Here is a 72,089-nt window from a genome sequence, read left to right as displayed (position 1 = left end):
TGATTTTAAGGTTGTTTAAACAGTTTAAACTCAATAAAATGTGGAAAGGTAAACAGAAGAACCACGGTAGAAGCCTCAGGCATGAGAATAATTAACATAATCATTGCACTATCTGCCCCACCCGTAACTCATACCGTTTCAGGATTAAACGTTTCAGATTTTTAAACGTTTCAGATTTATACCAAGACGTAAAAAAAGAAATCAAGGGAGAAAAAAACATTTTTTTTTATTGTTTCTGGATGTCTCTAGAAATCATGGCTGCATCCAGCTTTTTTTTTTTAAGTCAAAGTCAAACAAAAATTCAGTCATTCAAATCACTCTCTTATGAAACAGATCTCACCATGTAGCATTATGAGTCCCCGGAGGGCGTCCTAGACCAAAAAGCTCCTCGAAATTCCATTTAGGGTGCTTCTGACTGTTCCTGCTGGATTGCTTCAGGCACCCATTTTTAAAAGTGTCTTCCCATCGAAGAAAGAATCCAATCAGGAGAGTAGAACTAACCACGTGTCTCCATACTTGGGAACTTCCAGGGTACTGGAGAATGCTCCTCAAACTAGAGTAGTCCTTCTCCATGGGAAACATTTGAGAAGAAGTCCAGAAAGTCCCAGTGGAAATCCCCATGCATATTCCAAGGTCTACGATCACGGTCATAAAGAACCAAATTGTGGCCGAGAGCAAAATGTAGTCCTTTTCCTCAGGAAACATGGAAGAGGGAATCCAGAAAGTCCAAGGAGAAATCTCCGTGCATCTCCCAAGCTCTATGATCCCGGTCATAAGAAACCAAAGTTCCCGGTCAGGGAACCGAAGTGTGACCCAGAGTAAAATGTTCCAGAGACAGAGAAACTGTCTCATAATGAAACAGTAGAGGCTTTGGCAAACCTCTTCATAAGTAGAAGAGAAGACCATAGTGCATAGGTAGGCAAAGTCTTCACTTATCTGGGAGTTGCACAGGTCCAGTCCTAAGTTGTAGCGCCATATGTTGTTTTCTCCGGGCTATGTTGTTTTCACCGGGCTGGCTTCACAGGCGGGTAACAGACGACCAGGGACTCATGGTTGAGCTATAGGCAGTATCTCTTTATTCATGCAGGACGCAGCACAATCTAAGACGAGCTAAGCTAAACTCAAGGTACTCTAAAACTCACAATGCTGTCTTTATATATACTTGCCAAGTAGGGTGGAAACAGGATGTGACATAGAGAGGGTGGAGAGAAAAGTGACTGGTGAAAATCAGAGTGTGACAAGGAGAGGATCAGGGTGTGACAAGGAGGGGGCGGAGCAGGCGAGAATCCTATCACTGAACCACCAATGCCCTGGAGGGAGGGTGGTGCTTGTTAACAGTGGTTATGTAAATAGAATGCAGTGGTTATGTAAATAGAATAGTGTTAAGCAGGGGGGATTTAGACCAAATGAAACAGAAGGGGTCTCATGCATACCAACATATATATATATATATCTGTATATGTCTGCATATATCTGTATATATATATGTGTGTATATATATATGTATGCCATATATATCAAATATATATATACAGTTCATGATATATATATATGTGTGTATATATATATATATATATATATATATATATATATATATGTGTGTGTGTGTGTGTGTGTGCATTTTTAAAATACTGCCTTCCAAGCAAGCTGCACTTCCAGTTCTTTATTTTTGTATTTGAACCCAATGTCATTGTGCCTCATGGTAGTCTGTGAGTCAGTATTTTTAGAGACCCACAGGTGGGTATTGTAATAAGTTAACAAATAGTACAGGTGTCCCCTGCTCTCTGAAAGTATAGATCCCCCATTAATGAGAAATGACAACAATGAATGGATTTGCTTATACTAAGGAATTATTATTTTGGTTTTACAAAAAGTTTTTTTTTCAAGTAGAGCATTTCTGTAAAACTGTTCATAAGTCAAAATGACATAAATCAAAGAAGCGTGTCTCTAGGGAAATGTTCAGCACTCTCAAACCCTCAAATAACCCACCAAATTGTACCAAATAATACATGCCAACAAGGAATGATGAAAAAATACACAGCCAGAAAAGAGTCATTCCTGGGAAAGGAGGGTGGTGGTGCCACTCTCATTGTTCAAGGTGTGTGTGCTGTACATCCATGCCTACCTTTATTTTTTAATCTCCAAAGCAAAATTCCTCTTCAAATTTCACTCAGGAAAAATAGGCAGGTCTTTGGTAAAAGTCAAGTAGCATAAGGTAAACTCTTGAAAGTCAGGGACTATGTAGCTTCCCAGAATATCTTTTTTTTATTTCTTTATTGGGGAATTAATGTTTTACATTCAACAGTAAATACAATAGTTTGTACATGCATAACATTTCTCAGTTTTCCGTACAACCTCCACTAGGTCCTCTGGCATCCTTCTTAGACCTGTATTCTCCCCCGTGCCCCCAGCTTCCCAGAATATCTTATAAAGAATGGCAGTGAGTAAATGTCTTTTATGATTGATGGAGAATTCACTGTTCTTGGCACCATTTTCTTCTGTGTCCTATGAACATGTCACGCTTCAGTGTCACAATATACATTAGAGATGGAGTCTCCTGCACAATCAATAGAAATGCCATAGTCATAAAACAGTATACAAAGTGTTTTGACCTCTTTAAAGCTATATTTTTAATTTTTCTTACTTTACTTGACAGAACAAAAATTGAGAGAGAAGGGGAGATAGGAAGATAGAGATAAAGAGACAAAGAGAAACTTGCAATGCTGCTTCACCACTTGTGAAGCTTTGCCCCTGCTGGTGGAGATGGGGGGCTCAAACCTGGGTCCTTGTGAATGGTGATACATGCACTTAACAAAGCAAAGATAGACACCAGCAAGCCTGATTCATAGATCTGCTGCAGGTGGTGAGTGGGGGCTTGAACCTAGTCATTGTGCTTACTAGTATGTGGGCTTAACCAGGTGTGCCACCACCCAGCACCTTGACCTCTTTAAAAAAAAGTATAATAAAAATCAAAATATGCTTTGGGATGGATACCATTGTAGCTTTATGACCTCTAACGTGTTTTTATAACCTATTTTTGTTCTCCTCATAGACATTTGCATAAATGCTTCCTCTTTTTAAAAACAATATCACACATGTCAAAATTTGAAATTATATCCTCTTCTACATCTGAGTACTTGTATTTATCCATTTACATCATAAATCAAAAAGTAAACAAAAGGAGCAGTCAGATGTCATTAGAGATAGCAGTAGTGAGAGACTAGACAGGAACAAAGAACAGGAACAAAGAACAGGAACTTCAAGATCATTCTTAAGCAAACAGAAAAATAAATCAAGATATCTAGACCTAAAGGTGTTTATTTGAACTTCAAATAAATAAAAAGAAGCTCCTGAACAGTTTCAGTGTCCATATAAATTAATTTCTCGATTAGATCTATCAGAAAGTAAGCAGTAGGAGTCGGGCGTTAGCGCAGCAGGTTAAGTGGCACAAAGCGTGAGGACCTGCATAAGGATCCCGGTTCGAGCCCCCGGCTCCCACCTGCAGGGGAGTTGCTTCACAAGAGGTGAAATAGGTCTGCAGGTGTGTTTCTCTCCACCTTTCTGTCTTCCCCTCCTCTCTCCATTTCTCTCTATCCTATCCAACAACAAATGACATAAACAACAGCAATAATGACCACAACAAGGCTCTAACAAGTGCAACAAAAGGGGGGGGAATATGGCCTCCAGGATTTCTCTGACAATCAGTGACCTAGAGCAGTTTTTCATATGTTTGTTAGCCTTTTGGATCTCCTCTGTAGTGAATGTTTTGTTCATATCCTCTGCCCATTTTTGGATGGGCAGAGAGAAAGGAAGGAAGAAGTATATCAGTTTGAGTCTGAGTCACTACCGTTTCTGGAGTTGTGTTTGTTTGTTTGTTTGTTTGTTTGTTTATGAGAAACAGAGAGGGCAGAGAGAGACCACAGCACTGAAGGTTTCTTGTGGGGAGAGAGGCAGGCCTTGAACCTGAGCCAAAAACTTGACAAAGCAGTGCACTATGCAAGTGAGCTACTCACCAGACTTTTAATGAACCTAACAACAAAAGCAAACTGGTGAATCTAATAGTATATTACACACTTCAGGTAAATTAGACTGAGCATACATGTATTAAACATTGGAACTTTTTTTTGCCCCTTTTTTCTTCTATATTATGGGATTAATGTTTTACAGTTGACAAAACAGTGGAACTTTAATTATGAAAAAAGAGCTACATACATTCAACTTCCCTTACAAAGTTCTAGATATAAAGTCCACATACTTAAGGTATCTAACATTACCCTTTGCAAATATTGAATGGCAAAAATAATAAAAAAGTTCAATATGCCAGTAGTTAGTTTTGTTTATTGACTAGTTTTGGATAGCAAATCTGCAAGGTTTTTGTTGTTATTGTTGTTGTTTTGTTTCTCATTGGAAAGGGAGGAATAAAATACTATCATTTTCCAGATGATTAAACTAAAATATATGACAATTTGAAATTCTAATTTATTTTCTAGGCATACATGCAAATTTTTACCAGTAACAGCCTGAAGCAGCATACTTAAACTGTCACAAATTAACACATTATAACCACAGCTAGTTTCATTTCCTGGGTATTCAAAAAGTACCTGTAATTTGGGAGCTACTCTCTGCCCTTTCTAGTTCTATTCTCAACTCTGACATAATCTTTCCAGTCAATATTTTTAGCCCAACTCCCTGTCAACGATCAAGCTCAGGCAAAAATGACCAAAGTAATGAGTCCCAAGGAACACATCTAAAATAGACTTCCTAGCTTCTTACCATTTGTTCTAAAATCCCTATTCTCACCCACTGTACTTTCTGGTTCATATCTATTAAACATTTTGTCCTGCCTCATAACTTACTGCCATTCAGAAACCAAGTTGCTGATGCCACTATGATTCCATCCCAACTTCCTTTGGCAAACAACCTCTCCAATATGTCCCAGAACTTTACCTCTCCAGAGCCTTACCCCACTACAGAAAGATAGACAAAGGTTGGGGGTATGGGCTGACCTGAAAAGCTTATGTCCAGCAGAGAAGCAATTACAGAAGCCAGAATTCCTAACTTCTGCTTCCCAAAGAGAATTTTAGTTCATATTCCCACAGGGGTAAAAATGTTACGGGAAGATGACCAGAGGTCTCTGAATTCCAACACCATCAGGACCCAGAGAGAGAAGAGGAAAAAAGAAAGGACATTCAGAAGTAGTAGTAGGTGTAAGTGTGACTTAGAAAGGAAGAGAAGGCAAGACTATAAAAAAAAATGGACAAAAATATAGATAGTTACAGAAATAATAGTCAACCCATATCTGTGACCTTGGGAGAGCCATTGCATTTCCAATGGAGGGAATGAAGACACAGAATACTGGTGGTGGGAACAATGTGGAATTGTACCCCTATTATTTTGTAATTTTGTAAATCACTAACAAGAGAAAAAGAAACGACCTATAAATTGACATGGAGAAAATAGAGGCAAACTAGCCTACAGATCCCTTAATCCTATAATCATCTCCACCAATAAATTTATGTCTTAATAGACAAATATAAATAGCATAACCAAAATTACCTACACTGTTGCCATTACTCCAAAGGATAGTAGAACAGTGCAGAGGAATCCCTCTCTTCTCTCTGTCTGCTGTTCCCTCACAGCTCTCTCTCCCTCTACCTAAAATAAAGAATAAAAATAATAATAATAATAATAATAATAGGAGTTAGGCGGTAGCACAGCGGGTTAAGCATACGTGGCTCAAAGCGCAAAGACTGGTGTAAGCATAGAGTCCCCGGCTCCCCACCCACAGAGAAGTTGCTTCACAAGCAGTGAAGCAGGTCTGCAGGTGTCTATCTTTCTCTCCCCCTCTCTGTCTTCCCCTCCTCTCTCCATGTCTCTCTGTCCTATCCAATAACAATGACATCAATAACAACAACAATAATAGCTACAACAATAAAACAACAAGGGCAACAAAAGAGAGTAAATAAATAGTTTTTAAAATCTTAAATAATAATAATAATAAAGCCTAGGGAGGCATTTCAGCCATGGTATTTGTTTGCTTATTTTTCTTTTCGTTCTCTCTTTTTTTTTTAACCAAAACATTGCTCAGCTCTGGCTTGTGGTGGTACTGGGGATCAAAGCTGGAATTTTTTTTGCCTCAGACATAAGTCTTCTTGCATAGCCATTAAGCTGTATCCCCAGCCCCAGTATTGGTACTGCCTATGTGTGAAGTCAGGGGTTCACTCCCCAGTGTCACAAGAAAAAAAAAACATAACTGCTATAATATAACTATATATCCACATAGTTATATCATATTTCTACATATCTATATCTATAACTCCTGTCAGAACAAATATCCTAAAGCCCTGACTCAGATATAGTGTATTAGCTGTATTTTCTCATTCTTTTCTCCTCTGAACAATTGTCTTAATGATCTGATCCACCTGAGTTACGTTAGGGCCTGAATATAAAGACTGGATATCATCCAGGAACCATGGAGTTTGAGCTGAAAACAGCAGCTGAATGGGACTCTGAATTATCTCCAGTGGAGAAAGAATGAATGTGCTCTGGGTGTCTTTTTTTGGAGAGAGGATAATTATGAGGAAAATAAATGCAGAAATGGCAGCAAGAATTGCAGAATGTGGAAGAGATAAAAAGCCGGCCACCTGTATCACCAATCCCTTAATCCTGGGAATAAATGGGTTTAGTTTCCCAATCTCCTTTAAAGATTGATGTAGCCATGCAATTAAATTCTCAGCAGTGCTCTGTACATCCACATAGCATGTGCCCACTTCCTCAGGACCCTTTAAGAGAAGAATGACTCCATCACACTGTCCCTCACACCCACCCCACCTGCCTTTCCATGGGTTGAAAGAGGAATGACTTCACCAAGCCTCAATCATGCACATGACGACAGGAAAGATGAAAGAGCCTCAAAATAAGAGCATCCTAAATTCCTGAATTACCATGTGCAAAAGATCTGTTGCAACCTGGAGTAAGCGTAGCTATTATACACACCAAAAAAAAGAATAAAGCTATTAAGAATAATGGGAATTGGCATATTGCACCAAAGTAAAAGACTCTGGGGTGGGTGGGGGGAGAATACAGATCCAAAAAGGATGACAGAGGACCTAGTGGGGGTTGTATTGTTATATGGAAAACTGAGAAATGTTATGCATGTACATAACTAAAAACTATTGTATTTACTGTCGATTGTAAAACATTAATTCCCCAATAAAGAAATTAAAAAAAAAGAAGAAGTATCATGGACAGCACCAAAGGGACCTCCATGAATGGAGGAGTGGTGTTTTTAGGAAGGTCTCTTTCTCTCTCTCCCAATTCATCTCTTTCTGTGTGCCTGTATTTCTCTAGAATAAAAATACATTGTCATTTAGAAAAGAAAAAAAGAATAGTGAACCCATCTTCTCCAACTCATCTAGAATGGAGCTAGAAGAAATTATGTTAAGTGAGATAAGTCAGAAAGAGAAAGATGAGTATGGGATGACCCCACTCATACACAGAAGTTGAGAAAGAACAGAAAGGGTAACATAAAGCAGAATTTTACTGGGTTTAAAGTCTTGCACCAAAGCAAAAAACTCTGGATGGAGGGTGAGGGTAGATTTGCAGCTTCACTATAGGGGGATAGGAGTAGGGAAACAGGCTTTGGTGGTGGGAATGGTGTTACAATACACTCCCATTAACATATAGTCTTATATATCAATATTTGATCAATATGACAGGATAAAAACAGATTAAATGTCTCAAATTTTTTGATGCATAGACCCCAGTTATGAGTATATATTCCTTTATCTCAGCACTTAAGGTTTCAAATTGGTAAACTCATTGTATTTTAACAATGGGCTTAATTAATAATACATTTCTAATAATGTCTTTTTCTTTGAAATACTAAATCACCTATAATCTTAGACCAGGAAGACCAGAAGCAACGAGCTGTGTCACAAATATTAGCTATAGCTATATGCAAATAGCATTTAATGATGTTAATCATGGTGAGGCCTTGTATGTTACAGAAAATCCTAACAATGGGATTTTCAGTCAACCAAGTTTCCAATTAACTTGGTTATAATAATAACTTTCTATTGCTTTCTTAAACCCTAAGACAGCAGGACCTCTCCCCACACTCTATAAAACCCATATTTCTCCCAGTCCTGGAACCTCTGTGGAAGGGCTCATTTTTTCAGCAAGCTTCTCTCAACCCATACCAATTGATACTGCATCTGCTGATCTCCACCTAATCAATGCAACCAGTACCACCTTGACATGTTTCATTTCAGACTGCGTCCACAGATGACAGGCCTGTAATGTCAACCCTTCAGCTTCAGTACTCTCGTGAGACAGTTCTTAGCTCATAGGACTCCTTAATTTCATTTCAGGTGGTACACTTCCTAACAAATCCACAGCACCTAGATATGGACCAGGGCCCAAGAGACAAACCACATGTGCACATGTATCTATAAGTTGAGGGGAAAATACGTACCTCAAAGCAAAAGTACACAATAGTGTGCAGTGACCCAGTAAATGCAGCAAGCAAGTAGAAGGACCTAACAAAGATACCATAAAGTACTTAATCAAATAGTTTCTACTTAGACCAAGATAATCTCCTCACCTAATTCCTACTTCACTTCTCTCAATCACTCCAAGGTTAACCTTGTCAGAAAAAGCAAGGACTACAAAAGCTGGATAAGGGCAAAAGACCTGCATACTTTAATGATGGCTCTTTTGGTTACTACTAGACCACCTCATTTCCAGGGGCCCAAATCAAGGAATCCTGGGATTCCCACATAGACATGATGGACCTACACTTCTAACAGATCACTTTCTCCACTGTCACTGCTCATCTCTATCAGGAACAACATAATGGACCCCCTTGTGGGCCCCTATAGGAACTTGCCCTTAATGTGAGTCAACAATGGTAGGAACAGCTCCCTTCTCTGAAGAGAGGTTGGGCTAAAATACTCTACCACTTGAGGAAGATGGGTTCAGCAATACGTGCAGCCTAGAATATTCCTAGCTATGACCACAGAATGCAAGCTCAGACCTACAGGGATACAGATGTTACATAAGCTCCTGCCCTAAATATGAGCCCCAGATCATATCTATGGGGCTTACAGTTAATGATATTTATATACTTCTCCCATATTTTCGAGCTACTCTCTTCCGTGAGCAGCTTTTTAGTCCTATTTCCAACCCTGACACCATCTCCCCGGATAATACCTTTGGTTCACCTGCATGTTAGCTGTTAGGCTCGAGCAAAAATTACAAATTCATGGTCTCCTTGGACTATACCTAAAATAGACCTACTAGCTTTTTCCAAAATGGAGACCCCAAATCTCATCTGCTATATTCTTACCTTTAGGTTCCTGGTTACTAAACAATTTGTTCTGCTTTATATCTTATCTCTTTTTCAGCCATCAGATGCTACCATGATGCCAACCTAACTTCCTCGGGAATGACCTCACCAATGTGTCCTATACCCCCACCTCTCCACAGCCCTGCCCCACTAAAGAAAGATAGAAACAGGCTGGGAGTATGGATCAACCTGCCAACATCCATGTTCAGTGGAGAAGCAATAATAGAATCCAGACCTTCCACCCCACCTTCTGCACCCCAAAATGATTTGAATCCATGCTCCCAGACAAAGAATTGGAAAGCTTTCAAGGGAGGGGTTGGGATATGGAACTCTGGTAGTAGAAATCATGTGAAATTGTACCCCTCTTGTCCTATGGCTTTGTCAATATATTTTATTTTATAAATAAGTTTTAAAAAACAATTCTTGGTCATTAAGTCTCCAGTTTTCTAAGTCTTTGACAACATCTTAGTCTACTCTAACACAGATACCTAGCACTCTGGCTAATACAAGAATTATCTTCTACATACATTAAGGTGAAAAAAAAAAAGAACCCAATATATTTTATTAGAGCTTGACTTAGTTTGATACATACCATCGCTGAGATAGCATATAAGCAACACCATTTTTTTTTTCATTTTGATGAAGGCTAAATATCTACAACTAAGATGCTGGGTTAGGAAAACAGCATAGTAGTTATGCAAAAAGACTTTCATATCTGAGGCACGAATAGTCTTGGCTTCAGTCTCCAGCACCACCACATAAATCAGAGCTACATAATGCTCTGGCATAACAAACAAACAAGATGCCAGCAGATTCAAAGTCTTGGGGAGGCCTACAAGCAGGCAATTTCACTGAGTTGCCTCACTGTGACTCAAATGTCAAAAGAGGTAAGGAGGTCCATGGGGTCTATTTTCTTTGTTTGTTTGTTTGTTTGTTTTCCCTCCAGGGTTACTGCTGGGCTTGGTGCCTGCACCATGAATCCACCGCTCCTGGAGGCCATTTTTCCCCCTTTTGTTGCCCTTGTTGTAGCCTCGTTGTGGTTATTATTATTGCCATTGTTGATGGGCCTCTCTATTTTTTTAAAGACAATAATCTCACTATTAGAACATAACTTAATTATCTCTCAAAGGCTCTTCATTCTAATACTATCACATTAGAGATAATTAATTTTTCTATAATCTGTAGGATTATAAAAATAGTTTTTATTTGCCAATATGGTACTCCCAATCAAATGCAAATACATTTGAATTTACCAAACACAATTAAATTAGATACCAATGCCATTTTAAACTCCATTCAAAAGCAAGTACTTGATGCCTTTCTCTAGCATTTAGAGGTAAATATCACAAAAGAACAGACTCTGTTTTGCTCTTACTATATCTCACGCATAACCAACATACAGAAAAATTTTGTTGAATCAATAAACAAATGAATGACTGAAATAGAGAAGAAATTACTTTAAAATTGTTTTAACTTTTGAGAAGAAGTAACAAGTTTAGTAGAAACTTAAAAATGAAAACTTTCTTTTTTTCACTAATTTTAAGGCTATCATTTTTCCATCAGCAAGTTCCTATCTCCAAATTAAAGGAAATCCTAGTAACTCAAAATTCTAACATTTCAAATTGCCAAATTCATTGGATACATCTAGAGTTAACTTCAAAATTGGCTGGACTTCAATTTCTAACCTGAATATTCCACACCTAGACATCTGATATTTTTACAATGAAATATAAAAATAAACCTCTGGTAAAATATTATGGAATGGGCTTTTTTCTAACTTTAGACATCAATCCAAAACTTTCCTTTTATCACCTTGAATTTAACAGCAGGAATTGTGCACATTACTAAAGACTGGCTTTGGCCCACAGCTAAAAAGAAAATCAATAGTTTTGTAGTTAACTCCCAATCTCCTCCTGCCAACAGTGAATTTATCCACTGACTGGAAATAGGTTTGGTTTGTTCTGCTTGGACAACAGGACAATGGATCAGCAAATAGCTTACCCACAATGTCCGCATTACTGAAACTATAGGTGGTAAATCCCTTTCATGCAAATATTTGTATCACAAACTTTCAAAAGAATACTTCTCTAACCGTAAGAGGACCTATAACTTTAAGAAAGATATTTTCTTTAGAACTAAGAATTCCAATAGAGCTGTACTAGATTCTGTGTCTAGAATCCTGTAAGGATTAGACTTTTAGAAAATGGACCCACAAAACTGAAACATGCTTCTTCAACTTGAGTGCAGAGCAAGAAAAATTCAAAAACAAATGCTCACCTATTGCTTTCTTGCTTCCTAAATATAAATAGATTGAACAGATGCCTCAGCAACAAATTTCTTAAGCCAGCATTCAGTCTAAAACTAAAAATGAGTTGTGCTTATTATACTTTTGATATATGATTAATTCACTCTCAGATTCATTCAAGTATTTATTGAGCATCTATTGATACCTTTTGTAATTTCAATGCACCTCTGTTCAAAAGCTCTTAGCTATTCTTAGCTTCTTATATTCCATGAATTCTTGTAATATAGAACTGATCCCCAAGTCTTCCTTTCAATTAAACTCTTACCATCTCAAAAGTGGAAGGTGCAACCAAGAATGTTATGTGGCAAACTTCTCAGGACTACCCTTAAAAAATAGCTGCTAGATACTTTCCTCACCTACTTTCTCTTTCACTCCCCTTATTCTAAATCCAGCTGTGTCAAATAGAATAAGAACTCTACAAAAGCTGGATAAGGACAAGAGAAGAGACAGGCACATTTTAACGATGGTCCTTTTAGTCACTACCAGGTCACCCCATCATCTGGTCGGGGAATCCTGGGATTCCAACATAGATAGGATGGGCCTAGACCTCCAACAGATCCCTCTCTACATCATTATTGGTCATCTCCATCAGGAACATCATAAGCCATCTGTGGGCCTCTGCAGAACTTTGCATCAATGTGGAACAACAATGATAGGGACTGCCCCACCTTCTGAGTAAGACAGTAGGTTGACTAAGTCAACCTACACTGCAACTTGAGGAAGATTGATCCTGAAATGAGTGGAGCCTAGAATGTTTCTAGCTATGACCATGGAATGTAAGCTCAGACCTCAGACCAGAGGTTACACAGGCTCTTGTGCTGAATATGAATAGACATGGATGGGTTGATGGATTTACAATTAATGGTATTTATACACTTCTCCCATATTTGGGAACTACTTGCTGCCCTGATCCAGCTTTCTAGTCTTATTTCCAACTCTGACACCATCTCCCCAGACAATACTTTCAGCCCACCTGCATGTCATGGGCTCCTGGGAATATACCTAAAATAGACTTCCTATCTTTGTCCAAAAATAGAGACCCCAAATCTCATCTGCTATATTCTTACCTTTAGCTTCCTTATTACTATACAATTTTTTCTGCTTTATATCTTAATGCTTTTTCAGCCACCATGTTGCAGTTGCTACCATGATGTCAACCTGACTTCCCTGGGAAGAAGACCTCACCTATATGTCCAGAAATTCACATCTCCAGAGTCCTGCTAGCAAAAGAAAGAAACAGGCTGGGGATATGGATCAGCCTGCCAATGCCCTTGTTCAGTGGAGAAGCAATTACAGAAGCCAGACTTACCATCTTCTGCACACTATAATGATCCTGGGTTCATACTCCCAGACGGATACAGAATAAGAAAGCTTCCAATGGAAGAGATTGGATATGAAACTCTGATGGTGGGAATTGTATGTAATTGTGTCCCACTTATCCTACAGTCTTGTCAGTAATTATTAAATCAATTTTACTTATTTTATTTTATTTTATTTTATTTTACTTATAAAAAGGAAACACTGGGGCCAGGCAGTGGTGCACCTTGTTGAGTGCACATGTTACAGTGCACAAGGACCTGAGTTCAAGCCCCGGCCCCCACCTGCATGGAGAAAGATTCACAAGTGGTGAAGCAGTGTTGCAGGTGTCTCTCTGTCTCTCTCCCTCTCTATCTCCCCTGTCCTCTTAATTTCTGGCTGTCTCTATCCAATATGCAAATAAAGATAATTAAAAAAAGGGCAACACTGACAAACCATAGGATAAGAGGGGTACAACTCCACACAATTCCCACCACAAAAGTAGGTGCTATTGTGGCCTACTTTTGGGGTGGGAATTGTGAGGTTGTGCAATAAACACTGATGCAGTCACATCTGCCATGTTGTCCCCTCAGGCTACTGCTAATTCCCACGAGAGTTGGGACATTCTCGGAGTGCCTGTTTCACCATGTTGTGCCCTCAGGGCATTGTCTATTTCCCCACGATATTTGGAGTGCTTTGGTCACTCTTCCCCCCTCCCATTCTCATGAGAGTTATTATCCTATCCTGGAGTGCTATGGTTACTCCTCCCCCTTCCCATTCTCGCAAAAGCTGCTCCTATAAAAGCCCTTCTTCTTCTGCACCTCGCTCTCTTGCCAGCGCTTCACTTCGGTGTTCAGACACAGGAAAGGTTACTGCGTGAAGCAGCCATTTTCGCTACCTCCACATGACCCAACCTGCTTCTGTAGCACCCAACTCTGAGGTGCCAGCTCAAATAAAGATTTGTGTTCCCTCTTCGCTCTGGACCTCCTCTCTCTCTTCTCCATGGCACACAACAACATCTGGCACCCAACGTGTCCCGCACTCACGCCCGGCCTGAGGTCCAGAAAAGCCGCCCAGACACAGGTAAGTGGCAGCCGCCTGACTCTGTGGCCCTGCGTTTCCCCTCACCATGGGATTTTTTTTGTTTTATGAGGAGGTGTCCCAGACATTATCTCCTTCTCTCCTGGGACAGGTTATCACTCTCATAGACACTTTAATTTTGTCTACACCGTGGGTTCTCATATCTATAATCGCTACTTACAAGATATGTACAACGTGGTCTGCCATGAGAATAAGCGACCTTGAGGCTGAGATACGAGAGTTAAAGCATATGTGCTTAAGACTTAGATGCCCTAAGCGATCAGCAGCAAGTCCCAAAACTTCTGTCACCACAGACACATACACGTGTTCGGATGCTCCTCCTTTGACCCCACCCCCAGCTGCCACAGTTTCAGCTTCCCCTGAGGCTTCCGGTTCTCTAACCCTGCCCCCTGCTGATACCTCATCATTAAGAGACCTTGTGGCAAAGATACAGCAGTTAAAGGATATGTTTCAGCGTTTAGAGACCTTAAACCTTTTGCAGTCTGTCCCAAGAGCTCCGTCCCCGTAGATACGCGCTCAGTTTCCCCTGTAGCCACTACGGCAGCCTCCACTTCTGTAACTCTTTCCCCCACATCATCAGACCAAGTCCACACCTTCCCGGTAAATGTGGCCCCCAATAGACAAAACCCTCAGGTTTGGCACCCATACTCCTCCAAAAAACTCAGGGAACTCAGACAAGCCATGAAGGAGGATGGAATTTACGCTCCATGGACCAAGTCCATTTTAAGGAGTTTTTACCAGCATCTAAATACACCCCAGGACTGGAAAAACCTGGTGTGTGCTGCATTGCCAGACCCCCTCTATCTACAATGGAAGGCATGCTTCCACGATGAATGCTCTAGACAATCGCAGGAAAATAGTCACAAACCGATAGCATGGAATTTTGATGCATTGTTTGGAGTAGAAGAGTTTGAAACTGGAACTCAGCAGGCAGAAGCCAAGTGTCCAACTGTTTATTTTGAACAGGTACACATCTGCGCAACACAAGCTGGGAAAGGTTAACTCCAACAACAGTAGAGGCCTCAGTCCCTATTAACTCTCTTCACCAAAACACTGATGAATCCTTAGCGAACTTCATCTTAAGGGTGAGGCAAACCTTAGAGAGAAAGGTTTATAATCCTGAAATCCTCTCTCTCCTCCTGCGTTCTATTGTCTGGGATGGCATGATACCACAATTATGTCAGACATGCCCTAGTCTTAAACACCTACACCCAGATAATTGGATTTTAGCGACACAGGAACTTACATCAGGCAATTATGGGGCACCCGCTAGACACAGGTTTATGCAGTTACCCCACATAATCAAAATGGGGCCTGCTTTCAGTGTGGTCGCCAAGGGCACTGGCATAACCAATGTCCAGATAAGTTGCGACCACACCTCCAGTAAGGGCAACCCCGCCTCCAGTCAGGGCAACCCTGCCTCCAGTCAGGGCAACCCTGCCTTCAGTCAGGGAGCCAAAAACCTCGGAAAATTTGTCCCAGATGTCAGAAAGGGTTTCACTGGAAGAGAGATTGCTGGTACAAATTTCATAAAGATGGAACGTCCCTGAATGGTACAAATTTGGGGCTTGAAATTTTGTGGACCACTCCTGTTTTAGAATACGGTCACCCCAGAAACAATCAAATACTTAGAGGAAAACATTGGTAAAACACTTTCCCACCTACACCTCAAGGACATCTTTGATGAATCCAACCCAATTGCAAGGAAGACTAAAGACTAAAGCAGAAACAAACCATGGGACTACATCAAATTGAAAAGCTTCTGAACAGCCAAAGAAACTATTAAACAAACAGAGAGACCCCTCACAGAATGGGAGAAGATCTTCACATGCCAGACATCAGACAAGAAACTAATCACCAAAATATACAAAGAGCTCAGCAAACTTAGCACCAAAAAAGCAAATGACCCCATCCAAAAATGGGCAGAGGATATGAAAAGAACATTCACTACAGAGGAGATCCAAAAGGCTAACAAACATATGAAAAATTGCTCTAGGTCACTGATTGTCAGAGAAATGCAAATTAAGACAACACTAAGATACCACCTCACTCCTGTAAGAATGGCATACATCAAAAAGGACAGCAGCAACAAAGGCTGGAGAGGATGTGGGGACAGAGGAACCCTTTTACATTGCTGGTGGGAATGTAAATTGGTCCAGCCTCTGTGGAGAGCAGTCTGGAAAACTCTCAGAAGGCTAGACATGGACGTTCCATATGATCCAATAATTCCTTTCCTGGGGATATACCCCAAGAACCCCATAACACCCAACCAAAAAGAGGTGGGTACTCCTATTTTCATAGCAGCACAATTCATAATAGCTAAAACCTGGAAGCAACCAAGGTGCCCAACAACAGATGAGTGGCTGAGAAAGCTGTGGTATATATACACAATGGAATACTATGCAGCTATCAAGAACAATGAACCCACCTTCTCTGACCGATCTTGGACAGAGCTAGAAGGAATTATGTTAAGTGAGCTAAGTCAGAAAGATAAAGATGAGTATGGGATGATCCCACACATCAACAGAAGTTGACTAAGAAGATCTGAAAGGGAAACTAAAAGCAGGATCTGACCAAATTGTAAGTAGGGCACCAAAGTAAAAACCCTGTGGTGAGGGGTAGACATGCAGCTTCCTGGGACAGTGGGGGTTGGGAATGGGTGGGAGGGATGGGTCACAGTCTTTTGGTGGTGGGAATGGTGTTTATGTACACTCCTAGCAAAATGTAGACATATAAATCAGTAGTTAATTAATATGAGAGGAGGAAAATCAATTGTATGTCTCAAAGTTTTTCAAAACACAAACTGAATCTTTTTAATATATAGGCTGTGTATTTGATATGAGGACTCTCTCAAAAGCCTAGACTAAGTATATTAGAAGCATCCAATAGCACAGCTATATACAAGATACAGGATACTGTACAGCAAACCATAACAAAAGGACTTTTCAAAGTTAACCCAATTACCAAATAATGTGATGATAACATGAACTATCAATTGTCTTTTTGAACCCTAAGACAGCAGGAACCGCACATCTCCACTATAGAGCCCCTTCTTCCCCCAGTCCTGGAACCCTTGGGTAGGGCCCACTTTCCCGTATGCCTCTCCCAATCCATACCAAATAATATTGCATCCGCCGATCACAACCTAACCAACGCAAAGATTGCCACCTCAACATGCTTCACCTCAGGCTGTGTCCAGAGACTTCACGTGTGGAATGACAACCCTTCAGCTTCATTACTCGGGTTAGACCTTTCCTTTTATAGTACACTCTAATTTCATCTCAGGTGGTTCACTTTCTAACAAAGTCCCATAACCTAGATATACACCAGTTTCTGTGAGAGAGAGCTTATGTGCACACATATCCATAAACTACTGCAAAATATATACCTGAAAGCAGAAGTACACTAGAGTTTGCAGTGAGTACCTCCCTAACACTTCCTCTCCACTATTCCAAGCTTTGGGCCCGTGATTGCTCAACAATTTGTTTGGCCTCGTATGTTAACTCTCTTTTCAATCACCAGGTTCCAGCTGCCACCAGGATGCTGGCCAGGCTTCCCTGGATTGAAGATCCCACCAATGTGTCCTGGAGCTCAGCTTCCCCAGAGACACACCCTACTAGGGAAAGAGAGAGGCAGACTGGGAGTATGGACTGACCAGTCAACGCCCATATTCAGCGGGGAAGCAATTACAGAAGCCAGACCTTCTACCTTCTGCAACCCTCAATGACCCTGGGTCCATGCTCCCAGAGGGCTAGAGAATGGAAAAGCTATCAGGGGAGGGAGTGGGTTATGGAGATTGGATGGTGGGAATTGTGTGGAGTTATACCCCTCCTACCCTATGGTTTTGTTAATTAATCCTTTCTTAAATAAGAAAAAAAAAAAGAATGCGGTCACCCTACTATGACAGTAAGGATTGGCAATATTCCTTTTAAATTTTTGATTGACACGGGGGCATAAAAGGCAATTTTAAGGCAAGTAGAGGTTCCCCAAAATTGGGAACTCCTCCCGGGACCCCATATACACGGGGTTGGAGGAGTGACCCAATCATTTCTCACACGAGATTCTCTCATGTGGGAAGACCCAGAAGGTTCTACCAGACACTTTCGCCCTCTGGTAGCTGATATTAGCACCAACCTACTGGGCAGAGATCTTCTGGAATGTCTTGATGTTAGGATATCCACAGATGCCTCTGCAGAGCATAACACCTGCTCCTGAGAGACCAGATCTAATCAGCATCCCCCATACTAACTGCCACTGTTCGTAGCCAAACTCCCGGCTTAAGCTGGCTTTCTAATGAGCCTGTCTGGGTGGAACAGTGGCCTTTACCTAGGGATAAGCTAGAAATTTTAAAAGAGCTCATCCGAGAGCAGTTGTCCTTGGGACACATTCATCATTCTCGAAGCTCATGGAATACTCCTGTCTTTGTGATTAAAAAGCGCTCAGGAAAATGGTGCCTCCTCCAAGATCTCCATGCGGTTAATAAAAACATGCAGGTCTGGGGCTCCCCACAAAGGGGTTTGCCTCTTGATTCTGCAATTCCCAAGGGAATTCCAATTATAGCTATTGATATACAAGATTGTTTTTTCTCTATTCCCTTGCATCCGCAAGATTGTAAATGTTTTGCCTTCTCTGTTCCTTCTATTAATAACGCCAGCCCTGCCGATAGACTTGAATGGGTAGTACTGCCCCAGGGCATGGCCGATAGTCCTACAATTTGTCAAGAGGCTATTAAATCTGCCCTTTGTCCATATATCCATAAGGGCCTTAATGTTTTTCATTACATGGATGAAATATGGGGAAATATGGGTATTAATATGGGGAAAATCAGATACAGATCTCTGTGCCCTACATGATTTTCTCATTCCTGCATTAAAGAAAAGTGGCCTTAATGTGGCTCCTGAGAAGATACAACTAATTCCTCCAATATCTTTTTTAGGTTCAGAGATTTCTCTAACACAAATTCGTCCCTTAAAACTTAGTGTTACTTTTCCTTCTAACCTCACTCTTGCTTCTTTACAAAGTTTTCTTGGAAATTTAAATTGGCTTAGGCAGTATCTTTATCTGCCTACAAGCTGCCTCCAACCTCTGTTTGACCTGTTAAAAGGAAACAAACAGCCCTCCTCAAAATGTAGGTTAACTCCCGAGGCCTCCTTGGCACTGGAAAGGGTTAACCAGGCCCTCCAGGACATGCACCTTGTTCGATTCTCCCATTCCTCTCCGGTAAACCTTCTAATCTTTAACTCCACCCCCACAATAGTAGGGGCATTGTGGCAGAACCATGGGGTTCTTGAGTGGCTTCACATGCCAGTAGGCAGAGCTCCAAGACTCCTCACTGAGATAGACGCTTTAGCATTCATGGTTCGCCAAGGAAGAAATAGGTCTGTGCAGTTCTTAAGGAAAGAACCGGATTTAATTATTCCCTATAATCCTTATAATCCACAGGGACAAGGCATTGTCGAGAGGGCCCATCACACACTTAAGACTCAATTAAATAAATATAAAAGAGGAATGTACCCCCCCCAAATTTCCAGCTAGTAAAAGCCTTAACTACGTTAAATCTCTTTAATATTTACAATAACTCGGACTTACCTCCTGTTATTCTTCACTGGCAAACACCATCTACTCTCCCATCTATTAAGGTCAAATGAAAAGACCCACTTGATAAAATTTGGAAAGGGCCTGACCCTCTATTGACCATGGGAAGAGGTTTTGCATGCATTTTCCCACATAATTACTTTAAACCTGTCTGGGTTCCTGCCCGCCATGTCCGACAATACCCTCATGATGGCACTGTTATCCCTGAAGAACAAAAATACAAGAGGACTAGCAGCAGGATACATCCCAGGATCCATAATATGACATGGCAGAACCCACAAAATTTGGCTCACAGAGCCCTCTCTCCTACCCCTTCTCTGGATGTCTTATGTTATGACTGGCCAGTTGTATTTTGTGAGTGAGTGTGTTGAATGACCAAAAATTTTGCATGACCCATCAGCACAGAGTACTCTATAAGGTAATTTTATATTTTATATAAAAATGCTGGATGCAGCCAAAATTTCTGGAGACATCCAGAAAAATTCCAAAATTTTTTTTTCTCTTTTGATTTATATATAACTTTTGGTATATATGTAAGTGTTTAGTCTTAAACTGTGTGAGAAATGACAGATATAAATTTGTTTTTCTTAAATGACATGTTTTTATAACAAAAGTTTTTTTTTTCCTCCTGTGTGTTATAACTAAATGTTTATATGTATGTTTCAAGTTTGGTAAAACATTAACTTAACGGTTAAAAGTGTAACCTTGAAGCTATATCACTACCAGGAAAGGTAAAGTTAATTTGCTAAAGTTACTAACTATTTAAGGTAAAGTCTAAATATTTAACGTGACAATATATCCCCAAAACTAAAATGCAAATTCTGTATACAGGACGCTTTTGGAGGGCCCCCAAAAGTGCCCTGTAAACTATCTTGTGGAAATTAATCCACAACAGATCTGGCATCAATCTGGCACTGCAAATGTTAAAACCATTGTCACTAACATACGTTAACTCTCTAAGTAACCTGAGTCTGTTTATACTCCAAAGTAAAAATGGTTAAAAATCAATATATATATTTGAACTATAATTGGTCTAAAGATCCTGCTGTAGAGACTGCTACAGGAGGTCACATTAGATGACCTTTTAACAAAATCATAAAGATATTCAAACCAATTATAATCATCGAAGTATCAATTATAGTAAACCTCTAACTTGTTACAAGTTTTTTTTTTCACAAGTAAGTGAGTACAGCTATCAAGCCTTCATATGAAGAATCATCTGTTCATATGGTAAGGTATTAAACTATAAAAAGTTCCTCCATACACTACCTATGTAAATTAATAACATTCACATATTTTGTAAACTTAACTGGGGTATCTTGTCTTGCCACCATAAGCCATGCCTTTGTCAGCCAACGATTTAAAGATGTTTCCCTTTATAACATCACCCATGCCACGGACATCCTTTACTACCCCCAAAGACAAATTGCTGTTCCCCTAGACATCACATCCACTGACTGCGTCCCTTAGACTTGAGATATGATCCCACCTCTTTATACCAATGGATACATTCCCTCTTCCTTACCTGTCTACCCTTAGTTGTGGGACCCTAGCTTGTTTTACTTCTTCTGCTCAAGATAGGTCCTATAATTCTTAAAAAAAAAAAAAAAAACATTTTAATTTATTTATTAATGAGAAAGAAAGGAGGAGAGAGAAAGAACCAGATATCTTTCTGGTACATGTGCTGCCAGGGATCAAACTTGGGACCTCATGCTTGAGAATGTAACACCTTATCCACTGCGACACCTCCCAGACCACAGTCCTATAATTTTTAATAAGCTCATGGCCTTTTTGCAACAACAGATTGATGCCATAAAGATGCAACCTATACAAACTCACTATCATAGGCTGAACATGGCAGAATATTGAGTTGCTGTGGAGGATTTGCCCCCCTCCATCAGAACGTCCACCATGTAGAGGGCTAGTTAGCCAATGATGGGTAAAAGGGAAACTAGCACTATCCAATCAACCTAAGACAGGGCACCTGGTACTACTGGGCAAAAATGACCAGGTGTTCCAATGATGGGTAAGACAGAAGGCTGATCCCCAACCTAAGACAGGCACAGTCCACCCTGCCACAAAACAAATTCCGCCAAACATCAAAACATGATATAAGAAAGGGGGACATGTGGGGAGCCACATGTGCCCTCAAGGTTGCTATTGGCATGGCCATAGAGTTTATGTTAAAAGATAGTTCCTGGGAATCAGGTGGTGGTGCAGCAGGTTTAGCACAGATGGCACTAAGTGCAAGAACCGGCTTGAGGATCCCAGTTTGAGCCCCTGGCTCCTCACCTGCAGGGGAATCGCTTCACAGGCAGTGAAGCAGGTCTGCAGGTGTCTCTTTCTCTCCTCTTCTCTGTCTTACCCTCCTCTCTCCATTTCTCTCTGTTCTATCCAACAACCACAATATCAGTAATAACAACAATATAATTACAACAATAAAACAACTAGGGCAACAAAAGGCAAAATACCAAAAAAAAAAAAAAAAACAGATAAGTTCCTGCTTCCCTACATCTTAGAGTCCTTGTTGAAAGATAAGTTCTTTTTCCCCATGAATCACCCAGGACCTTCCAGATAACGGCTGACTACCATGACAAATAATATAAAATAATAATAATAAATGAATAGGAAAGATACATCCCCCAATACTCAGTTGGCTAAGGCACCAAACCTCTTTTTCTAAAAAGCATTCAAATCAGATGCCCTGCTAACCACGAGAAGCAGATTGTGTTTCTTCCACAGGAATACTGGAAAAAACCATCTGGACCCCTACACACCCTGACATCACCCACTAGATGGCACGACTACAGTGGCACAACCCCCCCCCCCCGAAACCCTAGATGTCACCTGACGCGATCTGAAGAACCTGATTCACAGACTCCAAAGACAGAACTTTTTTACTGCCTGTCTGCCTTTCCTGCTTCTGCTTTGCCTGTCACGTTTTGGTGGTTCCAGCTCACTCTCTACAGAAAAGCGGAATTCCAGAGGCTGACCTTCCTCATGCAGCATTTCATCCCCTGCCATTTCTCCCCCTAGTTGCCTACTTTGGACTGAGACTTCTATCGGACTTGCTGGTATACCCTTTGGACACTTTAGACAATTTTACAGCAGATTCCTTCCCTTCACGTTGCTGGTTTTTCATAGACTGACCCTGAGTAGTTCATAGACTTTACACACTGTTGCCCTGGGCATAAAAGGAAAGGGGGAGATGCTGGGAAATTGTGCAGATGTAGTCACATCTGCCATATTGTCCCCTCAGGCTACTGCTAGTTCCCACGAGAGTTGGGACATTCTTGGAGTGCCTGTTTTGCCATGTTGTGCCCTCAGGGCATTGTCAATTTCCCCGCGATATTTGGAGTGCTTTGGTCACTCCTCCCCCCTCCCATTCTCATGAGAGTTATTATCCTATCCTGGAGTGCTATGGTTACTCCTCCCCCTTCCCATTCTCGCAAAAGCTGCTCCTATAAAAGCCCTTCTTCTTCTGCACCTCATTCTCTTGACAGCGCTTCACTTCAGTGTTCAGACTCAGGAAAGGTTACTGCATGAGGTGGCCATTTTCGCTACCTCCACATGGCCCAACCTGCTTCTCTAGCACTCAACTCTGAGGTGCCAGCTCAAATAAAGATTTGTGTTCCCTCTTCGCTCCGGACCTCCTCTCTCTCTTCTCCGCAGCACACAACACATTGAACTTGAAGTCATAAGGTTCTGAGTTCAGTTCTCAGCATTGTGTTTGTTGTGATGCTTTGGTTCTCCCTACCTCACTAATAAATAAATAAACCTTAAAAATGTTTAATCAGATTATATATATATTTACAGTATCATCTCACCTTCCCCTACCTGGCTGTCTGATGAAAAAATTTATTGATGGCACACTAAGGTGTGACCTATATCCCAGGGTAGAGAGAACAAAAAGGTGGAAGCAAGCAGCATGCCTGCTTGAGAGCTCTGAGCATCAGAGACTGCTCAACTCTTGTCTTTAATGCAGGAGAAAACACTGAAGTTCCATCTTTTAAAGTCACTGTTATTTGTGGGGTTTATATTATTTGCAATGAAACCCAATCCAAACTAATTAAAGGATAATTTATAAAATATCATGTGTCAATATAAATGCACTATAAGTAAAAGTTCCTTCACACAGCTAACTTCAGGTCTAGTAATGAAAAATAATGTATAAAGAGAAACAGAGTGGATACTAATAGTTCTTGTCTATCTGTTATGCACTGAAACCAATCACCTCCTTCTGGTAGTAGTGACCACTTTTCTTCAGAAAAAACTCTCCTCCCATATCACAAGAGCATAATGAGAAAAAATCATTTGCCAATCTACTACAACACCACAGCAATTAAAATGCAAATACACTTGAATTTTATCAAATGAAATTAAATGTCAATTAAATTCCAATTCCATTATAAAGTCCACTCCTTTTTTTTTTTCTTTTTCTTTTCCCTCACCAGAGTACTGCTCGGCTCTGGTTTAGAGTGGTTGTAGGGACTGAACCTGGGACTTTCGAGCCTAAAGCACTAAAGTTTTTTTTTATAGTCATTATGCTATCTCTCTAATCTATAAACTCTACTCCAAAGGATACAACTTAATGCTGATCCCTACAGTTCTGTTCTTGAGCTAACCTCATTTATTTGGAGGTTGGAGAGAAAAGTAGAAATACAATCCGATAGAACTTCTTATTTAATTCCCAATCTCCTTCCAGCAATGGAAATGGCGATTTTAACCACCAACTGGAAATAAGTTTGGTCAAGTCTGACCAGCTAAAGCAGTAGCTACTATAATTGATTCCAAGATGAGCATATGAATTAAACCTGGCCAGTTAGAACCTCACTGGATTCATCAGCTATCACTGCAAGGTGTCGCACACTAAAACAATCTTCTACTCAGTATCTACAACAAATTTATCATAGTTCTAAAGGGAATCTAGACCTACTCAACTTTAAGCTGAAAGCTGGATCACTGAGTAGGGTAGGTGCTATAGCATGTTCACAGGCCAGATACATTGTAGGTACATTCTAGGTAGATTCCGGATGTCTAGGATGAAACCCGATATTCTAAATTTCTTTTTATAAATTTATTTAGAAAATAAAAAATATCGACAAGACCATAGGATAAGAGGGGTACAACTGAGAGTTGGGTGGTAGTGCAGCGGGTTAAATGCAGGTGGCGCAAAGTGCAAGGACCAGCTTAAGGATCCCTGTTCAAGGGATCCCACCTGCAGGGGAGTCTCTTCACAAGCGGTGAAGCAGGTCTGCAGGTGTCTAACTTTCTCTCCCCCTCTCTGTCTTCCCCTCCTCTCTCCATTTCTCTCTGTCCTATCCAACAATGACGACATCAATAACAACAAAAATAATAAGTACAACAATAAAACAAAAAGGGCAACAAAAGTGAATAAATAAATATTTTTTAAAAAGAATGAAAGAACACTTCTATGGGAAAAAAGAAGGGTGCAATTCCACACAACTGCCGTCATGAGAGCTCTATATCCCACCCCCTTCCTTGAAAGCTTTCCTATTTTTATTCCTCTGGGAACATGAACCCAAGATCTTTATGGGGTGCAGAAGGTGGAAGGTCTGGATTCAATACTTGTTTCTCCACTGAACATGGGCATTGGCAAGTTGATCTATATCCCCAGCCTGTTTCTATCTTTCCCTGGTGGGGCAGGGTTCTGGAGAGATGGGGTTCCAGGACACATTGGTGAGGTCCTCTGCCTGGAGAATTCAGGTTGGTGTCATGTTAGAACATCTGCAACTTGGTGGCAGAAAAAGCATTAAGATATAAAACAGAATAAATTTTTGATTAATCATGAACCTAAAGGCAAGAATATAGCAGATGAGATTTGGGGTCTCCATTTTGGAAAAAGCTAGTAGGTCTATTTTAGGTATAGTCCAAGGGGACCATGAATTTGTAATTTTTGCTCAAGCCTAACAGCTAACATGCAGGTGGACCAAAGGAATTGTCTGGGGAGATGGTGTCAGAGTTGGAAATAGGACTAAAGAACTGCACTGGGAAAGAGAGTAGCCCCCAAATATGGGGAAAGTATATAAATGTCATTAAATGTAAGCCCCATAGATATGATCTGGGGCTCATATTTAGGGCAGGAGCCTATGTAACATCTGTATCCCTGTAGGTCTGAGCTTGCATTCTGTGGTCATAGCTAGGAATATTCTAGGCTGCACGTATTGCTGAACCCATCTTCCTCAAGTGGTAGAGTATTTTAGCCCAACCTCTCTTCAGAGAAGGGAGCTGTTCCTACCATTGTTGACTCACATTAAGGGCAAGTTCCTGTAGGGGCCCACAAGGGGGTCCATTATGTTGTTCCTGATAGAGATGAGCAGTGACAGTGGAGAAAGTGATCTGTTAGAAGTGTAGGTCCATCATGTCTGTGTGGGAATCCCAGGATTCCTTGATTTGGGCCCCTGGAAATGAGGTGGTCTAGTAGTAACCAAAAGAGCCATCATTAAAGTATGCAGGTCTCTTGCCCTTATCCAACTTTCGTAGTCCTTACTTTTTCTGACAAGGTTAACCTTGGAGTGATTGAGAGAAGTGAAGTAGGAATTAGGTGAGGAGATTATCTTGGTCTAAGTAGAAACTGTTTGATTGAGTACTTTATGTTGTCTTTTTAGGTCTTTCTACTTGCTGCATTTATTGGGTCACTGCAAACTATATACTTTTGCTTTAAGATACATATTTTCCCCAACTTATGGATACATGTGCACATGTGGTTTGTCTCTTGGGCCCTGGTCCATATCTAGGTGCTGTGGCTCTGTTAGGAAGTATTCCACTCAAAATGGAGGTAAAGAGTCTTATCAGCAGGAATCAGGCAGTAGCACAGCAGGTTAAACACAGGTGCACAAAGCACAAGGACGGGCATAAGGATCCTGGTTTGAGCCCCAGGCTCCCCACCTGCAGGGGAGTCAGAAGAAGTGATGCTTCAGAAGAGGTGATGCCGGTCTGCAGGTGTCTTTCTCTCTACCTCTCTGTCTTCCCCTCCTCTCTCTATTTCTCTTTGTCCTTTTCAACAACAAAGACATCAGTAACAATAATAACTACAACAATAAAACAAGGGCAACAATAATAAATAAATAAATAAACATTTAAAAGAAAAGAGTACTACTAGCTAAGAAATGTCTCACCAGAATACTGAAGCTGAAGGGTTGACATTACAGGCCTGTCATCTCCACAGATGACAGTTTCATTTCAGACACAGTCTGAAATGAAACATGTCAAGGTGGTACTGGTTGCATTGATTAGGTGGAGATCAGCAGATGCAGTATCAATTGGTATGGGTTGAGAGAAGCTTTCTGAAAAATGAGCCCTTCCACAGAGGTTCCAGGACTGGGAGAAATATGGGTTTTATAGAGAGTGGGGAGAGGTCCTGCTGTCTTAGGGTTTAAGAAAGCAATAGAAAGTTATTATTATAACCAAGTTAATTGGAAACTTGGTTGACTGAAAATCCCATTGTTAGGATTTTCTGTATCATACAATGCCTCACCATGATTAACATCATTAAATGCTATTTGCATATAGCTATAGCTAATATTTGTGACACAGCTAGTTGCTTCTGGTCTTCCTGGTCTAAGATTATAGTTAATTTAATATTTCAAAAAATTCATTATTAGAAATGTATTAATAATTTAAGCCCATTGTTAAAATTCAGCCAGGTTCCCAATTTGAAAACTTAAGTGTTTAGATAAAGGAATATATACTTATAACTGGGGTCTATGCATAAAAAATTTTGAGACATTTAATCTTTCTTCCTTTTCATATTGATCAAATATTGATTTATAAGACTATAGGTTATTTGGAGTGTATATTAACACCATTCCCAACACCAAAGATCTGTGTCCCTACTCTCCACCCCCATAGTGAAGCTGAAAGTCTACCTTCACTTTTCACCCAGAGATTTTTACTTTGCTGCCCTACTTCAAACTCAGTCAAATTCTGCTTTGTGTTTCCTTTTCAGTTCTTCTTTCTCAACTTCTATTTATGAGTGGGATCATCCCATACTCATCTTTCTCTTTCTGACTTAACTCACTTAACATAATTCCTTCTAGCTCCATCTAAGATGGGCCAGAGAAGGTAGGTTCATTATTCTTAACAGCTGTGTAGTATTCCATGATGTATATATACCACAACTCTCTCAGCCACTCATCTGTTGTTGGGTACCTGGGTTGTTTCCAGGTTTTTGCTATTATGAATTGTGCTGCTATGAACATTGGTGTACACATATCTTTTTGAATGGGTGTGTTTGAGTCCTTAAGATATATCCCTAGCAGAGGAATTACTGAGTCATGTGGAAGGTTCATTTCAAGCCTTGTGAGGATTCTCCAGACTTCTCTCCACAGGGGTTTGGCCAATCTACATTCCCACCAGCAGTGCAGGCAGGTTCCTTTGTCCCCACAATCTCTCTAGCATTTGTTGCTGCTGTTGTTTCTGATGTATGACTTTCTCACAGGGGTGAGGTGGTATCTCAATGTTGTCTCTATTTGCATTTCTCTGACAATCAGCCACCTGGAACATTTTTCATATGTTTTGTTGGCATTTTGTATCTCTTCCATAGTGAATATTCTGTTCATGTCCTCCCCTCATGTTTGGATTGTGTCATTTGCTTTTTTGTCATTAAAATTGGTGAGCTCTTCATATATTTTGGTTATTAACCTCTTGTCTGCTGTGTGGCATGTTAAGATCTTCTTCCATTCTGTGAGGGGGTCTCTTTGGGAGATGGTTTCTTTTGCTATGTATTACTTTTTTTTTTAAGTTTTACGGGAGAGAAATTGAGAGAAAAGGCTAAGATGGAGTGAGGTTTGGAATACAGACAGACCTGCAGCACCACAGGTGAAGCTCCCCTTGCAGGTGGTTGGCTGGGGACTGGAACCTGGGTTCTTGCACAAGTGCTCTACTAGATGGGCCAACTCCTGTCCCACCCTGTGCCCTCCTCCCTTTGGGTCCTTTTTCTTTCTTTCTTTCCTTTTATTTTTTCCTTTTTTCTTTTCTATTAGGCATGACAGAAAAATTGAGAGGGAGGGAGACAGACAGACAGACTTGCTTCACTGCTTGTGAAATATCCTCAAGGCAGGTGGGGGTTGGGGGGCTAGAACCTGGTTCCTGGTGCAGGTGGGTCCTTGTGCTTAATACTAAGTGTTCTTAACCAGGTGTGCCACTGCCCAGCCCCCTGTCCCTTACTATTTGTAAATACAATTAGTGCAATTGTTTATGCACCCGTGGGAAATCCCCATAATCTGAGCCACTCCTGGGCTGCAATATGAGAGAACCAGTTCCAGTTTCTCTTCTCTAAGCTGTTGTGAACATTACAATAGAAAATGTAAATGAAAGTATTGCATAAACTGTAACCTGACAAAAAGAAAATAGTCTAAAATGCCTTGTGTGTGTGGGGAGGGGGAGTTTAACTATTTTAAGAAAGGGGTGGGACAGAAGAGATGGCACTACACGTGGGTGTGCAAAGAATGCACCATATTAGAAGGGAGGGGCATCCCACTTGAAGACGAATCTGTAAAAGAAACAAAAAATGAATTTTTGCATTTCAAACTACTTTCAGACTACCAAACGAACTACGAGCTTTTCCTGCTACCCAGACTCTTCAGTGGCACGGAAGTCGAAAGTGAGCGACGCTATTTTGCTTTAGTCTACCGCGGCTGAAGCAAGCCCTACCCACGTACAGCGATCCCTGCTCTCCCTTCCTTGTCACTGTTCTGCCCCCGCCCCCCTGCGCTCCCCGCCCCGGGGCAGAAGTTTCCACTACGCTCAAGGGGTGTTAGTAACGGCGGCTCCACCCACGACTCTCAGAATGGGGGTGCCCGGGAGGCGGCCTTCCCGAGAACGACTAGAAACCAGAGTAAAAGCTGCGGGATCGGGGGAAAGTCCGAGCTTGGAAGGACACATCCGTGTAGCTGAGAACGGAGCGCCCGCGGCGTTCGGAGGGAAGCGCAGCCCTGCCCTGCGCCGCGCCGCCACCCCCGCGGAGTGTGTATGAATGGTATCGCCGGGGGCGGGGCCGGGCGCTCCTGCCGCCTCGCGCTGCGCCTCTGCCGCGGCCGGAAACAATAGTCGGGGAGCCGGAGCCGCGCGGGTTCCCTGCGGCGGCGCTGGAGCGGCTGCTGCGGCGGACGGTAAAGACCTCGGAGTCCCGGCCCCCGACCCACCTGCTTTCGGGACCCAACGTCCAGCCGCGTTCCGTGCTCCGAGCCTCGAGGTCCTATGCGCTGCTCCGCGCGGGGTGCCCCGACGGACGGACAGACAGACGGAGAGATGGCTCGGGCTCCAAGGTGCCCAGAGTAGTGGGCACATGCCCCTGACTCTGGAGGAGACTCCCGCGGGTCTCAGATCCTTGCTCTTTATGGGATCTTGTCGAGCTCAGTCACCCGGTCTCCCGCCGAGCCCGAGCCGCCTGCTGTAGCCACTGCCTGGCCCTCGGCGCGGGTGCCCGGGACGTGGCCGCGATGCCCTCCGCGCACCCGCGCTTCCACCTGCCTCTCCCTGCAGCTGCGCCCCCCAGACTGCTCTTGCCCAGTGACCCGAGCACGTCGCTGTCCCTTCTGTCACAGCTCGAAGTTGACGGACAGACCCTGGTGGCAGAAAAGGCCTCGAGCTTAACTAGGTCTTTGCTGAATTGCTGGATCACGGGCGGCAGCCTGGAGAAAGACACTAAACTGCTTTCCTTTTTTAAATTTTTTTAACTTTTTTTTTTTTCTTTTACACCAGAGCACTGCTCAACTCTGGTTTATGGTAGTGTGGAGGATTGAACTTGGGGCTTTGGAGTCTCAGGCATGAGTCTCTGCATAGCCATTATGCTATCAAACCCCCCCCCCCCCGCTCCTAAAATGCTTAACTTTCAGATGAAATATAGGGTGAGAGTGGGGCACTGAAGCATACTGTCAACCTTGGGTGAACTTTGTGTTTTACTAGCTGTGAGTCTTTTTTCTAACACACTTAGGAAAGTGGCTTTGGAGTACAAGTAGCGTGGTGGTACTCAGTTGATGGAGTGTTACTTAACTTAGATCAACTGAACAGCATCCTTCTGGTTTCCTAGAAGTTCCCAAGGGTTGTGTAACTTCCCTTTTCTGTTTCTTAGCAGGGGCACTATGAACGAAGAGGAGCAGTTTGTAAACATTGATTTGAATGATGACAACATTTGCAGTGTTTGCAAACTGGGAACTGACAAAGAAACACTCTCCTTCTGCCACGTTTGTTTTGAGCTAAATATTGACGGTAAGATTACCATATAGATTGATTTTATGGCATCAACTTTAGATAGCATCTTATGTTTAACTACTTACAAGGTAGAATTAAAATTTCTTGATTGATTGGAAAGTACTGAATCTGAAATGTGGAGATCTGTTGAAGATAAGGGTTTCAGGAAAACAGCTGAAGTTAGAAGAGGTGGGGGTTTTTTTGTTTGTTTTTTTTCCTCTCTCAATACAACCCCATTTTTGGTAATATAAAAGTGAGCTATAAAATGGATGAACAAGATAGATCACCTGGAAAGTTGCTTGCTGAGCTATGTGCTCCACCCACATTCAAGCCCTTTCACTTGTGCACTGGGAAGGCTTCCATGCAGTGATGTCTTAGCCTCTCTACCTTTGTTTTATTTGTCTTACCACTCTAGTTCCTGACTGAGGTGAGTCACAACTGTTTTCCAGTACTATCTTATTATCTGGAAGAGCGTTTAAATTTTTACATAACTTCAGTGATCACATACACCTTTAATAACTATTAAAAATTGGAAAATTTTTTTAACGGTTTTCTGGTAGCACCTTTAAGAGTACATGAAAAAAGAATTATCCAATATTTTTTTTAATCTGTCACTGAAAGTATTTGAACTACTGCAGGTAATGTGTCTGAATATCAGTGGTTTGCTTCTAAGAGACACGTGAATCATGTTACTTTTTAAAATTTTTTTTTCTTTTTTGTTATTGGATAGAGACAGAGAGAAATTGAGAGAGAAGGGGGAGATAGGAAGAGAGACACCTGCAGACTTGCTTCACCGCCTATGAAGCAACTCCCCTGCAGGTAGGGAGCCGGGGGCTTGAACCAGGATCCCAACCAGTCCTTGCGCTTTATGCCAAGTGCGCTTAACCCACTATGCTACCGCCTACTCCCCTTGTTACTTTCATATCTTAGACATCATGATAAAAGTCTGGTTTTGAAACTAATGTTTATGAATCACACTAAAAAATATTCTGCAATTAAAAAAGTTTGTCTTTTAAGTTTGGAATTGTACCTTATTAGTAGAAAGATCTTGCTTAATCTTTAGATTTTGGGCAGCTCTACAACAGTTTTTTTATTCCTCTTCCTAGGTTGAATATACAAAAATTTTCATTGTCTGTTCTAAAGAGAGAAGATGAAATGTCCTTATAATAAAAATGGCAAATACATAGGATTCCTATTAGGACTTGCTTTTCAAAGACTACTGAAGGGATCATATTTATAAATTTAGATATTCTGTAGTAAAAAGTCAAAATTACAACCTTAAGTAGATAATAAAAGCAGGCAGAGTTAGTTATATAGTATTCACCTTCAATTTAAGATCATAATGGTTATGACAATTTTGCCATTATACTTTTTGGAAGATTGTAGTTGCTGAGTATGATAATTGATAGAAAGATCATTGGCCTCTCGTGGTATATATAGATTACATATTGGATTTTAAAATGTAATAATTATAATTGTGTTCAGTTTAAAAATGGGATTCTTTTGTGGTGTTTAGGTTTCCAAGCCCTTATTTACAGTAGAATGAATTACCTAAATTTATGTTCTTTAGAGATAGAGAGTTGGCCCTAAGTATTCTTTCTGATTGTAGATTTTCACTTTAGATGAGCAAAGACATTGGAAACCTAAACCAAGTTTGTATTTTACCTGCCCCAAGACTCATACCCCAAGAAACTGAGGACCAGATCATTGTTCAAGGTGTTTGTAGTGATGATAGCAAGCTGTTATGTTCCAAGCACTGTACTAAGCTCTTAGCATACATTAGTTTATTTAAGTCAAAGTAAAGTCTGAGATAACTAGTGTTAACTCACTTTAAAGGTGATGCAACTAAATCTTCAGACCTAAGAAATGTACTCTGTCTCAACATATAAGCATGCTATGAGTCAGACCTTGTAAAAATGATAGTTATCTTGACTTTAAAAGACAAAATAATTCTTACTTTGAGGTAGAGCTGTTTCATGCTACACTCAAAGCATGTACACTACACCCACACAAATAGGGTTTGGGGTGTAGTCTTTAGGGCACCACTGCTTTGGGCTGACTTTTTCAGATCATTAGGGACCGGACTGTGGCACATCTGGTTAAGTGCACATGTACAAGGACCTGGGTTTGAGCCACTGCTACTCATCTGCATTTGGGGAGGGGGAGTGGAGCTTCATGAGTGGTAAAGCCAGAGCTGCAGTTGTCTCTTTGTCTCTCTCCTTGTCTATCTTCCCCTCTCCCCTTAATTCCTCTCTGTCATATCAAATAAAGAAAAGGAAAAGGAGAAACTGGCCACCAGGAGCAGTGGATGATGGATTCCTCATGCAGGCATTGAATTCCAGTGATAACACTTGTGGCAATAAAAAGGAAGGAAGGAAGGGTGGATGCAAAGAGGCAGAAAGGTAAAGAAACCAAGGCAGTAAATCCTCTTCGAAGTGGTGAGGGCTGGGTTCAAACATGGTTTACACACATGGCAAAGCTGTACTATTTCCAAGTGAGCTATTTGGCCAGCCCCAAGGTTTTATATTTTAAAATGCCACTTAAGCCTTTTTGAGAAAATTTATTTTAGAATTAAATTTTCTTAATGTATCTAATATTAGTCGTCAGTGCCTGGCAATATAATTTCCTATTTACTATAATGAAGCACTAGTACAATATTAATATTTTAATTTAACAAGATTATTTATTGTAAAAGAGGGAAATAGAACACCGATTTCTGTGAATTTTCAGTTTTTAAAGATCATTGCCTCCCTCTCAAAAAAAATTGGAAAAAATATTTATCACAACACACCTTAAAAATAATGAAGTTTATCTTTAGTCTATGTTAATCAGCCTATTAAAATGTTTTTGAGTGAGTTGGACAATAGCACATCCCATAACCTGCAGCTTTACTATGCTCATGGACCCAGATCCAAGTCCCCGGCACCATCTGGGAACGTCGTGCACAGCACACTGAGGCTCCTTGAATAGTGCACTGATGCTATAGTGTCATTTCTCTGTTTTTCTTCTTTGTCTCTTTGTATCAGAAATTAAATGGGTGGGAAAATCGCCCAGGAATAGGGAAATCATGCAAGTGACATTCCCCAATAATAAATAAATGAATAAAGTAGAAGATAGTTCATGTGGTAGGACACATGTTGTACATGTGCTATGCCAGTACCATATGGAAGTATCATGACACCAAGAGAGCTCTGGTGTTATCATATCTCTTCCTCTCTGTCCCTTTCTTAAAGAAGAATGAAAATGGTGACATGAATCGTGAATTCACACATGCTTAATGCCATGTTGCTACAAAATAAATGTTTTCCTTATGTACTAAATTCTCAGCACAATGTCAGTCAATACTTTTAGAGGGCCTTAAAAAGTACATTTAACTTTTAGTCTGGTGTAACTTTTTTTGTACTATGATAATGTTGCTTTTTGCTTGGTTTTCCAATTTACTAATTATTAAATTTTCTCTAAAGCATACTATTCTTTTTCTGTTAAGAGGCTAGTAAGAAAAAAAAACAACTTTAAGGGGTATTACTGTGAGACTAATTTTGAGTCCACACATTTGTAGTAAGTAAAAATATTTTATGCTTTTCAGAATGTTACTTTCAGGCAGGGGTAGATAGCATACATAATGGTTATGCAAAAGAGACTTTCATTCCTGAGCCTCTAAAGTCCCAGGTTCAATCCCCTGCACCACCATAAGCCAGAGTTGAGCAGTGCTGTGGTAAAAAAACAGAAAACAGAAAGTTACTTTCCAGGAATTAGTTTCTTGTTTAAAGGCTATGTGCATACAAATACTTATAAAATGAAAACAGACAAAAGAGAAATAACAAGATAATCTACTCATATTGGAGGCATTTTTTTTTATTATTATGAGCAGGGATATAAGCTTCTGTTAAAATAGTTAAAAAGAATTTTATGTACTGCCAGGTCATAGGTAATATACTTCTGGGACCTAAGAAATGCATTTTGAAGACTCAAATCTTTTAAAATGTTAACGGAAGTCAGTTTTCTTGGGCTTATCATTCATCTTAGAATAACTTGGCCTGCCTACTTCGAGGACTAGGCAATAAATGCATAGACTTACTAGTACACGGAGTCTGTCCTTGGCTCCAAGACACTGAGCTTTATTATGTGTTTGATCAAATGCTTTTTTTTTTTCCCTCTCTCTCCACCATTATTGCTGAGGCTCAGTATCTACTTCACTTCACTACTACTGGTGGCTTTTTTTTTTCTCTCCTCCTTCTCCTTCTTCTTCTTCTTCCTCTTCTTCTTCTCCTCCTCCTTCTCCCCCTCCTCCCCCTCCCCAACCCCTCCCCCTCCCTCTCCCCCTCCTCCTCCTCCCCAACCCCTCCCCCTCCCTCTCCCCCTCCTCCTCCTCCTCCTTCTCCTCCCTCTTTCCTCTTTCCTCTAGATGGTGAGAGGCAAAGAGAAGAACAGGAGGAGGAGGAGGGAAAGAAAGGGGAGGTAGAACACTGCTCTACCACTTGTGAAGACACACACAAACACACACCCCAACTCCCTGGTGGTGCCCAGGGCTTGAATGTCACCATGGTAATGTGTGTGCTGCCAAGCCTCCAATCAGATGCTCTTAAATGTGTCAACAGTCCATTATGCTCAAATCTCAAATAAGTTATTTAATGACCATATTAATACCACTCACTAAGGTTGGAAAGGAGGTGGCCCTGGGAGGTGAGGAGCCAGTAATGAAACTCAGCTGTAGTGTAACAAAGTTAAAAATATTACTGCCTGATGGGGACAAAGGTCTAGGGATTAGTATGTACTATCTGTTCCTTCATGCTATGTATTTTTATTTTGTGTCAGAATATTGCACAGGTTATTTTTAGAGTGTTTCTGCTTTCCTTTTGTAATTGACTTTCTTTCCCAAAGAAAGAAACTTTATTCTTTTTAATTGTATTAGTGGTTAAATAATGATCTACAAGATTGTGGGATAAGAGGGCTACAATCCCACACAATTCCCACCATCAGGGTTCCATATGCCCTCCCCTTCACTGGAAGCATCCCTACTCTTTATCCCTCTGGGAGTATGGACCTAAGGTTTTTATGGAATGCAGAAGGTCTGGCTTCTGTAATTGCTTCTTGCTTGGCATGGGCGTTGACATGTTGATCCATACCCCTAGCCTGTAGAAAATTTTTTTATATATAAAACTGGATAATTCCTATTATGCCAAGCAGAGGGTTTTTTGTGTGTGTGTGTGTAGGTAGATCTTGCTAGTTGATAAATAAACTTTTGTTCTCCCCTCTGGGGTTATCACAGGCTCAACAATGCTTGCACTACAAATCCACTACTCCTGGTGGTTCCCCCCCCCCCAATTTTTCTTTAATTGGATAGGACACAGGGAAATTAAGAGAGGAGAGGGAGAGAGAGAAAGATAGACACCTGCAGACTTTCACCACTTGTGAAGCGACTCTGCTGCTGGTGGGTAGCCAGAGGATCCTTGAGCGGGTCCTTGTGCTTCATACCATTTGCACTTAACCTGATGTGCTTCTGCCCTGCCCCCTGAGCAGTTCTTCTGGCTACTCTTTAGGTAACCCATTTCACACATTGATCTCTACTAATTTGCAGATGTTTGTAGTAACTTTTCTAGAAGCAGACTCAGATTTAGGTAAGTTTTCAGTGATAGTATCAGCCAGAGGTAGCCAGTGCTTTCACTCAGTTAATGCACTGTTGAACCCTTTTAAAAAGTCTTCACTTTTAACCTAGTTCACAAAGTCTTTGGCCAACATAGGCAGGAGTTTGAATCGCAGTGTTAAATATTTGACTTAGTAATAAGTCAAGACTTGTTATTTATTATTCAAGGACTATCAGCAACTTTTCCTCTGTGTTAGGGATTGAACTCAGGACCTCTGTAAACCCAGTGCTGTAGCCACTGTGCCACCTCCTGGGCCACAGAGTCATCTATATTTTATTAATGTATATGACAAGGCAGCTAGCACAATCAGTCTTTCTGATAATCAAAGATTATTATACTCCGGCAAAGTATCTGAGTTGTAACTTAGGACCAGCAAGTAATGCTGTGGTGATTTGTCTAATATGAGAGTTTGAACTGGAAGAGGTTTTGTTTTTGTTTTTGTTTTTTAGCAAGATTGTATTCTGAGGGTGGGTAAGCAACTACACATCATATGGATTTGTCAGAAAGTAGAATTTTCAAGTTTCTCACCCATCTCAGTATTTTTGTTTAATGATTACTGCTGCTGAGGTAATAGAGGTCTCAATTTAAAAAACAAAAAAATCTGTTAAAAACTCATGTGATTAGTCAACTTAGATGTTGGGATTTAAAAAGAAAACCTTTAATTTCTCACATCCTCTTTCCATGATGGCTAACATGGTCATTCCGCTATGCAAAGTACCTGCTCAGGGGAGATTGCTTCTTTACTGTTGGACAGATCTGTAACTGTTTCACTTCATTTCTGAAATTTAAGCATAAGACCTTGAGCTCAGACCTGGACTTGAATTTTGACCCTGCCATTTGGTAGTTTGACATTCTTGACAAGATACCTAAGATTATATTATCATACTGATTCTCAAATGTTACCAAGGAGAGCAGTTATTTATTTATTTATTTATTTTACTGAACCTTAAACTTAGTGTGCTAGAATCTGACTAACAAAAATTAAAAAAATTAAACTCCTGAAGTTATTCCAAGAAGACTTGGCACACTATGAACAGAGCATAAGATTTATTGGAGCACAAGCTCCAAAGCCCAAGCCCCATATCTCCAGATGTGAGACACACTGAAAACTAGGCTACCTGAAGTCCAGTTTCCATCAGTATTAGCTGGGAGACTTTGCACAATCTGCTTATCCTGTCAATTGATCTAGAGATACCCATCTCAGTTGTAAGTAGGGATGGTTTTATATTTGCTTTCTTTCGCTCAGTGACACACACTATAGTGTATAGCTAAAAATATCTTAGAAATGACAAAGGCTGGAAACCCTTACTTTGCCTAATTAATAGTTAAACATAAGAGATCATTTATCATAACTAAGATAGGTTCATCATCAGAACTAGGAAGTAAGTAGCAATTATCTCGTTTCTGCATGATCATTCTGGTCAGTCCAAGATTCCAGTCAAATACTATTTGTACCCAGAAGTCACATAGAGAATAAGTGACACAGAAGGGACTCAAGTCCAAGTCTTTTAGAGCAGTTGTGACCACTATGGAAACTCTTATTTGGCACTGAGCAGGTTTTAACAGTTTAAATTGTAGGCTAGCCCCTCTGATAATGGTATTCTCTCATTGAGTTTCCTTATACCTCTGATTAGTCCTGACAGTATCCTCTGTGGCTCCTTTATTCTTGCGATTTTGTTTTGTTTTGTTTTGTTTTTTCATTCTTAATATTGACATGCTCTGTACTGGGTTTAAGCTTCACTTCTTCTGGCCTATCATAACCTTTTTATTTGCTGATAAGTCGGTAAGGTCTATACCTGCCTCCCGAATCCTCCTCTTCCCAAGCTACGCATCTGTATATGCAACTGATTTTCAGACATCTTCCCTTATACTTGAAACCACATGTAGTTCCATAAGGATTAGCCAGTTTTATTTACTAGTAAGTAATCAGCAATAACACAAGCAGCATCATAAAATAATGAGTATATATATGCTTTGAGAACTTTTTTTTTTTCCTAAAACTTGCCTGTAGTGAAATGGTTCACTTCTGCTCTAAAGATTAAGTATGAAATTCTACCTTTGCACAGAATTTCATAAGATCTTCCTGAAATATACATAGATGTTTCTAGGTGTTATGACTAGAAGAATTTTATATCAAATTCAAAAGAATAATATATTGTGAATAATGTGGTGATACCTTGGGATTTTGTTTTTTTAACCAGCAGAATAAAAATAGACAGTACTTTCCACCAAACACAACAAAAGGTTTTTTGTTTTTGTTTTTTGCCTCCAGTGTTATTGCTTGGGTTTGGTGTACCACGAATCCACTGTTCCTGGAGACTGTTTTTTCCCTTTTGGGGCCCTCGTTGTTGTATAGTTGTTGTGGTTATTGTTATTATTGTTGTTGACAAGAAACCTAAGATTATATTATCATACTGATTCTCAAATGTTACCAAGGAGAGCAGTTATTTATTTATTTATTTATTTTACTGAACCTTAAACTTAGTGTGCTAGAATCTGACTAACAAAAATTAAAAAAATTAAACTCCTGAAGTTATTCCAAGAAGACTTGGCACACTATGAACAGAGCATAAGATTTATTGGAGCACAAGCTCCAAAGCCCAAGCCCCATATCTGCAGATGTGAGGCACACTGAAAACTAGGCTACCTGAAGTCCAGTTTCCATCAGTATTACCTGGGAGGCCTTGCACAATCTGCTTATCCTGTCAGTTGATCTAGAGATACCCATCTCAGTTGTAAGTAGGGACGTTTTTATATTTGCTTTCTTTCGCTCAGTGAAAGCATAGCATAGTGCTAATGAAACCATAATACGAAACTTAAAGGACTTGTTGTTACTTCTGGTTCAACACCTGATCTTGTCTGGTCTCGGAAGCTATAAGCAGGGTCAGGCCTGGTTAATGCTTGGATGAGAGGATAATTCTGGTTAAAATTTATAATTCTTACTAGTATACTCGCAAAGACAAAAACAATCAGGAAACAAATCTAGGTTGAAAAATCTTTAATACATAGGACAAAATTATCTCAGTGAAGGGATTCAAAATAATTTAGAATTGTTTCTGGAAAGTTAAGAGAAATCAGCTTCCAGGAAATGTAGGATAGTTTTCTTATCACATGTAAAATAGTACTAGACTGTGAAGAAAGAAGATGAAGACAGGTTTCTCTCTCTACACTGAAGAAAGTGAAACATCACTTTAAAAAATATATTTTAATGAGAAAGAGACACCAGAGTACTGCTCATCTCATCACTGGTGCTGGGGATTGAGCAATCATTACCTTCAAGTGGGGAAAAGCTAGTAATTGAGTTACCTGAGTTGTACTGTACATTGTCACCGAGTTTGCAGTTTTCTTGCATTATTTAATTTCTCAGTACAGTAGCATGAGGTAAGTGTTACGTTACCTCAGTTTGATGAATAGAGAAAGTGATCAGAGTCTGGCTAATTAATCCAAAATCATACAGCTTCGAAGTTTAAACCCTTGAATCTCTTATTCCAAAAAACCTAAATCAATAAGTACCTAAATCTTTTTTCCTTTCGATGAAAATTACTTGGAATTTTTACCAAAAATTACAAAGTAGACTTGGCGATGTTACACAAATGTGATATATTTAAGCAATGAACACAATTTGGGTCCTACGGTATGCTTAACTTTTTAACTAATTCCCACCTGTGACACTATTTGATTAATACTCATTTGGCAGAATAACTGACAATGTACATTTCTCATGACCCAAGAGAGTGCAATGGAGAGATACGATCTCTATGTAGATTGTAATCTAAATAAACAGCAATCTGTTAAAATGTTAGCTTTGGAACTCTTGAGTTGATTGGATGATCATGAGGAGAGAAGAGTAAGAAGATAAGCAACATACACAAAACAGTCTTGACGATTCCTGCCTAAAAGGACAAAGGAAGGTGAGTTGCACATTTGCTAAGGACCATGTCGGTAACAGCTGATAATAAAGTAGTTACTTAACTAGTCTCTCCTCCCAACCATCCAGGTAATGGAGGCTAATATACGCAAGGGGGGATAAGATTTTGAGTAAACAGGCAGAGTATAAAATGTCAGTACCTGTCATCAGTCAGCCTTAGTAGCTTGAGTGTGAGACCTTTGCTAGGGAGAAAAGGTAACAGGTGGTTTACAAAGTGTGATTTTTAATTTCTGACTTTAGAAAATGCAAGTGTTAAGTTTCACAGCATCAATAGATGACATTTTAGAAGTACAGTTCTGTTGACATTCTAATAAAACTTAAAATAATTTTCCAGCATATATTACTTGATATAATATGAAAGCAGCCCATATTTATATAACACGAAATCAGAAGAGGCTTCCACAATATATTAATTGGAAATTTCCACATTATGTAAGAAATTAGTATTAAGTTTGTGAATTGCAAATAAGATCATGAGAATATATGTGGTTCAAATCACAAAATCAAAGTGGTTAAGTAACAATACAGAGTTACCAAAATGTTATCAACTGTAGTTCTAGTTAGAGATTTAAATTAGTTTAATCCAATTTGGTGTACCATCTGTTAGGAGTTTGATGGGAAGTGAAACCACTGAACACTAAGTCTTAGATTTAGAGGCTTAACAAGGGAATCAAGTCTGCTGATAGTTACTAATAGTTTTATCATAGTGTGTCTATTTCTGGTAGACTTTTTGATTATTCTTCCAACTGGGTAGCAGTAAGCCAAAATCATCACATTTATATACCTGTCAAATTTTAATTCTGGGAAGTAAAGCTTTGTGATCAAAACCATAGTGATTATTTCATTCTGTTGTTGCCAGTGCTTCACCACTTTCAGATAGAAGAGAGGTGTAGGGGGCACCACAGCACCCAAACCCCTCTCAGTACTTTAGGAATCTGTAGTATGCCAGGGCCTCAAACCTGAGTCTAGCACATGGCAAAGCAGGCACCCTCCCAGGTGAACTATCTCATTGGCTCCAAGACCCTAGAATATTTAAGTGACTATTATAAAGTGACTATTAAGCAGCTACTGTGTGACAGAAATTCTTCTAGCAGTCATAGATAAGACAGTCTCAAAGTACCTTCACTGTGAAGTTTAAGAGAAAATTATTAGTAGGTAATGTAAGATTATTATCTCTATAAAATTTTAATTCAATTACTAACATCTTCCATGTCTTCTTTCAAATTCACATTTAATGTACATTTCCCACATAATGTGGAGATTTATTAGACATTAAAAATGCCTTCTAACCACTGAAGTGTTAGACAGTAAGCTCTTATTAGGACTTTTTTTTAATATTTATTTTCCCTTTTGTTGCCCTTGTTTTTTATTGTTGTTATTGTTGTTGTTATTGATGTCATTGTTAGATAGGATGGAGAGAGGAGGGGAAGACAGAGAGGGGGAGAGAAAGATAGACACCTGCAGACCTGCTTCACCACTTGTGAAGTGACTCCCCTGCAGGTGGGGAGCCAGGGACTCGAACCGGGATCCTTATGCTGGTCCTTGCGCTTTGTGCCATGTGCACTTAACCCGCTGTGCTACTACTGCCCGACTCCCTATTAAGACATTTTTAATATATAAAACTTTTGACTAGTGCAAAATATCTGCAATTAATTTAATAACCACTAATTACTAGTCTGTTTTGAAAATAAGAATCTTATATGTTGAGGAGGTTTGGTAATATTGAGGAGGAGTGTTATTTCTCCCTTCAGATAATTATCTTTTTTTAAGTATTTAGGATGATAATGTGTGCCTATACTGTACTCTTTTTTTCTTTTTAAAAAATATTTTACTTATTTATTAATGAGAGGTATAGGAGAGAGAAAGAACCAGGTATCACTCTGGTATATGTGCTGCTGGGGATCAAATTCAGGACTTCATGCTTAAGAGTACAATGCTTTATCTACTGCCCCACCTCCTGAACCACTATACTCTTTTTTTTTTTTCTACTGGGGCTTTTGTGCCTATGTAATTCCACTCCTCCTGGCAGACTCTGCTTCTCTTTTCAGTATCAGATTGAGGCAAAGTGGGGAGGAGAGACACCACAGCACCACTCTGCCCTTTGCATGATGCTTATCTGTAGTGCCAGAGACTTGGGCCTGGCTTCTTAATGTGTGGTAAAATATGTGGTCTACTGGGTGAACTATCTCCTGGCCCCAAACAATAATAATATATTTAAAAGTTTTTATAGGCCCACGCAGTAGAGCACCTGATTAAATGCACACAGTACAGGGCACAAAGACCCAGGTTCAAGCTCTTGCTCCTTACCTACAGGTGGGAAAGCTTCACAAGTGGTCAAGTAGGGCTACCGGTGTCTGTCTCTCTTCTTCTCTATCTTCCCCTCCCATCTCAATTTCTCTTTCACTATCCAATAATAAATAAATTTTAAATATATGTATATTTATATTCTTACTGCCTTTTCACTAACACTGTTAATAGTGTTTACCCTTAGAGGGTCTCTTATTTAATATTATGAAAGTATCCTTGGCTCACCAGACTATTTTTATCATATCAAAAATTAATTTTTTTATTTATTTAGAAGAGAGACAGAAATTGAAAGGGAAGAAGAATATAGAGCGGGAGAGAGACAGAGACCTGCAGCACTACGCCTCCACCTGTGAAACTTCCCCCCTGCAGGAGGGGGCTGGGGGCCTGAACTAGTTTCCTTGAACACTATAAGGTGTGTGTTGTACCAGGTGCAACACAACCTCACCAAAAACGCAGCTTTAGGCTGTTAGTGTGTTGTATCTTTCATAAGGAAAGTCTTGGGGAAAAGCTTTAAATCTCTCAGTTTAGACAATAGATAGGGAACAATTTAATTTCATGTTTCGTACAGCCTCTACCACCCACTCTTCTTCATTCCTCTATTTACCCTCTCCTCCCTTTGTTTTTACCTTACACTGCTTCATCATCTTGCCTACCTAACAGTTTCTGTGTAACCTGGGAACTAGACCAAAATAATAATTATAGTGGCAGAAATGTCATGGTTCCCCAATTTAAAAGAAAAAAAATTTTTAAAAATCAAAGGAAAAGCTTTCTCTTCATCCCTGTAGATCACACTTCTTGAAAGAACTGTTATTTATTCAAGGTCTCCAGTTTCTCACTTCCCTCACTTATTCTTCAGAATCCCTATAATTTACCAGCAATCTTCTTGGCTTTCACCAGTGACCTCCTAGTTAATCTACTCACCAGTTTCCTGTTCTTGCCTTTTTAAAAACCTGACATTTAACATTTTCCTTTCTTGAAGCAACTCAGCTCCCTAAGTTCTTTGATAAAATTTCTCTGACCTTTTGTCTGCCCACTCCTCTGTCTTTTCCTCAAGTTTGTTGCCTATTACAGGGCCATGACATTCTAGTGTTTTGTTGAATTTTCTCCTTGCCTTTCTTAAATTGCACTTTTTTTTTCCTGCAGTGACTTTAACTATATGTCTCTGAACCAATGAATGCTGCAAATATCACTGGGCCCCAACTCGTTTAAGCATCAACTGGCTGCTCTCTATGTAGGTAGTCTACAAGTGTCTTGAATGTAATTTTCTCCATCCAGATTTATAGCCTTTCACATGCATATGCATTTTCTATTTCTTCCATCTTGGGAGAGCACACGGAACTTGGGGCCTCTTTCAGCAGAGATTTTGATTCAATAGTTCTAGAATTAAAATTTAAGAGTGTTTTAACAAGAATTCCAGTTGATTCCTATGCTGATGAGCTAAGGACTAAATTTAGAAAAACTGTCCTTAGTGCATGAATAGCAGCATAATCCTTCAAGACCATTAGTGTAGGGCTATGCAGGCATGATGGTGAATTAGAGCTTAGTCAGACTCAATTAGACATTCGCCTAGACTGACTTTTCAGGTTGTATGCTCAGCTACCGTTGGTTTTCCAATTTGCAAGGGTGGATTAGTCTATGGACTGAAAGCAGCCTGTTACTACTAATCTCATTCACTTCCTTCCCACCTACCCACCCCCATGCAATCTCTCCCTGGGTCCTACTGATCCTTCAGTCTGTTGTCTTGCTCTCCATCCCCACTGCTGCTGACCTAGGCTCTTATTCCTGCTAACAGTGTTCTCTCAAAACTCACTTAATTCATCCATAGACTTAACTCCTCTTTCCCCTATCTGCACTCCACAACTCCAGTTCCTTCAGCATCATTAGGAAGATCATTAAAGTACAAATATGATCATGCCACTCTGTCTCTCAGAATTCTTGGTCAATTCCTGACCATTGTCTTCAGGTTAGCTTTTGACTCCTAATTTGGCAGGTTTACATTTCAAAACCTGCTATCAGCTTATTTGTTCATTTTCATCTTTCTTATTTGTACAAGCCAGTCATGCATTGCAACTTCCATTCCTATCCCCTTCCTTTTCTTTCTCACTTTCTTGTCTACTTATCTAGTTCTCACTGTCTTACACACCATTTATGTCTCCTTAGGTAGGCATTACTGCCTAGATTTTGGAATAGATATGTGAAGTAGAGGTGATGATAAGCCTAAAACTGCCAGGAAGATAACAAAAGCTATTGGACTTAGGAGTCCTTCGGTAAATACAACATGTGTTTGTCATAAATGCTAATATTAATTGAAATTGAAATATACAAGGACTTTATTTTCATCTCATCTGTGAAGAACAAATACTGCTGAAAAAAGTAGCTGTGATTGGGCTGTGTATTAAGTAGCTTCTGCACTCACAAAATAATGTTCTTTAAAGATTTATTCACATGAGTAAGAGAGAAAAATAACTAGAGCATCACTCTGGCACATGCAATGCCAGGGCTTGAACTTAAAATTTAATACATTTAAGTTCAGAAGTCTAGATACTACTCTAGAACCCTCCTGGTTGGCAACAAAACATTTTAAGGACATTGAATAAGTTTGATTTGACTCTGTACTACATTTCTTTTTTTTTTTTTTTAATAAATTTATATGTGTTGGATAGAGACAGTAGAGAGAAGAGAGAACAGTAGAGAGAAAGAGGATGGGAAAGAAACAGACAGACATCTGCAGCACTGTTTCACCACTCATGAAGCTTCCCATTTACAGGTGAGGACCTGGGGCTTGAACCCGTCATAGTTTCTGGTAATGTCTGGGCTCACACAGTGTGCCACCGCCCAACCCCCCCCAAACTACTAAAGTGTACTCACTTTATCATTGTCTTTTTCTCTACTTAAAACTTGTGTATCTAAAGAGAATTGCCATATAAAACTATACTGAGGTTATGATCTGTGTGACAAGGGATCATTTGAAGATTAAATACTTTTTTTTAATCAAATGCTTTAGCTTAACATTTTTCTCACAATCTTAAAAGAAATTTAAACTATTGTATTATCATTGTGTATATGTTCTTTCCAACCATTTCAGCATATTAGGCCTTTGTTTCATTTCCTTCATGGAAATAAAATTAAAATACTTAAAACTTACTTTGTCTTAAGCATTTGTATTTCCCAAACCAGACCATGTTTCTTTACATGCATTTTTTAATGTTTTAAAATGTTGCTACTTAGTGAATTTGTTGTACAGGCATCAGGCTTGGTGACAGTAAAAATTAACTAATTAATTATTCCTTGGTGTGATAAAATAATTTTTTTCTAAATAAAGGTTTCTCCTATTCTACTGTAAAATAAAACTGAGGAAAGTAAAAATACAAGAAGCAAAATATTAAGTCATAATCTCACCTGTCTACCAATAATCTCTTGATATTTTAGTGTGTTGTTCTGATATATGTAGATATAGATACATATGTTTATTTATTTATATTTGTATAGCATTGGTAAATTGTGCTGAAAAAAATGTAGTTCAACTCTATATACCATTTACTAACCAGCCTTCTCATTAATTTCCATGTTAGTAGTATATTTTTATGTCAGTGTTAAAATTCTCCCATATTAATTTTTAAAAGATTGCATCACATTGTACTATCATTTATTTAAGCAGTCACTTCCATGGTTGTTTACCTTGCTTCTAATTTAAAACATTTGTACATGAGATCTATATCCTGGCTTATTCTGTACAGTGCACACATTACCATGTGTTAGAATAGGTTTAAGCCCTCATCCCCACCTGGAGGAAGGAAGCTTCATCAACAGTGGAGCAGTGCTGTAGGTATTCTTCCTTTCTGTTTCTTCCTCCTTTCCTGTCTCTCATCTTTTTTCTTTGAAAAGAAAAAAAAAGAAAGTTAAAAGGAAGCCAGCTATTGGGAATGGTGGGCTTGTGTAGGCTTGAGACCCAGCAATAACCTGCATGAAAGAAATGTGTGTGTCTATATTAAAATCTCCTGTTTATAGTAACTTAAATTCTGAAAAGTAGACTTTCATGTTTAAGGTATGTCCTAGTTTGCAGTTCTTTTTATTTGTGAGTAATAGTGGTTTACAGTATTGGACGATTATAGGGTATAGTTCCACATCACATCTATCACAAAAGTTCTGTGGCCACCCTCCCAACTATAGCCACCATAGTTCTCACTACCTCTGGATTGAACTTGGAACTTTAGCTCCTCGATCATGAAAGTCTTTTGTATAACCACTATGCTTTCTTTCTGGTCCCCTAGCATATATATATATATATATATATATATATATATATATATATATATATGTTTCATTTTATTATCAAAAGTTTTTTTTGTATATCAATTCTCCAACTTGGTTTAAATCAAAGAAGTACTCTAGAAGTACTATGCATTGATTTTATCACAGTCACAATGTATCTATTTGTGATATAATAATTGTTTTTTACTTATTTTTTCTTATAAATTATTGGCGAGTTATGATCGTTTTCCATCACTTTTAATTTTGCAGTTTGCTAACTATCATAGTAAGGAAATTATGAATGCCTTCTAATTTGCTAGCTGGTATATCTCTATTAGATAGTACTGTAAAGTAGTTATTTTAAGCAGTAGCCCACTAACATTTCATAATTGATTTATCTGCATACAAAGAAACTGGGAGGCTGTGGGACTACTTCAAGTTTTTGTTGTTGTTTGTTTGAAAATAAATCAGTCAGACCCATAAGCAGGAAGATAGTAGTAAAGGGCAGAATGTTCATATGTCTATCATATTTCTTCCTTTCAGGCCTATAAATTTACTTTTGTCTTAATGATTGGTATTATGGTGAAGGTTTTTTTGTTGTTGTTACTTGTTTGGCAATTTTTTTTTTAACTGTCTTATCTTTGGCAAGTTTTCCTCCTACAAATAAGTGTCTCCATATGCCACATATAGATGGTTATTTAAGACCAATAACTAAGCCAAATTATAGTTAAGTAAAATTTTAACACTGTGTCATGGCAGCATCATGAACCAAATCATTTTTGGGCTAACTGTCCATACCTTCAGTTAGTCCTATTCAAGGGGAGAATGGAACAAGTAAAAGTTTATTTGTCAATTGGATTATTGACTTAAAACATTTTATAGTATAGCTTTGTTTATGTTACTTTAAGTCATCTAGATTTTTTTAAAGATTTTATTTATTTATTAATGAGAAAGATAGGAGGAGAGAGAAAGAGCCAGACATCACTCTGGCACATATGCTGCCAGGGATCGAACTCAGGACCTCATGCTTGAGAGTCTAAAGCCCTATCACTGTGCCACCTCCTGGATCACTATATTTTGTATTTTTTAAGGTACTAGGAAAACCAGCTTTAGCCTTTCTATATTCTGTGCATTGTGAGCAAAGTGCCCCATGTTAAACCATCAGTAAGAAATGGATAAAACTCTCATTCATGTTCTCTTACCAGGTGACTTTGGCTTTGTCAACTACCTATGGGCAAGCTGCCCCATCCAGCTTAATACCCTAGCCATAGTATTTAAATTTGTGATACTTAAAAAAAAAATTGTTTTCATATTGGTTATAGTTTAAATGCTAAGTAGCCAAGAGTGGCTACTGTATTGCACAGATCAAGAACATGCCCATATGCCCATTGTCTCAGAGTTCTATTGGACATTACTAGTTTGAAAAAAAAAAAAAAAGCACTAACTAAAATAGAATTGTGCAGACTTATTTTTTGTGCCGTTAGTAATAAACAGTTGTTATGTAGGTGTGTTTCTCCTATTTTCCAACTGTTGTTAATGAAAAAATAAAATCCACGGATGGAGATTTTCTTTTTGACAAGTCCTTTGCAAATTTATACATCTCCTATCAATACAAGAAGTCACTTCTGTCATGACTTTGTTAGTGATTTGAGTTTGAAATGTATTCTTTTATCATCTCTGTGAACTTTATGCTCACTAAAACTTGCTCTTTGTAATTCATTTGCTGGGTGAAACTACTTTGATCAGCTGCTTAATCCTTTTCTTAGCACACACACTAAATAAATAAATAAAATAAACATCTCTAAGCTGAAATCTGTTGTCTAAAAACCACCTGTTGTTATATCTTTCTTAAGATAGTGATTCTCAAAATGTGGAAAAGCAAGTACTGACTCCATCTGTTTATTGGCTTAGTGTGGTTGCCAATAATCCCATATGCTGCTAAGGCAGAGATATACAGTTACCCATCACTGTTAAACAACATACTGAGTACTTGAACATGACAGACTAAGTGACTCCTGGGTTAGCTAAAGTCAAGAAGAGGGGGAAGGAAATTTAGAACTACCTGTAGGCACATAGAACCATCAGTGAAATTTTTAAGAGGGAAAACCCATCTTACTGTGGACTTAGGAAGAAAAAAGGTACTGCCATTGTCCATCCACACCTTCCCCATTTCCTACTTTATTCTGGGAGGAGAAGCAGTTTGAGCATCCCCCCCATGGAGTGGCTATGGTGACAGTAGACCAAGGTGATGACTAAATCATGGCTTGACTGCTGCCACTTGTTTAAATGGAGAGTAATCTGCTCTAGGTGAGTATCAGAGCAACACTGGGACAAGCACTATTTACACCTCAGCCATTTAGCCCTGTATCATTGCACAATCCAAGTTTAATACAGATGTCTCTAACTGACATGACTGTGAACATACGGGGCACAGGTACATGAGCCCTCATGAAGGGGGACTTTTGTCCTGTTTTTCGATGATAGTGGCTTCTTGATAATTGTGGTTTTGTTTTTAATGCAGGCCCAGAAAGTGAAAAATGTAAGTACATTATTTTCCCTTTGAAAACATTTATAGACTAGAAAAAACTTGTTGGCAGTATGGATCTACACTTAGAACTGTGGTTCTGCCACCTCTACAGAGAGAGCTTTTTCTTCTACATTTTTTTTTATTATTAGAAATGGGAATCTGGCCCTCCACAAAATAATCTTTTTAATCTTAGTACAACAGAGTTAAGTGCTCTTCTCATTATGCCAACAAGTACTTAAAGTAGCACAAGATTACTTTTTAATAGGGACAGCACAAAAACATGCTAGTCTTACTTATTCTCCCTTTCTTCGCAATCAAGGTAAGATCACCAATAAACTGAAGGAAACTTCTTTAAGCCAGGCAAAATGTAAGACTCCATAAAAAAGGATTTTGAAGCAGAAATTCATAAACTGTTGCACAAATGTTGGTCATGTTTGAAGGCAATATGTTTAAAAATTTTTTTACAGCATATTAACAGCCCGGAGTAGACATTATGAAATTTCCTTGCCTTATTTAAATATCAAAAAAGAACATACAAACTCACCATTTGGAAGACCAATACTGCCAGTTCACTTAATCTGTTTTTAGTAAAAGATAAAGTAATTGCTCTCTTGGAACTTTCTAAGTCTAGTACTGATGTGTGATCTCATTTGTTACTAAGGTTGAGGTAAGCAATTAATAATACTGCTGATAATATCACATCAGCAGTATGTGTGATATTTTTTCCACCTATGGAGCATCAAATTGTGAGAGACCACTCCTTTGCTTGGGAACCAATATGTAGTTATCAAATTCAAAATGAAGTCTAATTGACAGAGTAAACATACACAAGGCGATCAGAGGATATATGGTTTTTGAGTGAAGAATAAAGCCATGTAGCATCAGTGTAGTCTACTACAAGATGGTTCAGCAGCCATCAGGAGCAGATTGCTTAGTTTACTCCCTCATCATCAACTTAGAAATGTGGTCTTCTGCAGGAGACTAGAGGTAAAAGCCAAGGATAATGACATGTTGTAAAACTCATTGTAAAACTCAGGCTTTGTGATTGGATTTTTTTAAATGCCATTTGGAATATCGTTAAGAAAAAAAAATGTCATTACTACAATGGACAGATTGAATAAATAAGCATGGAAATATGCTTTCTTTTAAAGGATGGCAATGATAGGTATGAAAAGAAAAAAAATCTACATTTGAGTGACTTGATCTGTGGGTTCGGCCAACTTTCCTAAAGTAAATTAATCATAGAGAGGTTTAAGGATAGGACTGAGGATAACTTGCCAGATGGGTTAGTGGGAGGGCTTTCAAAGTATATGAGAGTAGTATAACTATATCAGAGATAAAGGTAGAAGTAGGGGGCGGGGGAGAAAGGAAACTTGACTAGGAAGTGCTAACATTTTCGTTACAGTGTTCATACAGAAATATACTACCTATTTATGTACAATTTTTAAGATGGTACCTATCAGAAGATAGGAACTTTGAAAACACTTAACATTTACAGTTGTCTAGTAAGGTCTTTTTCTTGTTTGTGTTTTTAGTAATAATGCTCTCATGATAAAAAAAGTTATGTGAGAATCTTTGAAGGTGTTTTAGAGAAGTATTTGTAAGATACTAGTTACATTGGCCTTTATTTTATTTTATTTTATTTTATTTTATTTTATTTTATTTTTTTGCCTCCAGGGTTATTGCTGGGGCTCGGTGCCTGCACCATGAATCCACTGCTCCTGGCCTTTAATTTTTATGAAGACTTTGTGATGCAATGTTTGTTGAACCAGTTTATAAGTTCTTTATAACTTAGCTCTTTTAAAGTATCAACTCACTTACTTGCACTTAGATTCATTCTCTTTGCAAACTGCTGAGGAAAGAAATTTGTACTCAGAGCTGTATACACTTGTAAATGCAATTAAAATAGAAAAGTCATTTGGGAAAAGTCATTTGGGGTCTCTGATAATAGCAATGATTGTTTCACTTACACTAACTCAAATTGATGAGACTGAAAAAAAACAAAATCACTTCAGGAATTTACAAAGCGGCATATATTGTTGATACACATCAAGTGGGTTTCTCATTCTTTTCTAGATTAAAAGGCAGTTTGTACATGTATATAAAGTAGTTAGCGTATCTTATTTTACTTTATTTCCTCAAACTGTGTGGGATATTTTTAAATATGATTATATAACAAGATATTTTCAAAGTGAACATTAAAACTAGTCAAGTTTTAAGTTTTTAGTGAATGAACAGAACTGGATGAATAAGCTACAGTTTACATAAAACAGTCTCTTGTATATTGATCTTGCTTGGCAGACTGACTGATGCCATGGGATTTCCTTCTTTTTCTTTTTTTTTTTTTATAGGATTTCCATCTTTATAGCATTGCCAGTCATCAGTTTTTCAGACTAATGGCCCATTAAACTAAATGTAGGTATAACTTCATTGGAAGATGTCTTTAATCCTCTGAGCAGCCTGGCAAAACTTCATTGCAGGGAATTGGGCAGTAGCGAAGCAGGTTAAGCGCAGCTGACGCAAAGCACAGGGACCAGCATAAGTACCCTGGTTCCAGCCCCCGGCTCCCCACCTGCAGGGGAGTCACTTCACAAGCGGTGAAGCAGGTCTGCAGGTGTCTTTCCCCCTCTGTCTTGCCCTCCTTTCTCTATTTCTCTCTGTCCTCTCCAACAACAGCGACATCAGTAACAACAACAATAATAACTACAACAATAAAAACAAGGGCAACAAAAGGGAATAAATAAATATTAAAAATATATATTAAAAAAAACTTTATTGCAGTTCCACTAGGGAAAGATAGAAACAGGAAGGGGGAATATGGATCAACCTGCCAATGCCCAGATCTCTTATCTTTTTTGCCCCAAAAAGGAATTGGGTCCATTCCCAGAGAGGGAGAAGTGTTAGGGGAACATGACTAGCAGGTTCTGAAACCCAATTCCATCAGGACCCAGAGAGAGAAAAGAACAAATGAAAGACATTCAGAAGTAATAATAGGTGTAACTGTGACTTACAGTGGAAGAGAAGGCAGGACCATAGAAAAAATGGGGGAAAAATATTTGGAAATAGATAGGCAGTTATAGAAATAATAGGCCAGGCGGTAGCTCAGTGGGTTAAGCAAACATGGCACAAAGCACAAGGACAGGCATAAGGATCTGGGTTCGAGCTCCCTGCCCCCCACTTTTAAGGGGTCGCTTCACAGGCAGTGAAGCAGGTCTGCAGGTGTCTTTCTCTCCCCTTCTCTGCCTTCCCATCCTCTCTCAATTTCTCTCTGTCCTATCCAACAACAGCAGCAGCAATAACAACAATGATAAACAAGGGCAATGAAAGGGGGAAAAATAATAATAATAGTCAACCCATATCTGTGACCTTGATAGAATCACTGTATTTTCCAATGGAGAGAATGGAGACACAAAATTCTGGTGGTGGGAATGGTGTGGGATTGTACCCATTTTATTTTGTAATTTTGTAAATCGTGAAGTTTAAAAAAAAAATTGATTGCAGTAGATCATAAGTGATAATTGGTAATATGTTTGTGGTTTTAAAAGTACTGTATTTTTTCTTATTCACTTAGCTGATTTTTGTTGAACTCACATTATAGATTAAGTCTCTTGTACACTGAGGATACATGTACTCTAGCTATGATCCCTTTTCTTTCAAAATGTACCTTCAAGCAGGAAATAAAAGTCATTGAAAAGGCAGTTTTTGAAGTTTTACCTGATAAACTAACTGTGATGTGTTGGTTAGAAATGTCCTGTTCGGAAGAACTTAAGTGATGCTTGATGACCCAAACACTGTAGGCAGAATTGGTAACAGAGTGAAGTTGAAAGATTTGAAATCCCCCATAACCACAAAGATCTCACAAAGTCAGAGAGACAGTTGAAACCATTCACTGTATAGGAGGATTGGCTTACCAACTGTTGGCAGAGAATAGAGTAAGAGAATTCACTAATAAGTTTTTTCAAAGTTGATAAAGTAATGAGCAAGTTTCAAGTTAACTCTATCTACCTGAACAGCAGGATGGATTTTTTAAATTTGATTTATAGCATATACTAACTGCTCTTTTTGTCTTATATTTGACTTAAACTATATAATGACAAAACATTTATATATTTATCCAAATAAGCAAGGTTTGTGAACTTGCTGAAGCAGTGGATTCATGGTGCACCATGAATCCACTGCTCCTGGAGGCCATTTTTTCCCCATTTTGTTGCCCTTGTTATTGTTGGATAGGACAGAGAGAAATCAAGAGAAGAGAGGAAGACAAAGAGGGGAAGAGAAAGACAAACACCTGCAGACTCCCCTGCAGGTGGGGAGCCAGGGCTGGAACCAGGATCCTTATGCTGGTCCTTGCTTCACACCATGTGCATGTAACCCGCTGCACTACCTCCCCACCCCTGTGAACCTCCTTTCTAAATTAACTGATCTAGTTTCAAATGTATACATTGTCAGCAAGTAGAAATTTAAGGTTTTAGCATTTAAATATTCTTTTACTAGAAATCTGACCTAACTAAACAATAACTAGTAACACACACATACACCACAATCCTAGTGGCAAGTCATAAATAAAATATGTTTCAAATTCTTTTTTTTTTTTAGAATTTACTTATTTATTCATTCATGAGAGAGAGATAGGAGGAGAGAAAGAACCAGACATCACTCTGGTACATGTGCTGCTGGGGACCGAACTCGGAACCTCATGGTTGAGAATCCAATGCTTTATCCACTGCGCCACCTCCCAGAACACAAAATATGTATCAAATTCTATTCGCATTCAGCTTTATCTTTAGTGGGAGAAATAAAGCCAAGGTATTTGAGTTTACCTTATAAGAGCAGCTATTTGCATACACACGTGGTAGTAGTGTGGAGGTATGCTCTTAACCTGTGATGGCACTGGAACTGATGGAAAGAAGTCAGCTCTGGTTCTGACAGTCTTGACAGATCCCACCATTGGCTTTTAGAACAAACCAGTAGCACTTTCCTACCTGATTTAATGTCATTAGACTTCAAGTACCTCTTTATCTTGTTACTAGTCAGAATTCAGTTTATGAAACTGTTCCGACTTAAAATTTTTAAAACCCCCCCACAGCTGTGAACATCTAATTTTCAGCAGGGGGACCAAAACATAAAATGGAGAGAAGAGAGTTCAGCAAATGGTGTTGGGAAAACTGGGTCAAAACATCTAGATCAGCAAAACTGGACCACTGCTTTTCACTGTGCGCAAAAGTCAATACCAAATAGATCCAAAAAGATATGGATGTTAGGCTAGAAACCATCCGATATTTGGAGGAAAACACTGGTAAACTCTTTCTGATCGACTTTGATGACTCAAGTCTAACTGGTAAACTCTTTCTGATCTAAGCTTTAATGACTTTGATGACTCAAGTCTAACTGAAAGGAAAATGAAAACAAAAAATAAATCAGTGAGACTACATCAAACTAAAAAGATTCTGCATAGCGGAAAGAACCACCACCAAAATAGACTTCCTACAGAATGGGAGAAGATCTTCACATGATATATACATCTGATAGGGCTAATGAACAAAAACATAAAGAACTCACCAAATGCAGCAATTTAAAAAAAAAAAACTCTTAAAAAATGAAGAAAGGATATGGATAGAATCTTCACCAAAGAAGAGGTTCAAAGGGCCTACAGACATTTTAAAAAAATGCTCAGAGAGTCCGACGGTTAAGCGTACATGGCGCAAAGGCAAAGCACAAAGACTGACGGAAGGATCCCGGTTGGAGCTTCCGGCTCCCGATCTGCAGGGAAGTCGCTTCACAAGCATTGAAGCATGTGTTCAGGTGTCTTTCTCTCCCCCTCTGTCTTCCCCTCCTCTCTCCATCTCTCTTTGTCCTATCCAACAACAACAGCATCAACAACAATAAAAATAAAAAATGTTCAAAGTCACTATCAGAAATGCAAAGTATTTTTTTCTGACAACTCAGGTTTTATTTGTTTTTTTTTTTGCCTCACCAGAAGTCTCTTCTATGTATTCTCTCTTTCCAAAGCTAAGCAGATTTAAACTGATTAATTAATAATAAGCATTGATTTTCAGCTCCAGATCCCTGATCCACCTTCAACATGAAACCACTGATGTTCGTTTAAACTATATTACCTAATTTATTATTACTTAAGGCATTAATATGGTTGTATACTGAAATATGTTATACTTGAAGGTGTATTCTGTGTTTTGAGGTAGTATACCTACTCTCTACCAAAAAGTTGGAAGATAAAGTATAGTAAGAATATTTTCATTCTTTGTGTAGTGTGAATTGAAAAATTATTCTGGCTACCTAGGCAGAATGGACTTTCTTTGTATGAATAATTATATTTGTTCCAGAAGATAAAATTAAGTTGGTGCAATTTTAGCAAGTATAAAAAAATGTGAAAACATTTTAGATACTTTGATTTCCTTCAAATAAATATAAACAGTTCATTGACTTTTTGAGTGTTTTATTAGGGTGTATTTTTCTCCTGTTTTATCCACGGTAAGCACACAGCTAATAATTTAATAATGTAATTTACTATGGTTTTGTTGGGGAAAAAAATGAGGATCATTTCTCTTACTGAGTGTTAATAATAGGAATTTTTACAAGTGTGCATTTAAGGAGATTAGTAAAGAAAACGCTACAATATAAGGGTCAGGAGTCTGTAAAAATGAACCACAAAATTCAGCAGTTTTTTAATGTCCTGTGCAGTGACATGTCTCTGGAATAGGGTTAAAATTAAGTTTAAAAGGCTTTGCTTTTCTTATTCCTGAGTATTGAGTTAAGGTAAAGCAAAAATGTTTGTCCATGTTTTCTAGTATATTAATATTCTTTAACACTTTTTCTCAAGTTTACAAATTATTAGTGACTCCATGTTTTGCTAAAGTTTGTAACTCCTTTTTTTAAAAAATTTTTTTTTAATTATCTTTATTTATTATATGGAGAAAGCCAGAAATCTAGAGGGTAGGGGAAAATAGAAAGGGAGAGAGAAACCTACAGCTCTGCTTCACCACTTATGAAGCTTTCCACCTGCAGATGGGGACCGAGGGTTTGAACCCAGGTCCTTACTCATTGTAACATGTGCGCTTAACCAGGTGCACCACCACCCAGCCCCCAAGTTTGTAATTCCTTAAACATCTTCTACAAGTTAAAAATTTTTCTCAAATTTTCTGTTTTATTTTTTCTTTCCTATAGGAGTACCAAAATCCAATCTTTTACATACCAGATCACTACGGGGCCATAAAGACTGCTTTGAAAAATATCATTTGATTGCAAATCAGGACTGCCCTCAATCGAAGCTTTCCAAAAGTACCTATGAAGAAGTTAAAACTATCTTGAGTAAGAAGATAAACTGGATTGTACAGTATGCACAAAATAAGGATCTGGATGCTGATTCTGAATGTCCCAAAAGTGCCCAGCATCACCTATTTAATTTCCGACATAAGCCAGATAAAATGTTACTCCCACAGTGTGACTCCCAAGTACCAAAGTATTCTGCAAAATGGGTAGATGCAAATACAGGTGGCCTCCCAAACTGTACACAAAGAATTTTGGAACAGAGGGAAGCTACAGACTTTGGACTTTCTGTGTTACAAAATTCAGGTGCCACTTTATGTCATAATAGTGTATTGTGGCCTCATGGTCACAGCCAAGCACAGAAAAAAGAAGCTGTTGTCTCAAGCCCAGAGACTAATGTCCAGACCCAGTATCAACATTACAGCAGAGAGGAGTGTAAGTAAAAGAGGGAGAAAGGTAAAAGTGGTAAAGGGTGGGTGGGAGGGGGTTCTTGTTTAGTTTTGTTTTCATAGATGTGTGATGTCAGTAGCTTTGGTATTAAATTATTGCTTTGGTAAATGCAGTAATTAAATGACAACCCTAGCCATGGGGAAAAAAGGATATCCTAAAATGCTCCATCAGTTCTCTGTAAAGAGACCTTCCTGTGCTTTGAAGTTCTACAATTCCATCCTTTTTTTTTTCACTTTTAATTATTAAACTGAACCAGAATCAACATACTTAATAGGAAGGTTCAGGGTTCATATGGTCTAGAAATAACAGTCTCAACTGTTGGCTAATGCTATTGCATTGTTAATCCCTACAAGACTCATTGACTAAAGATGGCATTTCAAAGGAAAAAAATCTGATATTTTGCTAATGTCCAAAGATAATATGTGCTCTTATTTTGATACTAAAAAAAAAAAAAAGTGACTCATTCAGTCTGCTTCTATTTCTATAGAAATTCACAGGAGCTACAGTCATAATTAGCATAAAATTAAACGATTCTAGAGCTAGACAGATCTTGGGTATATTTTTATACAACTTAATTCTTCATGAGAGGTTATATAACTTTTTAAAGAAATTTAATTGTCTACTATTTCCACAATACTTTAAAGTAATGTTTTTCACACTGTGCATATCATAGACCATATGGTACATAAGCAAAATCAGCTTGATGAGTAGAGGTCCATACCATTTTTCAAGAACTAAAGCAGAATAACAGGTCAGTGGACCTCTGGGCACAACATTGTGTTTGCCTTGGTGAACCATTTAACTCAGATGAAGGTAGACTGATACTGATATAAAAATGGACTGTGGTCAGAATTTGAAAACTCTTCAAGTGTAAGAATTAATGAAGCCTAGAGTGTTGCTGACTGTTACTTAGGGAGATAAGTACAAACCCATTTTTTAAAACAGGATATTGTGTTAGTGCTATAGGCATATTGCATAGGTTGTTGTGGTAATTATGAATGTATTTTCATGTTTCAGTGACTTCGATGACTCTCGGTGAGGTAAAGCAACTGAATACAAAGCTCCAACAGCAAATACAGGGTAAAGAATGAATCTGCCTCAATATTTTTTGGATATTAAAATTTTAATGCAAAAAAATTCCCTATGATAGACCATTAGATTCATCTACATACAAATTTGAAAATGGAACTGAAACCTGTTGTAGATTGTAAAGCATATAAAACAAGAAAATATCTTTCTTGAACCACAAGGGAATCCGGGGCACTTTTTTTTGTTTGTTTGTTTGTTTTTAATGTGAAAATGGATAGTATGTTAATCTCTGCCTCTTACTAACATTTTACTGATGTGAGGGTATGCTCCCCAACAGCACATAGTAGTAGCCCTTTAACCCCATTTTCTTCTTCTCCTATTCCTTCTACTCCCTCTCCCCCTTATTTTTCTCTTTCCCTTTCCTTTCCCCTACTTTTCACCTCCCCATTTCCTTCCCCCTTTCCCTTCCCCTTGTCTCTCTTTTTTTTTTTTAATTAGTAATTTAATAATGATTGACAAGGTTGTGGAATGAGAAGGGTACAGTTCCATATAATTGCCACCACCAAAGTTCTGTATCCCATCCTATTCATTGGAAAGGTTCCCTATTCTTTATCCTTCTGGGAGTATGAACCAAAAATCTTTATGAGGTACAGAAGATGGGAGGTCTGGCTTCTGTAATTGCTTCTCTGCTGGACATGCATGTTGATAGGTTGACTCATACCCCCCCACCTCTTTCTATCTTTCCCTAGTGGGGTAGGGCTCTGGGGCTCCTCTTCTTTTTAACACAGTAATTTCAATCACAGAAGTAATAAGTATTCGGGCAGGGGTAGTTAGCATAATGCTTTTGCAGAGATTCTCATGCCTGAGACTCCAAAGTCCCAGGTTCAATCCCCTATGACACCTTAAGCCAGAGCTAGGTAGTTCTCTGGTAAAATATATATATTGAAAATATAGTTTAGCAAACCCTTTGACCTGTTTTTATCAGCTTTAACTACTGTCAGAAGCACAACTAATTTTCCTTCATCTCTACTTGGATTATGTCTGTTCCCCCTAGCACCCCCATTTCCAGAATGGATCGTTTTGAAATAAATAAAATCCAAGACAACATATTATTTTGTACATAAATGCATTAGACTTATCTTTAAACACCCCCCACACACACACACACACAATAATCATACCACATCTAAAAAATACCAGCTGGTAATTTTTATTTCTTTCCAAGGCCCTGTTATAGAAACTCAGCTGATAATTTCTCAACATCAAATGCTAACACTACTAACACTAATAGTAGTGCTCAGATATTGCCCCCCCTCCAATTAATTTGACTCTTAGGTGAGGGAGTTCAATTGTTTAATAGAGGCCATGCATGCAGTCAGTTGCTGCATTACTAATTATAAAGATTCAAACTCCTATCTCCTTTACTTCGAAGCTAGTAATCTCATGACCACACAGCTTCCTAGAATGATAAAATAGCAGCAATAGAATTAACAGTTTATATTTATAACTACTTATTCTTTATTAAGTACTTTGTAAGTGTGATCTCATGTAATCCTCAAGGTAGTTTTGTGATGTTTTCACTTTTATTATTAAGATTATAACAGAAGGAAATTTAAAACATAGACTAAGTGACTTGACTGAGACATGTAAGAGAAGTAAGTAGGCTTCAAATTTTCAAGTAATCTTAATTCTATAGGTTCTTAGACTTGGGTACTAATGGGCATTTGTTTTCCATAAGTCTTATAGAGGTTAATTTAACCTGTTTATATATTTGAAATGAAAAAGGTGTTTCAGCTGAAGTCATAACCACAATTTCTGCTATGTGTCTGTAAAATCATTGCTTAAGGCTTTCAGGTTTTATTTAATGGAGAAGAACAACACAATACTCAGTTGCCTATGCAAAATACACAACTTGCTAAGATCAAAAGATAGTAAGGGCCATAGGAATAGCATAATGTTTATGAAAAAGACTTTCATGTGTGAAGCCCCTAAGTCCCAACTTCAATCTCTTGCATCACCATAACCCAGAACTGAGCAGTGATATGAGAAGGAAGGAGGGGAGAAAGGGGAGTCAGAGAAAAAGGAAGAGCAATGAGGCAGGGATTTCCTTGTTGTCAAACTGCATACTGAAAAATGAAATTGCTTTATAAACCTTTACAGAAGTTTTTGAAGAGTTATCACATCAAGTGCAAGAAAAAGATTCTTTGGCCTCAGAGCTCCATGTTCGCCATGTTGCCATCGAACAGCTTCTCAAGAACCATTCCAAGTTACCATGTTTGCAAGTGGGGCGAGCAGGAATGAAGTCACATCTATCCATAAACCACTGAACTAAATTTAGACTTGCTTCCTCTGCCCTACCGTGTTTTGGCATATTAGACATGCAAGCTTTGAAGAAGCTAAAGAAAATGATGGTCCATTTTTATATGATCATTAAATTTGCAAATCTTAAAAGGATGTTGTACATCTTTGTCAAATAAAGCAGATCATTATACTCTAGTCTTCTAGGGTTAATCATTTTGATTCATTTGGGGAATTTTTTCCCCATAATTACTAAATGGCCCTCCCTAACTTTTACATGTGACTGCTTAAATATACTGTTACAGTGTAAAGTTATTAAACATTTTCATGTAATTCACCAGCCTAAAATAATAGAAGGTTAACAAGCTCCTTAGATTAATCTGAACTACTAAAGATATCTTTTAAGAAGGAAGTTGAATTTATAACATCACCTCTTATTTATTGTGAGCAATATTTTAATATGAAATTTTATATATAAATGCTATTTTGGCTACCTTTCCATCCTCTTTATAAATATGTATTTGAATGACTGTATACATTAACACCTCATGTGTGAAAATGGCCACCCATATTTTAGATTGCTGCATTTTATTCTTTTAGTACAGTTTTTATAAATATTATCTTGTTTTCCAAAGATGAATGTATTTTGGAATAGAAATCTTGTTGAATTGTTTTAACCTCAACTCCAAGATGAATTGATAACTTTTTAAAGGAAGTATTCCAGAAAATAACATTATTTTTTTTCTAATAAATGCAGCAGTTCTTGGTTTGGGAAGAAAATCTTAATCTAGTTTTTTGTACTCTACTTCATTCATTGTTACTTTTATCTTAAAGAGTCAAATGTGTTAGAATTTGAATGGAGTAAGCCAAACATCACTTGTAAGTTAAATGTAGTATCTGTCTTCAAAAGGAGTATGCTATAAAATTGTTGTCCTGTCTTTGAAATATAAATTCATGCTATGTGCTACTTTGGATCAAAAATCAAGACTCCTTAAGCTGTCCAAGTTTTGTTATCAATAACATGGACATTAGGGCCCAAAGAAAGCTTGATAAAGTATTGTTCTCATCTTCAGAATCTGGGGAGAATAAAAGATTGCTTGGCACAAGATAGTTCAAAATCATCGGCCAGCTTTTAAAAAGATATTCTTAAAAGTTGTATGTGTTGTTTCCAAAGAGTTCTTAATAGATTGTCTCACAACCAGATATACTTTTTTAAATAATGTATTATAGTAAAAGCTATAACCAATGCAGAATTTAAGTTGGCTCTAAATTCTGTTTTCAGCTGGTGCTTAGACTATATTTATGAGATAGCTCTTTTTGCTGGAAAGAATCTGTAGGGAAGGTCATTAACTTAGCATCTTCATGCATAAAGATATGAATGACTTCTGCCTTAAATTTGGGAGCTTGCCCTGGCTTGGGTCAAATTTTAGTCTTTAACAGAATAAAAAGACAACAACAACAAAAAAAAACATGATATTTGACTAAGCAAAGAAATGTCTCAATCTAGTAGAAAATAACTTTTGTAAAGCCCATGTTAAAATTTCCTGAGAGTATTAATTGGTATCTCATTCATTTTGCTTTGTTTGCTTTAAAGTATGATAGGACAGCTTTCTTGGAGAAAGCCTTTAAAGCTTCCTCATTTTCTCTCAATTCTTGAGTCATCCACAGTGAGTTCAAAGTCTAGGAGATGGGGATGCATTACCTTCATTTTGATAAGCTTTAAGTTGAATGTGTGGAATATCAAAATCTCTTTAAATTTACAAGTTAAAGACATTTCCCACTGATAGCACTTAATATCCATTTGTTACTGGGCACATTTTCAAATTTGACTTTTTAAAAATTTTTTATGCCTCTATTTGATCACTTTAGGGATAGACAAAGTTTTGAGATAGGTTGCATTTAATAAATCAGTGACAGCATATTTCTAGTGTATGAGCCATATGATGCAGTCCTGCTTGCAATACTGTTATTGACAGGTGATTTACTTTACTTCTTAAAGGATTTCTGGCAAAGATTTAACTATATAAATTTATTTGAGACAATTGAATTAGATTGTGCATGTCTTATTCAGGGACTCCGATTTATTTCATTTGTATATTCCTACTTAAGCTCTTTGGAAGAAAAGGTGCTCTTAAAAAGTCTCTATGGTGCTGGTACCCACACTAGTACTATATTCCAGTGAATATTCTGATGGAAAAAAAAAAAAGATTGAAGTATTTTGAACAAAAGCTTATCCAAGTATTTAGTGAATTTATTACATATTTCTATGTTTTTATTAAATATGCAACTATTATACATGCTAAATAAGAACAAAGGACAATAGTGGAGCTCTAACTTGGCAAAACATGAAATAACACAAGTATTCATTACACTTGGTTGTTCAGATATTAATATTTATGGGGACTTTTAGAAAAAAATGGCATACCTAATTTCAGTTTCAAAAATGGCCAGAGAGATTGCCAACTGGCCACTAAGATTTTCAGAGCTTATAGGACTAAGAAGAGTGAAGTAAAACTTTCATAATTAGGTTAAATTCAGTTTAGAAATCAAAAGTAAGTTTACCCAAACAAAATGTAAGTTTTAAAATCTGATCAGCCTGTTAATTAAAGTAAAAATAAATTTGACTGTGAGGTTATCTTCCTTTGATCCTATTAGCCAAATCTGTCTTTATAAGTACCTAAGACACCAGTGATAGAGATGCAGGGAACAAAATATTTTGTTCCATTGTGTAGTTTATTGATTGATTGATATTTAGATAGACAGAAGGTGGCTAAAGAGAGGGAGGGAGAGAGAGAAACCAGAGCACCAAAGCTTCCTTCGATGTAGTAGAGGCTGTGCTTGAACCTGAGTCAAGCACATGACAAACTCAGCACACCAGCCAAGTGAGCTGTTTTGCCAGCCCTACATAGTTCCTTAATGCACTCTATTGGAGCAAAGAGATGTTCAGTGCTTCAAATTATTTGTTCATTTCACCACAAAGTGCCCTATATATATATATATATATATTTGAGGAGTATTTTTTAAATGAGTTCATATTTGAAAGTGACTTTAGAAACATAGTTAAAAGATTCTTGTTAATGTTGAAATTTCTTGGATTATTTGTTTTTTTCATTTTACCATATTCTTCATCACTGGAAATGGCTTCAAGTACTTTCTTTTTTACTTGTATGTTTTTCTCTCTAATGTGTGTATGCACTATTGAGCATTGTCAGTTTTTACTAGGGTTTGGTTTTTTTGTTTTTAACCTTTTAATTTTGGATGTATCACTTTGGGCTTTCCTTTGTTTAGAATGAAATCTGTGTTGTGTCATAAATGTAATAACAAGGTATATATGTTTTCAACTTAAATAGAACTTCTAAAGAATAAATTATTTATTTAGTAAATAAATAATTTAGTACTCATTTGGGTTAGTAACCATAACATGACATGAAAATTTTTAAATGGTAGAGTGTAAAAATTTTAGTTTTATTTTTTTCTGGTTTATGCCAGTTAGTGTACTTAACATGTTTTTACTGCTATGCTGAAGTATGATGCTTGAGTATTTAAGTTTTTACTGAGAAGTTTAGTACTCTGCACAGTGTTTTAATCTTTTTAAATTCGACCATAAACAAATACAGCTAATTTTGTTTTGGTGTTTAATTGCAGTGCTTTAGGTTGGTGAAACTGATTATTTGAGGAAGCTTGTGGAAATCAGTAAGAAATCAAACCCTCAAGCAGATTACTTGCCACCAAAGTTTTATGGTGTTGGAAAGTTTACTTGCCAGAATAATAACCACATTGTGATAGGGGCTCTGGCACAAGTAGCTCTATCTTAGAGGAAGGTTTTTGGAATGCAGAATTTCTGTCTTGCTTCTCAGCATTTCATTCACTTCATCTTTTCATAACTGCCCTTTTTGTAATGTACGTATTAGTCACCTTGCTGTGAACCTTTTTATTTTTTTATTGCAAGTAACACATTCAGATTGTTTTTAGCATGTAGTTGGTAAGATAGCCTTCCTTTCTTTTAAATTTACATGTGGGGCCCAGGTTACAATAGCACTTTAGTGATAGTGAATGTGTTTACCATTTTAAGCTTACCAACCAAAGTGAAGAAGAAAAAAAAAAGATGGAGAATGACTATTTTCTTCCACCTTCCCTCCAAAAAAGTGTTAGTTGAACTTATTTCAATAATACATACAGGAAATTTTAGTGTGTATTTCTTCTTTCACACATGTAGAATATTTCCATCCCATTACCTCCTAAAGAGGCTTAGAAAGTGTTAGTGATGACATCTGTTAAGTGCCATTCCTACATTGAATCTATCTGTGTTAACCTTTAAATCTGAGCAGCAAATCTGTGGTCATTGAACTTGTGTTGGTGTTTAAAATATGCTTTGCAAAATTATACTAAGGTGGTCAGAAAAAGAAAATAAAACTGCAGTTATGTTTTGAAGAAGTTTGCAACATTATTTGGCTTAAACTTTAAAACTGCAATAATTTGTATATTTGTATTGCTCTACTTTGAAACTATACATGTGCTTACCTGCTATTTTTAATTTTACAACAATAAAATAAATATTTTGTTATCCGTTAGCTTCCATTGATATTTTAAGAGTATATATAGTTATTATCTAACAATTTCTTGTGAGAATCTTTGATACTTAATGTCTCATTTGTTCCAAAAGTCCCACAGCAGGAAATGAGACTCCTATGACTAAACAGAGGTCTATGCAATGTTTTGATGGGAGTTTAAATACAATAAATACAGAGCCAGTATGGTATTTGAGTCTAACAAATGCGTGAAACTATATAATCATCTTTTTCTGCCCCTTTCTAGTCTTTACTTCCGATTTCCTTCTACCTATTGTTATCTCCATAATTTTCATTTGTCTGCTTTAGATGTTTATATAAATATTTTATATAAATATTTTGTTATCCGTTAGCTTCCATTGATATTTTAAGAGTATATATAGTTATTATCTAACAATTCTGATTTGCTCCTGGCTTTCACTCAGCTGGATGTTTTGAAATTCATATAAGTGCAAAGATCAGCACAGTAATTCATTCTCTGATTTTTCTAACTAGTATTCCAATGCACGAATATATATATAATCATTTGCTTATTTCCTAACCTGTTGGTGGACATTAAGAGTTGCTTCCAGTTTGTAGCTAGCTAATATGAATAAAGCTGTTGTACACATTTTAAATTGACTTGAACAAATCTTAAAAATAGAAATTAATGAAATATTCAGGGTCACTTATGGTGAACATTGGGTCTGAATTAACTATTATATTACCACTATATAATTTTGTAGTAATAATTTAAGAAGTGTACCAAAGATCAGAGACAGATTAAAAACAGGAGATATTTTAGATTGAGATTATAGCAGAGGGTTTATGTAGAAAGTCTTTTGAGGCAGTAAAGGCTCTGGGTTCAATCACCAGCACTACCAGATGCCAGAGTCTTGTTAAAGGAATACACACACACACACACACATATATATATATATAATTATTAATAAAATGTTGTCTTTGAAGGTCTCTTTAAAATGTAACAGTCTACCAGATAATCTGGTGAGACCTATCCTAACACCTAAGACTACCTAGTTTCTATTTAAAATGGCACACCCTCTAACAAAAGTCAGATCCTAGATATAGGCTAAGGCCTAGAGGACTTGATACATGTATACACGTCTATAAGTTAGGGACAACTATATATCTCATAGTAAAAGTGCTCAATATAACCTCTATCATTAGACTTAGACCTAATAAGCTCAGCAATCTAGTAGATTGGCTTAAAAAAGGCACCATAAATTTTCCAGTTAAATAAAGGACAATTATTTTTTCCTAGAACAAACTATTAGAATTATCAAACAAGTAAGTGCAATAAAACTTGAGGTTAACTTAGATCCCACTAAAATGCTAGATGTCTTTCCTCCCCAACTTGAAACCAGATAAACCTCATACTGGTTTGGATACAATAAATGACACTCAACACTTTAAACAGCTGGGGAAAAGTCCAAGCTTATCAGATAGAGAAAGGATTACAAAAGCCAGAAAAGGGCAAGAGACAGGCTCACATAGTGGTGGCCTTTTTGGTCACTACCATGCTACGCCATCATCTGGGGCCCTAAATAGGGAATCCTAGGATTTCTCCATAGATATGATAGGCCTAGACTTCTAATAGACCCCTCTCTCCACCATCACTGGTCACATCCATCAGGAATGTCATCTTGAGTCTTTTTGACGGCCTCTCCAGGACCTTGCCCTCACTACTAAATATCAATGGTAGGGACTGCCTCACTTTCCAAAGGAAGGAGGGATCATCCTACTCTGCCACTCAAGGAAAACTGGTCCTGAAATGAGTGCAGACTAGAATGTTCCCAACTGTGACTGTGGACAATGAATTCAAACTGACAGGCACTCGGAGTTTAAAGAGGTTCTTGTGCTAGGTATGAATATACATGGGCCCTGTGTCAGATTTATGGGGTAAATATTTGACTGTATTTATATATTCTCTTTAAGTTTGGGAGCTACTCTCTGCCCTAATCTAGCCTTCTAGTTTCTATTTTCAACTCTGACTACATCTTCCTGACAACATTCTTACTCCATCTCCATGTTAACTATCTATCCCAGGCAAAAATCACTGAAGTCATGGTCCCCAAAGAATACACCTAAAATAGACTTTCAGGCTTCTTGCCACCCTAAAGTCCCTATTCTCACATGCTCTATTCCTACTTTCTGGTTCCTGTTTATTTTGTTTTGCTTCATATCTTTACCTTTCAGCCACCAAGTTGCAGATGCTACTATGATTTCATCCTGAACTCCCTGGGCATACAGCTTCACCAAGGAGTCTCAGAACCTCACCTTTCCAATTCCATACCCTATTAGGGAAAGATAGAAACAAGCTAGGGGTATGAATCAACCTGCCAGTACCCATGTCCAACAGAGAAGCAATTACTGAAGCCAGAACTCCCACTTTTTGCACCTCATAAATAATTTTGGTCCAACTTCCAGAAGAGGAGAAATGTTAGGAGAAGATGACTAGCTGGCTCTGAAGCGTAATCCCAACAGGTTCCAAAGAGAAAAGAGGAAAAAAGGAAAGACATCAGAACTAGTAATAGGTGGAGTTATGAAAGGAAAAGAAGGCATGACCATAAGAAAAAAACAGGCAGGGGGCTGGGTGTTAGTACAGCGGGTTTAGCAAACATGGCACGAAGCGCAAGGACCAGCATAAGGATCCTGGTTCCAGCCCCCAGCTCCCCACCTGCAGGGGTGAGGGTCGCTTCACAAGTGGTGAATGAAGCAGGTCTGAAGTTGTCTTTCTCCCTGTCTTCCCTTCCTCTTGATTTCTCTCTGTCCTATCCAACAACAACAGCGATAATGACAAAAATAAGGGCAACAAAATGGGAAAAATGGCCTCCAGGAGCAGTGGATTCATAGTGCAGGCACCAAGCCTGGAGGAAAAATAAAGAAAAAATGGGCAAAAACATAGATAGTTATAGAATAGCCAACCCCCACCTGTAACCTGGAGAAAACCACTGCAGTTTCCAATGAAGGGAATGGAGACACGGAACTCTGGTTGTGGGAATGGTGTGGAATTGTACCCTGTTATCTTGTAATTTTATAAACCAATATTAAATCACTTAATTTAAAAAAATAACTGTCTAGGATCAGAAAGACAGCTCACCTGGATAGAATAATCTACTTTACCATTCCATCCTCCATAGGCTCCTAAGCTGAAAATGGGCCCCAGATCACATCAAATTGATGGGGTTTACAGTCAGCAATATCTATATACCTTTCCCATATCTGGGAGCTACTCTCTTCCCTGATCCAGTTTTCTGGTCCTTTAGGCAGCCATGACATCATCTCCCCAGACAATAACTTGGATCCACCTGCATATCAGATTTCAGGCTCAGACAAAAAAAAAAAAAAAAAAAAAACTAGTATAGTCACAGGCACTTTGAAATATAGCTAAAATATGCCTACTAGCTATCTACAAAATGGAGCCCCCCCCCCCCAACTCTTCATCTGCACTATTCCAGCCTTTAGGTCCATGATTAGTCAACAATATTTTTGGCTTTATATGTTAACTCTTTTCAGCCACCAGGTTTCAGATGCTAGCAAGATGCCAACCAGACTTCCCTGGACAAGACAACCCCATCAATGTGTCCTAGAGCTCCGCCTCCCCAGAGCCCCACCCAACTAGGGAAAGAGAGAGGCAGGCTGGGAGTATGGATCAACCTGTCAACACCCATGTTCAACGGGGAAGCAATTACAGAAGCCAGACCTTCCACTTTGTGCATCCCACAATGACCTTGAGTCCATACTCCCAGAGGATTAAAGAATAGGAAAGCTATCAAGGGAGGGGATGGGATACAGAGTTCTGGTGGTGGGAATTGTGTGGAGTTGTACCCCTCTTATCCTATGGTTTTGTCAGTGTTTCTTTTTTGTAAATAAAATAAATAAATTAAAAAAGCAAGGGCAACAAAAGGGAATAAATAAATATTTTTTAAAAGAAGAATCCACTTTGCCTTGCATTCCACTCAGGCAAGCCTGGCCCCTACCCCTCGCGGGAGCTCCAGTTTTGTGGTATCCTTCCCTCCTCCTGTCACTCTACCTCTGACTTTCTATCTGAAATAAAATAGACCCAGAAACTTACAGTCTTAAACTAAATTATTGTGTTTTCTAGAAGAAACAATGAATACCAAGAGAATACATATTAGAGAAAGTTCTGTTTAAAAGATCACCAGGTAGCCTGGGAGCTGGAAAAAGCATTGAGCCCTCAAGCATGAGCTCTTGAGTTCAGTCCCTAGCATTACATGTGCCAGAGTGATGCTCTGGTTCATTTTCACTATCCCTCTCTCATAAATAAATAAAGAACTAGAACTAAACCTCAAGTGAAGTTATTGTGTTTACTTTACTGCTTTGTGATGCTAAGAGAAGATTCATCTCTTTTTCTGGACCCAAATTCATTAGTACAGGGCAAACAGTCAACTGTAAGCTACTGCTGTCCCATCACCTTTGTTCCTACTCAGTGTCATGCCTTGGAAATTTTCAAACTATTTGTAAAATTATTTGCTCACATCTATTATTATTATTATTATTATTAGCAAATCAGAGAGAGGGTTCTTGAAGGCAACAGGACAAAAGCTTCCTTCAGTGCAATGGAGCTGGCTTGAACCTGAGTCACACATATAGCTTGTTCTCATTATTAAGCATGATTCTAGAACCCAGAATTCTTTGCAGGTAGCCCATCCAGTGGGGGGGATAGTAAACTCCTGGCTTGTGGTGGTGAGTAGCTGTGGCTGTGTACTTTGCACCATGAACCTAAGTAGTTGTCTTTGTTTCTGCCTGGATTCTGAGACTTCTGGACTGTCTGCCCATGCAATAAAGTACTTTTCAGCATAAGACAACTAGTTGTTTCCTCTACCTTGAAACTAGAAACTACTAAGGCCCCCTTTCATCTACTAGGTTGTTTTTTAATGCCCCCTTGCTCAGAGATCTTACAAAATTGATTTAAGAAAAATAAGTGGTGGTCCAGGAGATGGCTCAGTGGATAAAGCATTGCACTCTCAAGCAAGAGGTCCCTAGTTGAGTCCCTGACAGCACATATACCAGAGTGATGTCTAGTTATTTCTCTCTTTCCTCCTATCTTTATCACTAATAAATAAAATAGTGTTTAAAAAAAAGAAAAATAATAAGTGAACTGCTTAGAACCACTGTATATTTAAATTACCCCTCAGTTCCACATGGTCTGCCTGGTGAGTCAGCTGGGGGTGAAAAAGTAATTGTCAATCTTCTGGTAAATGTTCATAGCTGGCATGGCTTTAGGGGACTCCACTCTCTCCTTATAATTACAGAAGTGTTCATAGTTTGTAGCAGGACCATGGATGAGGTGATGGCATTGAAAGTGTTGATAGTGACTTTAGCTCTGGGCTTGACCTGTGTTCTCCTTGATAACATTGTGTGGCCTCCAGCCTAGTACACACCTAATAAATGAGAAACTTTGGAGGCAGTATCCAGAATTTGGCACAGGCGCCACCATGTCAGCTGCTTGATATGGTACCAGCTTCACAGGAAGTTCACCATGGCTGGACTCTCCAAGCCAAACTGAAACCATCTTGCCTTTTGCCATGTATAGGGCTTGGGATTAAGCTCTGTGTGGTCTTAATAATATTTACCTATGGCCAGGCTCAGAGCCTGACCAATAACAAAAGTAATGACAAAACCTGCACTGCACTCTGTGAAACTGATCATAATGGAACAAACAATACCAATAATACAAAAATTTTTAGGAGACTCCAAGAGCAAGAAATGTTTCCCCCTTTATCTACACCACTTCCTTTAGTATTCCCACTAAAATACAGGGAAATATTGGTGCTTCCTACAGTGGAGGGGCCACCTTACATAGCATAATTAGTAAATGGGAAGTTATGGTACCTGCCTAGATACAATGGGCCTTTTAATCTACCACCCACCACTATGCTCCCATTTCCTTATGCAGGAATAGTACATAAGAACCTAGGTCACATAGTGAACATACACAGAAGATGGATTCCAGTTAGAGAACTTTATGGAGAGGCTGGCCAGCTCAGTACCACCTTGGTGTCTTCTTAGTAAGGAACAAAACAAAACTTGATCAAACAATGGAACAGATTTTATGAAAAATGGGCTGTTCGATTTGTTTAAGGCCCCTAGAAACATAACAAACTTGAACTTTCTATGAACCACAGCTTCTGATGCATAGGGGCAAGAGGATGGCATAAACATACAGGTAGAATATTCATCTTAATCAATAGGACATTTGTCTAGCACACAGGTACAGGAATAACAAAAGACATAGAAACTGTGATGTGATCTCTAGGGACAAAAGTGCCCCTGGAATGTGAAAAGCAAGAGGTGTTCCCTACTTGTGCTGTTCTTACTTGGTAATTTTTATTTTAATAATCAAAGCCTTGGTGATTTTTGTTTTAATGACCTAAGCCTTGTGAGACTATAAAAATAAAGTTCTGCTTGAGTATGACAGAGATGTCTGCTTGAGTTTGACTTAGCATCAACTCACTCATCTCTCATTCTTCCTCATTCCACACCAGTGCCCCTCCTCTTTCAGCTTACCCTAATAACCTGCTAGGGCTGGTCCCTGGCAATAATTGTCTTCTAAAAGTAAGTCCTGACTGTCCTTGACCACAGTGTCTGTAAAGGCCTTTGCCAGTGACAGAATAATGCACATTCTCACAACATCGAAGTAGCTAACTAGGTCTGATGACTCATTCTAGTTCTGTTTCATTTCTCCTTCAAACCAGTAGCTCTCTGAGTTTCACAAAACATACATCACTGGGCCATCCCTACAGTTTCTGAATCAATAGGTCAGGGGTGGGACCCAAGAATTTTGATCTAATAAATTCACAGCTGAAATTATTGGAACACACTTTGCCTGCCCCAAGATACAGAGGTCACTTCCCAAAAGATGTGATAATGCTGCTTCTCTGCTTGAAGATTTTTCTAGATCATCATTGTCTAGAGAAT

General features: G+C 38.6%; 1 protein-coding gene across 6 annotated transcripts; it reads left to right on the top strand.

The window, feature by feature from the left end:
- The first annotated feature begins 29,641 nt into the window (after positions 1-29,641).
- C14H21orf91 (chromosome 14 C21orf91 homolog) lies at positions 29,642-65,150 on the top strand. 6 transcript variants are annotated; one of them, XM_060171948.1, is made up of 6 exons: positions 29,786-29,935; positions 30,742-30,878; positions 32,483-32,576; positions 56,701-57,237; positions 58,270-58,332; positions 60,442-65,150. In XM_060171948.1, exons 3-6 carry the CDS (start codon positions 32,483-32,485, stop codon positions 60,606-60,608), a joined length of 861 nt encoding a protein of 286 aa, XP_060027931.1. In that variant the 5' UTR covers positions 29,786-29,935; positions 30,742-30,878; the 3' UTR covers positions 60,609-65,150. The 6 variants fall into 6 exon arrangements, with proteins under 6 accessions (XP_007522998.1, XP_060027929.1, XP_060027931.1 ...); XM_060171947.1 differs by having other exon boundaries at positions 32,470-32,576; XM_007522936.3 differs by lacking the exons at positions 29,786-29,935; positions 32,483-32,576 and adding an exon at positions 29,642-29,779.
- Positions 65,151-72,089: the final 6,939 nt, after the last annotated feature.

Source organism: Erinaceus europaeus, chromosome 14 (genome assembly GCF_950295315.1).
Source record: "Erinaceus europaeus chromosome 14, mEriEur2.1, whole genome shotgun sequence".
Lineage (NCBI taxonomy): Eukaryota > Metazoa > Chordata > Mammalia > Eulipotyphla > Erinaceidae > Erinaceus > Erinaceus europaeus.
The sequence above is the reverse complement of the archived record's forward strand: the minus strand, read 5'-3'. Positions and strand labels throughout refer to the sequence as shown.

What these genes read in the sequence shown, in the direction of transcription:
- C14H21orf91 (XM_060171943.1), top strand. Translation starts at nt 29,868, where the DNA reads ATGCGCTGCTCCGCGCGGGGTGCCCCGACGGACGGACAGACAGACGGA. An exon ending in ACATTACAGCAGAGAGGAGT is followed by an intron (nt 57,238 to 58,269) that starts GTAAGTAAAAGA and finishes TTCATGTTTCAG; the next exon opens with TGACTTCGATGACTCTCGGT. An exon ending in GCTCCAACAGCAAATACAGG is followed by an intron (nt 58,333 to 60,441) that starts GTAAAGAATGAA and finishes AAACCTTTACAG; the next exon opens with AAGTTTTTGAAGAGTTATCA.